This window comes from Strix aluco, chromosome 3 (genome assembly GCF_031877795.1).
Source record: "Strix aluco isolate bStrAlu1 chromosome 3, bStrAlu1.hap1, whole genome shotgun sequence".
In the NCBI taxonomy this organism is placed as follows: domain Eukaryota; kingdom Metazoa; phylum Chordata; class Aves; order Strigiformes; family Strigidae; genus Strix; species Strix aluco.
In genome coordinates, this window is record NC_133933.1 from 121,594,259 (window position 1) to 121,666,347 (window position 72,089).

Here is a 72,089-nt window from a genome sequence, read left to right on the forward strand (position 1 = left end):
ACATATGTAAGCTGAGATGTGTACATTTGGACCTAGATCTCTTTAGGATCTAGGTGGCAGTCAGCTTTTACATAGAGCTAACATCTGTGTTTCATAAATAAATAAAACTGCAAATGTATTGAGGAGACTGGAGTTTTCCATTCAAGTCCATTGCTACTTTGAATGTCTCTTGGGTACAACCTAAGACTTTGTCAGGAAGCTTAACAACATTGGTTTGAAGTGAATGTATTTATATGTCTTTTATTTAATTTTCCTCTTCACCTCACGATATGGGACAGAACTAGTATATTGGGCAGTAAAAGAGTGAGATATAGAAGCTATTCCAGCTGAGCCACAAGAAATACCATGGTAATATTTAGAGAATTCCTGGGATATCATTCCACTGCATGGACAAGAGTCATTAGCTATGGAAGGCACTCTTAAATATCCTATGACCGATTCATAGTAGAACTTTTTGTCACATTTCCTTCCTCTACAGGGAGCTAAAATGTATTATCACTTTGACAATTTTCAGTACATATAATTTAAAAAACAATGGACAGTAAAGAGTGAGACTAAGACTTCAGATATAGTCAAAATTAACTCAAGCTCTTCTCTGCAACATCTATTTATGGTGGTTTACTAGGGATCATGCTGCAAAGGATCGATATGTTTTCTATGCTTACAAACCTATGATCTTTTTTTTTTATATATACAGAATAAGATATTGATGGCTTCTGAGGAGGTAAAAATTACCTCTGTCTCTGCTTTCCATATTCTTTAGAAATGCTCAAAAATACATATTGGTATTTCCCTACTTGTCATATTCTCTGTTCCCTGAATATAAAGATAATTTGTCTCCAGTCCATGCAAGAAATCTCATTTCTTAAAGAAACCTTAATTCTTGATTTCTAGAATTGAATAAGAATCAAAACACAGGATCTGCTCCATGGGACTACTCTTTCATTAACAGTCTCAGTAATTTACAGTCCAAAATTTTCTTCCAGTGGGCTGGTTTCCTACAGCCTAGAGATGATAAGTAACTGAAAGTGGACAAGTAATTTTATACCTGATTTCTGCGGATTTTGACAGTTTCAAATAAAAAAATACAGATTTCTAGAGCTCCTTTCTCCTGATTTACTTAGGTCACAGAAGTTCAGGTCCCATCCAGCCATAACAGAATTTTCACCAAACTGTCTAAAGTTTGCCCTTCGCTATTTCAGGAGGAGAGCAAATAGTATGTGTGATGCTTTTGGCACCTGCAGACATAGCAACATAACTAAGACAGACATCTGTTTCTGTTATGATGGAAGGATGTTTACATTGTGGCAGATTTGCAAGTTCTACAGAGCAGAGGCCCTGTATTGGTAAAGGAAGTCATTATTTAGTTTGTTTAACACTGAACACTTACTAGGGGCCACCTTGATAGTAATCTGGAAGCCAGAAAAAGTTGTGGATCTTGGCTTCCCAACAGGCTAAGCTATTGAGCAGAACTTTTGGCCAGAGAGAAGAATCCATCTTCTTCATTTTTGACAGCGGTGATTTTGGTAAATTGCGCGGGAAGAAGAGGTCTCTTCCTTTAGTAGCTCTGCACTTGATTTCGTCAGGTGGTTTAAATCCAGATCTGTGTGGCAAATTCAGTTTCCACAATTTAGAGGTTCCAAGGTCAACAAACTGATGGACATGGAAAGTATCTTACACTTCAACTCTGAGAGGAAGTGTTCAAATTTGAGGGTGGACTAATAGCAGTGGGGAGAGGGGAAGCTCAGGCTGCTGGGCACAGGAGGGGAAGGGAGTAAAACAAAAACAATAAGTGGGGACATCACATGAACAAGCAATCTGAGTGCAGCAGTGATCAAGTGGAAAGTAAAGCTAGGAGAAACAGTTAAAATAATGAGAAAAAAATCAGATGTTTGTCAGGACTCACTCCTTCAGTCACAACAAAGTGAGATTTCCCTCTGAGCTGAAAAGAATGTATATGAATATGAATAGTGTATGTATATGTATCTCAATCTCAGCAAATCAGTCTGGAAGAAACCTCTAGAGATTCTCTAGACCTCCTCCCAGCCCAGTGATGACACAGTTTGACCTCCGTCATTCTAAATAGTTGCATTTTAATTGTTCTTAAAGAACAACTCTTCAGCATCCCCAGGGTTTAATGACTTTGTAGGTAACATATCTGGATTAAAATTTACTCACTTTAGTTTAAACCCGTTATTCCTTGTACTATCCCCAATGACATGGAAAAGAGTTTATTCTGTTATTCCTGTAACAATCTTTTAAGTATCTGTAATCTATTTTCACATGTCCTCTGAGTCATCGCTTCTCTGTGTTAAGACACACACAGGTTTTCAGTCATATGTGCTTCCAAACCTCTACTTATCCTATTGTTACCCTCAGAACTTTCTCTAACAGACTCTTATCTTTCCTAAATATGGCCCAAACTGTCCAGAGTACTTCAGGGAAGACTCCACAGATGCTGAGTGGAAGGCAAAGATTTCTTCATATATCTTATAGTCACATTCTGGTATCATTATGCTTGATATTTGCTGGATTATTTTTTTTGTTTGTTTCCTTCCAACAGCCTGCCACTGCTGGAGAGTTTGAAATACATAAAACTTTTCTTAAAAATCAAATCTCACAAGCCAACTTTAAATGCAGTGTTCCCCATGGGTTACAATATTTTAAGCCCTTGGAAGGACTGCAATTGTGAAAGGTTCCAGTTCCCCATTTCTGTGTGTGGCAGAGTAGGGAAAACAGCTTTGAAACATTCCCCATATTTGCAAACTGTCTGAAAGACAGCTTGGTTCTCAGTGTAGGCAAATGTAGCCTCAGTCAGAGTCAGTATCGCTCTGACTTCTGCTCTGACTGCAAGGATTCAGGCTCAGTACATCACTTCATGTTTCAAAATACTGAAAATACACCATGTCCTAGGAGTATCTCTTCTTTTCACTGAGAAACTCTCCATATAGGGTGGTTTATAAAATTCAGTCTCTGTCATTGCTGCCAGAAAAATTTCTGAAATCTCACTGACAGCCTTTTTACTTCACCTAAACTGTGAAAAGAAGCTAAGATGTGATGATTAGGGACCGGAAACTGTATCTTCTTCCAGAGCTTTTACATCACAGTTATAGAGATACTGTAAAAAAAGGAAGACTTGAAAGTTAAGTGACAGAAAAGCTAGTGAGCAACACTTTGAGTTAAATATTAATGCATATTTCCTATGAGAAGTTTAAACGCCTTTACCCATGTTCACAGACAATACATAGCTGAAGACAAGTGCAGAACTGCAGTACTAACTTTTGTAAAAGAAAAGTTAGAACTGGACAAGGGAATCAGCGATATTTCCACGGTCTGCTGAAATCAATGATGACAACATCGATCGAATTATTGTTGGCAGGGTATTTCAAACTAAACATTGCTGAAGAGAATCAAGAAAAATACTAATACCAATCTATTAAGTAGGACTTTTCATCAATAATGCTCAAACGTCTATGCATCTTATAGAAAAGGAAACTGAGGCACCCTTAGAAAACTAATTTTCCCAAAGTCTTATGACTGATGACAGAGGCAGGAGTAGAAAAGAGTTCTTCTGAGTTTGAGTCTGGTGCTCTAGTCATTAACTTTGTCTTCTTTACTAAGTTAAGCATACGAAATACTTATACTGTTAAAACAGTTATTTTTTCAGAATACACTCCCCATGACATCAGAGTATGTGCACATCGTGCACTGGCACCCATCCATAAAATGGGATTTAAGATGGTAAGAGCTCTGTAAAATGGGAATTATTCAATTGCTTCAACAGCTGAAAAACAAAACCTACCAGCAATGTTCCACCTCATTGATACCTCTGCATACACGCGCCTTTTGTGGTGTTCAAGGATGGGAGACAAGGATATGAGAAGAACAACTTTTGTTAATATCTAATTATGCTAGATCTCAATCTGAGAGAGAAAAGTTTTAGAGCACAGAATGGGTCAATAGAGTTAAGGTCAGCCCTGAAAGGAAAACCGAAGGTGTCAGTCTTTTAAGGAAGACAGATTCTAGATAGTGAATGTCTTTTTTTCTGATACATCTTGTCTGTAATGCATCATGATCTGGCATTACTGTTCGGAAAACCTTTCATGTTTTGTCCTCAATATAACTAACAACCTTGTTAGAGATCAATATTTGGTCTTACAATGTAAAACAACATTGCTATGAATTGCTAGTCTTGATCTCAAATTTTCTGCTAAAGCTACACAGTGGTACAAGCCTGAGCTATAGCCACCATCACTGAAAACCCCCTCCATTCCTCACTCCATAGGCTGTGTCAGTTTTGTCATCTGAGAATCTGACTTACTAAGACATATCTGTGATTGGTAGTACTACAGTAATGGAAGTAACCCTTGATTCATCTAGGTCATTTGTCTGACCTAAGAACCTGTGACTTTTCTATTTCTGGCAATTTCTACTCTCACATAGTTCCAGCAAAAGACACCCCACAACCTCATTGCTGACCCTTTTTTCAGTTTTTCACTGTTCTTTACATATCAGGAAAAAAATGTAAGAGCAATCTTTTCTATAATATAACCCTTCTTTTCCTGCTTACCTTTGCCACAAAAAGCAATTTTTCCCATTCTTCCTTGTGTTAGTCTTATATGTAATTCATGTCCCCTTGGTTGTCTCTTCTCTGCTCTAACAACCCCAGTGATGCAGCCTTTCCTGATAAGCCATATTTTCTAGATTTTGAAGGAGTTTTGTTTCTGCTCTTTACTCTCTTTTTTACCAGTTTATATCCTTCTTGAACTGGATACAGAGCTCCTACCAGGGTCGTGGTAATATTGGACTACTTCATCTCCACTGCAGCCTTTTGTCCACACTTCCCAGCATGCTAATCTCACAACAGCACGACATTACCTTATGTGCAGCTTGAGAACCACTGCAGTCTCCATAACACCACACCCCAATCTATTTTACTGCAAAAGTTCTATTTAGCCAACTGTGCCTTATTTGAATAGGGCACACAGCTAAAGAAAGGACACATTGGCTGTGGAACACACACACACTTAGCTAAAAAAACCACACACACACTTGGCTAAAAAAAAGGACAAAAAAAAGAACAAAAAAAGGACATATCTACTTAACAGATTATTCTCAACTAAGATAATTTGTTCCTATTAAATAACATGGGGTTTTTATCTTGTTTTCTTTAACTTCCTATTTCCAATTTACCAACATTATTTTCAATTCAAATCTTGCTCTCCCAACTATTGACAGTGACTGCCAGCTTGGTACCTACTGTATAAAAAGCATTAAACATTTTTGCCTTATTAGCATCACAATCAATAGCTGTTCAGCAACATTTAGCATGTCTTAAGTTATCATGTTTGTCCTTTAGCTGCCACTCCAAAAGGACACAAATCCCCATACAGATCTCCTATAGGGTCTGTATCATATCTGTCAGCTGTACCTGTGTGTCTTGGATGCTCTGAAACATCTCAGAATGACTCCTTGGGTAACTGAGTAAAGCCACTGCTGTCCACTCAGCTGGGTCACGCTACAGTGTCTGCTGAGAGTACTAACTCCGCTGACCACAATAGGTGCTAAGATATCTAATGCACATATAGACTCATACATATAAACACTAATACATGTCTTAAACTTAAACTGAATTTGACTCAGTTTGGCATTTTGTGGTGCATCTTATTGACCCATAAACTTCCTTCCCTTTTTCTCTTCCTTTCCTTTCTGTTTTTCATTCTCTGATTTCTTCATCTCCCTTGTTGAACTGGTTTTGGTTGGGTTTTTTGACTTAATTCTCTTCATAGTAGATTATATGGTGCTGTGTTTTGGACTTGTGTTGAAAACAGTCCTGAAAACATAGGGATGTTTTAGTTACTGCTGAGCAGTGCTTACACAGCATCAAGGCTTTTCCTATTTCTCTCACTGCCCCAGCAGCAAGGAGGCTGAGGATGCACAAGTAGTTAGGAGGAGACACAGCTGGGACAGCTGATGTCAGCTGACCAAAGGGATATCCTATACCATATGACATCTTGCTCAGCAATTAAAACTGGGGAAGAATGAGGAAAGGGGCGTGTTCAGAGTGTTTGTCTTCCCAAGTCACCATTATGTGATGGAGCCCTGCTTTCCTGGAGATGGTTGAACACCTGCCTGCCGATGGGAAGTAGTGAATTAATTCCTTATTTTCCTTTGCTTGTGCACATAGCTTTTGCTTTAGCTATTAAAGTGTCTTTCTCAACTTACAAGTTTTCTCACTTTTATCCTCCTGATTTTTTCCCCCATCCCACTGGGGAGGGTGGTGAGCAAGTGGCTGTGTGAAGCTGAGCTGCTGGGGTTAAACCATTACACTTTTTTTTTTTTTTTTTTTTTGGGGGGGGGGGGGGGGGCGGGGGTGATGGGGAGGCTGGAATAACCACCACAGATACGCATTTCTCCCAAACTCACCCAGGAGGCAGAAGTTCTGGCAGCCACAAGCACCATCAACCCTGTCCCACCCTCCCTCCAGGCAGAGCGCCAGCAGTGCCCATGGGCCCCCAGGACATACTCAGGAAACAGCTGGCACTGCCTTGCTTGATGGGCCTTTTTATTTTGGAAACTACCTTGCACCCCTTCTCTTTAATTCATTCATGGTCATCTGAGATGTCACAGCTTCTACATGTTTTTCTTTCCTTATATTTCCCATTTTTTCTTAAAGAGGGAGCTAAGAAATTTTGTTAGGGATGGACTCCACCCACTGTAAAAAGAGAAGCCAGTAAAGAGAGTGGCAATTAAAAAAGACAAGGATACTGACTCAGCATTTCCAAAACATCATGGCAACTGGGATCACATGTGTCCCAAGAGGAAAGATATATAGTGAGGGGGAGATGCCTTTTGGCTAAAGAAGCACTTATGTCAGGAAAACTGGACTGTTGATGCCTATTTTACATTTAAAATAAAGTAAAAAAATGCAGCACGTAATTAAAAAAAAAACCTTTCAGTGTCAAAAACTACAGGGGTGACAACTTCAATTTTGATGATCTGTCTTATTTCTTTGGCTTACTAAATAACAGCAATAGTAGGGTATTCCAAATTTCACTAAAATAATTTTTACAGCAGGTTCACACATAAAGAAAATACTAACAGATGGTATAACATGGTAAGTAACAATCTGGCTAATACACAGGAAAAGGGTGTTCCCTCGCATTTAAATTCAAAAAGATTTTAAGCTTAAAAAGATGAGACAGTAAAGAGGCTGGGTCATAGGCATAGAAAGGATGAACAGCCTGATTGATGGGGACATGCTGAAGCTCAGCCATAAAGCTGAAGGTTTCACATCAAGGTGAAAGCCCATAGTCTGATCTAAAACCTGAAGTTATGCTGATACAGGAATCTAATCCTTTCTTTGACACAGATGAAATCTGTGATCTATTCAAGCCATTCAACCTCTCCAGATCTAATTCTCCCCATGTAAACTGAGACTAGTCCCTTTAGTAAAGTGCTTTGAGAGCTACAGATTAGAAGTGATGCTTGCACAACACTGGCTAAATGCTGGTTCCTTTCAAGCTCATGGTGAAATTCCTCTGGGCCTCTTTGGCTATGTTGATATTAATAAATTAAATGTGTCCAGTGCCATTCTCTGGTGCTTGCAGTCAGCTGGCAGGAAGTAGCCTGCATCTATATTACTAAACTCTTTTACTCTCTTAAATAGGGTGGTCATATCCAAACTGTCTGTTGGGAAAGGCTTGTGCAAGCTCCCAGGAATGGTGCGCTGTGTGCAGGGTGCTGCCTGGCCCCAGCTCAAACCATGCCAGGGTCCCTTCTGACACTTTAAATGTACAGAAAATCCAGTCCCAGTACCTGGAAATGTTCCTCAGTGCCATCTACTAGCTCTGAGTAACTCTTGAGGCAGAACTTGACTGATTAATTTGAATATGCAATACAGTTAGAACCATTAACTCCATTGATATTTCTTTCAAGTGTTCATATTATTTCCTTTTATAGTATTTATAATTATTTCTGTACTCTGAGGATGCCTGTAAAACACCAGCAGCGTTCAACTTGGACTTAATCTGATTACTGGTGCAAAATACCAGCCTGCAAGATCTCCATGTTGGATTCCTTTCATCAGCTCATTCTGCAAAACCACCTTCACGTAATTACAAGAACATCCTGTGAGCTCTGGGTTTGTGAACCACTGTGCTGTTCAGACAGCTGGTAGAACACAGAGGTTAATCTCAAATCTGATCTGCAGCCAAGGTGGGCTGGTAAACTCCAGTGAAGCATAAAGAGCTAAATTATTAACGTTTTTACACAGCATTGCCCACTGAGTGCAAGCAAAATAGACTAATCCCTGAGCTACCAGAATCAGCTGGCTATTTTCAAAAGCCAACAGCAGCAAGGAAGCTATTTTGTGACTTCTTTTCAAAAAACAGAAGGGAAGATTGGAGAAAGGAGGGGCTGGGTGGGAGTGGAGCACTTTGACATCTAATCTATCATTTTTATTAGGCTGAGTTCGCAGACATCTGAATTGTGCTTTCCTCACTTTTTAGATGGAATGGAGAACAGTAACACTAACGACATAGTTCCTCATGAGTGATAGAGTAATTTAAACTTCTTAGAGCCTCCTATCACAGAGCGTTAATTTATATGTGAAGGAACCTGCGAGCATGGAATTTGTGTTTTAATAAAACCAAACAACAAAACCTTCAGTTCTGTAACACATCTGCCTGAGGACACATGTAAAAGACTTAGCAGAAAAATGGAAAACAGTAATGTTCTCCAAGTACACACATACATGCACACAAAATGACAGAGAAGACGAAGGGAAGGCGGAGGCTGGGTGCTCCTTGGAAGCTGTTTTTTTAACCTCTGCGACAGCCTGGCCTCCCCACTGCGCTCCCCCCACCAGCTCTCCTCGTGTGCTGCACAATGTCATCCAGAGCACCAAGAACAGCTTGAGTAAAAACAGCTTTCACTGAGAACGGGAAAGATAGGAAAAAGATTAGTGCTTTTTATATATAAACCTTGTGGTTGGTGACCAAACTTGCAGACAAACTACAGGAGCGAGGTAAAGGGAGTGAACGCAAAGAGAGGCAAAGTCTAGGTGACTTGGAAGATAGTTTAAATCCATCAACAGGCAGCTAAGATCTGAACTAGTCATCTGCAACCAGAGGAGAAATCACAGTCCCAGTGTCAACGGCCACAAATCTTACTGCCTTTGAAGAGGCCAGTATTTTACCCAAAAGTTACTACCTAAGATTGTTATCTGGCTACTTGCTGGTCTATGTGAGACAAATTGGCAGTCTTCAGCTAGATCCTGGTAGACTAATTCCACAACACCACATTTGGCATTCATTAGCTGTCCTGGCTGTGGGGCTAAGTAGGAACAGTCAGAAATGCTGAACCTCCATTTCACCCCTCAGAGGTGGTCTTTCCAGGACAGCTTTGAGACTCATGGATAAATCAGTATGGGGCAGTAAGTCCTGTAGTAGGTACATGGGTAATTAGATAACTTTGCTTTGAAGAGTTCTGAATATTTCCTTCAGCAGCACTGTGTATGATTATGTACTCCTTGCAGATTGTTAACAGTGCAGTGAAACTGGGTAAAAGCGATCTTTCTTTTCCCTTCAAACTTCCTAAGTGTGAATAATAGAGAAATGAAGAGGAAGAGTTGAGGTACCTACCAGAGAGAAAGTTGCCTAGCCTAAGGAAAAGAAAACTTGAAGAATGCAGGTAACAGTATATTAAATATTTGTTTACTGAGCAAATATAATTTGCTCTTTCATTTTTATCATTAATTTTCTTGGTATTCTCACAGTCTACTTGACATTGCAAAGATCCTTGTTCTTAGGGTCAATCTGCATTTATAAGCTTTATTTAGATTGACTGCTCCTATGTGGTGGCAAAGAGATAAATGTTCTCCTGAAGCACTCTTACTGTAGGTACAATGCAACCCAAGGAAAATCAAGTCAATCGGCACTAAACTTGCATTCTAAATAACCTACTACAAAGCACTTTAAATGTTTTAAACACCATTTGTCACTGTCACACTGGAAGAAAAATTACAGTTCACTTCAGCTAAGTGGTAGCTCACTTCAACATGAAAACCCTCTGAACTTCTGCTTTTATTCTGACCTTGTAAGCAGCTTTATGCGAGTTAAGCAGTTAAGCGTTGGAAAGCAGGGAAAGAGCAGGAGTTGCAGTGAGGCTTCAACCCTGCAGACAAATGGAACAGTTTAAGGTTAGTAAGGGAATAAGCAGGTGTGAAGAGCCCTAACACGATGCTCAATGCAGGTCCCTGGTTCAGTGGGATAGCTGTTTTAAAGATGAATGTCACATGTCTGCAAGACAAGCAGCCTGCGGGCCATATTGTAGATAAAATAGTGTTTGCCAAAGGCTGTTAGCTGCCAAGTAAAGCTTTGACTGTCAAACTGTGAAGAAGCAAAAAGAGAAAGAAAAGTGACTATGGCAAAGCTCAGTTGTAGACTGATTTTTGGAAAAACAAAGTTTAATAATGACTGACTTGTGAAACTGAGCATAGGCCTACCTTGAAGGCTGGTCTGAGGAACATCTCTGAAGGTGAGGAAGCTTACATCTCTGGGTGCCTCTCTGCTTATGTTCTTTTCTGACTGGAAGTTTTGGGGAAATTTCCACTGAAAACACAGTCCTCCACTATTTCACAGACTCACAGAATCACAGAATGGCTGTGTTTAAAAGGGACCTCTCAACATCAAGCAGTCCAACTCCCCTGCTCAAAGCAGGATCAACTAGATCAGGTTGCCTAGTGCTACATCCAGATGTCTTTTGAATTTCTCCAAGGATGGAGACTCCACAGTCATGCTGGGCAACCTGTTCCAGTGTTTGACCACCCTCAGAGTGAAAAAGTGTTCTTTTCTGTTTAAGCAGACTTTCTTGTTCTTCAACTTGTGCTCTTGCATCCTCTCACCAGGCACTGCTGAGAACTGTCTGCACCTCTTCTTATTCCCCCCATCAGGTATTTATACATACTGATAAAATTGCCCCTGAGCCTGTTCTTCCCCAAATTGAACAGTTCCAGCTCTCTCAACCTCTCCCTGTTAATTCTTTTTATTACATGTCCAAGCATGTGCTCAAGCTTGTGCTGGGTCTGCTTTAAGAGAGGGGTTTTAGCCCTTTATGCAGCAATATGAATCCTCCAGTACACCAAAATGTCCATGCTACATCAAACAGTAAAACTGCAAAGATCCTAAAAATCCTTTCAACTCCTTTGCTTTCAGATCTAACTTGTCAAAGCTGTTCTCTGCCACTTTCTCTTTTTTATAGCAGAAAGTTCATCGGTTTGCTTTCCTGTGAGATTACAGGCAATGGAAGTGTGCTAGATACACAATGCCAGCTCAGAGGAGGGTGCTCTGCAGGACGTGCCGAGGGATGCCCAGAGAGGTGGCTCCCTGCCATCAGCTAGCTTCTCTGCTCAGGACACAGAGGGACATGATTTCCCTCTGTGAGCAGACCTTTACTCTTGCTGAGCACTCCTTGAAACTCATATACCCTTTTTGCTCAAGTGCTTCTTTCTAATGTCCATCTGGTTTTGAGTAGAAAAGTCCTCAGGGCAAAGAAAGAGAGAATATGGCTCTACTTCTTTAACCACAATATTCTGATAAGGATATATGAAATTCCCATTAACATAGGAGCCACATACTTCTTTATATTTTATTCATTCAGTGCACATTAAATAATCAAGAAAGGGGTTTTTTTCTACTGTCAAAGTTAATTTTCCCCTTTAAAAATAGTGTTGCAGATACTTATGAATAGGATAGTGATTTTTTTAAAAACTCACAGTTTATATTTGTGTTCTTTTGAAAGTTAAGGATAAAGTCATTTTCCCTACAGATTTAAGATTATTTTTCTAATTTCTTTTTCTAAATATTGAACATTTTTTGAATACTTAATAGACACATTTTTTAATATTCTGTAATCTTTAAAATTATTTTTGTAGGCTTGAAGAGAATTTTATTCTCAAAATAAGAAAATAGATAATTGTTTCAAAAGAGTTTCAGCAAAAATGTCTGTTAAAAATGTGATGAAATGTCCTCATTATTGAAGTAACACAAAGACTATTTCCATCACACTGATTTTTTTAAAACTATTTTCTTTAGAAGTTGTTTTTAGGTAAAACACTCCTTGCACATTTTTTATGAGCAACTCAAGGCAAAACTGAAGGTACTAGTGAATTAAATATATTCAATGCTTTATTATTCTTTTCCCTTCATGATAGCTATCCAAGTATTAAATCCTTCTGGAGACAAAGCATGGTAGGTTTTTTTTGCCTTTTTTTTTTTTACTGTGATAGAGCATGGTGGAGAAATGTCTATTAAAAAAAAAAAAACCCCAAACTACAAAACACAAATAATTCATTTCCTGGATGCAGCTCAGAGAAGGTAGACATAGGTAATAAAGTAGCCTTATTCAACCTTAATTGTTTTTTCAGTTTCTCTTTCTGCTTTTCATAACTTAGAAATTCCTCTTCAATAGTGAAAGGAAATACTTAACAGCTTAAACATAAATTAAGTAAATCATTTTTATATGCATTTATTTTTTTTGCACACTGACTCTAACTTCCATTAACATCTTGAAATGAATCCTAAAAAAAGGAGGTATTCTATATCATTTTAATACTTTTGCATATATTATGTGCTCAGTTCGTGCAGGTAAATTCAGATTATTCTTACAGAATTTAACTCCAGTTTATATCTTTTCCTGAACTCAAGGTCAAAGCAACAAGAACTGAAAAGAATTTAAAGACAACTAGCTAAGGAGATGAAATTGTTACATCTTTTCACACATCATCATGTGGAGGAATTCAGAACAGCAGTGACTGATTTTTTCCTAGGCTCAAACTGTTAGATAAATGTGAATTGCTGATTCAGCAACTCTAGCAAGAGAATTGTAGGATAGAAATATAGGAGAATAGAAATAAAAGCATTATGTGTAGCTATGACTACAGTTCTCACCTCTGGAGATACAAAAAATGGTGAAAAAATTACATCCTTGTTTCAAGCAGGATTATTTCCATCCACTATCATCTCATACAGAATTATAAAAGCTTCTGATAAGGAAAATTACTCCTAGGGAGTTCACTTTCTGGAATATACACTGCTGAGTCCTTGCCAGACTAACAGGTCTGAGTCAGCCCTATCCTAATCATTTTATCCATAGCCTGATTGTCCATGTGCCTTATAATCTTGGACCTCGTTCAAAATAAATAATGGCAGTAACAAGCCACAGGCTGAACTTTCCTCTGAAATTTTTTTAAGACAACATCTTCATGCATAAGGCAAGCAACATCTGCTGAACCAAATGAGGAAGAAATCTTTAATGGTTAGAATGGAGAAGAAAATAAAGGAAGATCAGCAGAAGTCCTATCCCACAGAAACCAGAGGGATTTCTGCCTCAGGCTCCAGGCAAGCTGGAAATGTGCTCCTTACTTCCATGCTCATATTTGTCACAGCTCCGAGCTGAGTAAACTAACACCTCTGTGGCTCTACTTCTCACAGTTGAATGTGAGCAATGCTTCCTATTTAAATACTTCAATCTTCTAATAAAAGATATAGCCTCTTTGACTTCAACTTGCATACTGGAGTTCAGAGGCACTCAGCACTTCACTGGTGCTTCCTAAATATACAGCCGTTGTGTTTTGTACACCCATACTCTTCAACTGAAGGTTGGTCTTCTGCATTTGGCCTATGAATAACTTTAGAATTTGGTATTTCCGCAAACATATAAAAAAGATCAACATTAACTTCTTCCTGTATGATAACTCTGATTACTTTTATCTGATGAGTATGTTTCAGGTTTTGTCCTACACTCAGACAAATTATAGTTTGTGACATACTTCCATTACTCGTAGGTAGCAAAAGATGTTTTCTGAGACAAAGGCACATTTCCAGCATCCGTGAGAATAGCAAGGCACTCCAGAGGTGTGTCCCACAGTCTGGAATTGCCTTTCATGTTTGCGTTATGTTGAGGGATGTCACATTTAATCAGCTTTAATACTTTTCAAATTGCGTTTTCATATATAGAAGTATAACAGAAAGTACAATGACATCCAACCGATGTTGAAGTTAGAGTAAATCAGTGATCCAATTGCACATAATTCAAACTCACCAGATTTATTTCTTTCCACTAGAGAATGTCTGTCAGAGCCAGGAAAAAATTTTATCACCAGGCTAAATTCATATCAACAATTAAATAATCGTTTACAGAAACGGCAATTTTGTTTTGCAAATATCACAATGACTCCCTGAAGCCCTTTTTTTCTTCCTGAATCCCTCAACCCTTTTCTCTTTTGTGTCTTTGTACATTTTTAGTTCTTTACAACAAACTTTTGTTTGCCTCGGATTATAGCTATCAGCTATCTGTCATATAAAAAAGCACACTCAAATTATTCACATTTGAGGTTGGAGACGTATTTGTTTTTATTTGAATTGATTAGCTGTTAGCAATAAAACAGAATGTAAATAACTGAAAGAGGATGATCTGGACAGCAAAATTGTTTTTTGTCTCCAGTATCAGATCTGGATGAGATGGGAGGGAAAAAAAAAAAAAAAAAAAAAACCAGACCAAATCTCTGTTTTGCCTGAGTATGCTGGATATTTTTGAGAATTTAGTGATTTGTTAGGATATGCTTGGGATCTCCAAAGGGAAAGGATATGGGATACAGGAATGGGAGTAGGAGTGACTTAATTTCTGAGGAAAGTACAGGACTGTGTGAACAATTGCAACAGAGGAAGTTTCAGCACTAAGTCTCCCAGAGCTGCAAGTACTCTGTCTCTGCCTAAAGCCACACTGAAGTTATGGGGAAAACTATGTCAGTGGAGTGAGGCAGCCTCTGAAGGGAGGGGAATCTAAAAATGGAAGACCATTTGTACATGATTATCTATTGTAAACTCATAATCCAGGCCATCCTTAATAAAAACATTGAGTTCACACAGACCTTTCTACATCCTCAGGAATGCAGAACTGGAAGAGAGCACTGAATCACTGAGTCTCGTTTCCTGTTACTTTGGGCACCATATTGCAAGATATCTTTCCTAAGCTTGAAGAAGATCCTGAAATCCTTTGTTAAGGAGGTTGCTATCACAGTCACTGTTGCACAGATGAAGAAACTTGATCCTTGGAGGAGTGAAATGACAAAGTCATGATCGTTCAATAGTCCAGTAGAAATATATGGACCAAAACCCCTTTTCCCAAGTATCCTCCCCATGCTGTAGCCCCTGTACTGATCAAGAACTTCTAAAGGTGCTTTCCAGATTTCAAAGGTCAGTGTCCCACAACACCGTTGTTCATGCTTGCAGTGCTTTGCCTTACTGATTTATGTTAAAAAGGACTCAGTGCTCTGCAGAAGTATTGGAGAAATTCTTCAGCACACATTTTTTTCTTGCATTCCTCGGAACGCAGAATTGCTCCCAAAGTGACTGGTTTCTGGAAGCTATTGGAAAACAACACAAAGCCTTCAGTTTCTGAATAAAACTTTCCACCTGTCCTTATGGATACTGAAAATTAAAGTGTGCAATTTTGTCAATTACAATAGAAAATACCAGTGCCATTACTTGAGATGGTTATGTATTAAATACAGACCACCCCAGAATGCCTTTAAACAAGAGCAGGAAAGAGATCGCTGTTCATGGGGCTGGGACCTGCCAATCAGACCAAGACTGAATGCCTGTCAGTCTCCCTCATATTTGACTTGGAAGAAACTCATATCAATATGTAGTCAGGAAATGGCTCTTTAATCACTGCAAAGTCTCTCCTGATTTTAAAGATTAAATCAGCCACAAGCTGCTTGAGTCTTTTTCTGTTTTTTTAACTCCTCCAAGATAACTGATGATAGCATTTGAGAATGATTAGCTATGCCGCACGGCATAAGCATACAGCTTGCTCTGATTTCATGCATTGCAGGCCATGCCGTACAACACTGATCTCAGATAACAGGACATCCAAAGAGATCTGACAGACTTGTCTATGAGTGATATATGGGGGGAAGACAACTTCAAATACGGAAGGAAAATAAATTGCCCGATATATTAACAACAATCTTGTTAGAAATGCTGTAGGAAGATGGGCCAGGAACAGAGCAGGGTCTCCGCAGAGATCCCAGATGAGATGGGATTCAAAAGGCACCTCCTGCAAAGTACAGTTAGAAGTGCTACTGCTCCAGAAGGAGTATCCAGCAGGACTGGTATATGTTCACAAAGGTACCCTTAAGGCTAGAAAAATGGCAACTGGTGCTGGCGGCTCTAGGACAGCAAGTGACATCCAAAGACACTGCAGGAGTGTGCTTTGGAAAAGCAGTGGAGGTAAGGGAGAAGGTAGAGTGGGAACAAACCCCAGGGCACAGGTTCCTGGTGTGGGCCAAAACTGGGATGTCCAGGTGGGGGGGGTCTGTCTGCCAGGGTTGCAATGAGAAACTGGAGTTTCAGGTGGGAGGGGACTTGAACCAGATCAGTCACTCTTGAGAGAGGATACGATATCCTGGTGAGAGGGAGGTGCAAGATGCATGGGAAGGGACATTGCATGTGAATGTTCTTCATGAAAATATCTGTGCACCTTCATAGCAGAAACCCAGACAGAATGGGAAAGCACAGCCTACCCATTATCAGCACCCTGAATCATTGAATACACCCTGAGATGGTCTAAGGTTCCTCTGGAGGCTGGTGGCTTGTCACTCAGTGTGGAAAAAGGGCACAAGTATGGCAGAGCTCCTTATGCTCTGTCACTAAGCAAGTTGTCACTGGGACTGTCAAGTCAGCCCCTGTTCTCATGGTGATCTGCCTTGCTTCAAGCAGAGAAATACTCCCCAGCCTGTCAAATAGCCAAATAAATCCTCTTGGAGGTTATTTTTCTCAGATCCTTTCTCTAATAACATATTTGCCATGTTTCACCCAGCCCTTGCCACACTTTTTTCTCCCATGTTAGATTTACAGTGGAAACAAGGTACCACTGCTGCAGTCCTTCACCCCACTCCAACCAGTAAACTTTTATTCTTTCCATGAAGTTTAAAGGATTAAAAAAAATGAACTATCAGGTAAAATTTTACAGCAAAAGCTTTTCTTTTTGCTATGAGGTTTTTTTTTCCCACAGAGACTGTCTGCTTGCAAGTTGTTGATATTCAAACGCATGGTAAAGCATGTTCACCCACCTCATTTAAACTCAGAAAATGTGCAGCCATATGGACTATCTTGTTCCACATTTCTGCCATTCAAGCACCAGTACAAAATGAAATGGAGAAAAGGCAGAATTCATTTGGTTCCTCAAGGCTTCTCAAAAAGCCACTGAAATCAGCAGCATGACTCTTTTTAACATGTGTGGAGTGAGTCAGGCTGTACAACCTCAGTTAGAAATACCAGCGGGACCACGTAAGGGTGGGGGTGGTATGCACAGAAAAGCTAAAACTGCACATTTACAGCCATTTTAGAAAGATACATAAGAAGTAACTGGAAACCTTGAGATCTTTGAAATACCGCAAGAAAAAAATAAGCGCAACTCTGAAGTTCGCCTTCCAGAGTGTCTCCAACTACATTTAGTTCTTAAAGAATTAACTATTATTTTGAAACCTCACATCAGTCTCAACTTCAGTCTCTTTTCACAGATATTTGCCTCTGCTTTAGGAACTGCAAAACTTGAGCTTTTTCTCAAAGAACAACTGGATGACAAAATCATGGTCTCATTTGGCACTCCCATGTCACTCTTTGCAACACACACTTAAACTTTCTTCTCGACAAATCAGTCTCACAACAGTAACCAAACTCTTAAAGAAACTCCCAGATAGCCCAGCAGTAAATTAACAAGTACAGGAGGCTGTACTTATTACTTTTTTCAAGATGCTCGCTGAGAATTCAGGATTCTCAATTAATTCACCTCTTTGATACCTCCTGCTTTATTCCAAGCCTATTCCTTAAAATTGTGGAGAGAGTACACCAACACCTTAAAATCAATTACTCAAGATTACCAACTTTATATGATTTGAATAACTGAAAATACACTCTGGATAGGTAATTTTTTCCCATTAAATACCTCCAGCTGTGATATTGCCCTACACCAGATTGGACTAGGCAAACATATGTCAGCCAATCTCCATAGTTGATGATGAATTGAAAAGATTTGATATGGGGAATTAAAAGACAAACATTAGTGAATAATTAGTCATGAATAGACAATAAGGAATAGCCTACTGAACTAAATTTGTTTCCCTATGTGTACACATGGTTCTGCTTATGAATTACTATTGTTATCTCTTTTTCTAAGTCTTTTATCAGCTAATTTATATGATCAGCTTTTGGGTCCTAGATTCTTTTTAAAAACTTGTGAGCATTTATGACTTGGAATTTGCATTGGAAAATAGATTACATAACATTGTCTCAGCTCTCTTGCTAAATGAATGTGGTTATTCTTTGAATTAACATTGTAAATGGTTCACTTTAAAGATAACATATCATTGTTGAGGGTTTGGTGATTTTGTTGGGGTTTTTTTTAATGAACTAGTCTCAGGATAGGAGGTGTCTGCTAGAGATTTCAGAAGTGGAATGTTGGTAATAGCATAAAAGTACCAGTAAATAACTCTTAAATACATATATACATATACAAACTTCTTTACTTATCTGCCAGTATAGAGATTGGATAAAATGTTTGGAATTTTGGCTTTAAATCTCCTGAACTATGCACTTTTCTCACTTCATCCTGCTAAATTTTGTGTTTGATTAGATGTGACAACTGCTGCTAAAAATACTGGAGTTTGTGGAGTGACAGTATAACTCCAGTCTGTACAAGAGAGGGCCAAATTCAGCTCCACTCAGAAGATATAAATCCTGAAATACTTCACTGGAGTCAGGAGAGCTGGTCCAGATTTGCACCCTATGAGAACAAAAACTGGCTCACAAAGTTAAAGAGTGCAATTCAGCTGGCAGTCCTGTACTGATTTTTCACTTGGGTTGCACTCCTGCCAACACATTTTGCAACTTTGTTTCTCTTCTGGTATTGACAAGCTCTGGATGTTATGGGAAGATGAGAGCCTTCTCCATTTCACTCATACTCACTTCCCCGACCCTTCCACTCATGAGGAGTTGCTGGGCCAGAGTTTGGAGAGGCTGATCTGCACCTGAGTTCAGCACTCAGTAGTTGTGTCGATGAAGATGTAGCACACAGACAGACAAAAAGTCCAATGGTTTGCAAAATGCACCAGAGCAGCTTCCTTCTGCTAAGCTGCATCCGTACACATCATGGTTTGCTTTTGACTAGTGTGTCCACTCCTGGGTTTTGTATCAGACATCTAAATGAGTCTTGTATCTGAAAATGTCTCATTCTTTCTCCTTCCCCTTTCCCATCTTCTCTGCAGTAGCAGAAAATTGAGCTGACCAGAAGAAACACTCTGCAGCACTTTGTTGCTGCTCCACAAGGACGCAAGGTATTATCTTTCCAACACACACCGTTGCCTAGAAAAAGTGGAACAAGACATGCAGGTGACATCTGTGCCATGCAAACAGTGTTGCCTCCAAGCAGCTGTAATCACATCATACCCAGTCTGCCATCCTTCCTGTCCCTTCGCTCACACAGTGCTAAATGTCCATACATGGTTGGTTCACCAGTGGAATTATAAATGTAATCAGAGTTCAAGGATCAAAGACCAAATTTCTTGATATCACCACTCTGCCAGCTCAGGTGGACAACTCCATAGAACAGGCTAAGCAGTACTCAGGTCTTCTTTATACCAAGAGTGTCTTGCACTGGCGATACACACCTCAGAATTTTAAAAGAAATATTTTACAGGTAAAAGATGGGGAAAAAAAGACAGCTAAAAATGGCCTTCATCTCATTAAGATTTCCAGCTCACACCCTTGTTACTGACATCCCAATTTGAAGGAAAGCCTTTGGGGTTGTTCTGATGGCAAATTAGCAGCTCATAATGTCTGTAATTGATTCAAATGTCCCATCAGGATAATACCATGTTTTCTTTAGTAAAACATCCCATACAAGAAACAGAACTAGCTGGGGTTTACCTTTCCCAATATAATGGATCACGATTATGTTTTTGTGTACATTACCAAAGAAAAATGTTATTAATTGTCTGCCGTGGTTGTATTGCTATGTACATAAACAGAATTATCCTTTGTTACCTTCCTTTCAAATTTACTAATACTCTCTACAGAAGCTTAAACAACATCTCTCAGCACTTGTCAAAATTCAAGGGAAGGCATAAACATCAGCTTTAAGCTTCTGGGTACTTTGGAATTGCATGCAGTGCCCAATGCCTAGCTTCCATAACAGTTTCACAAGCCTCCAGAAGTTCAAAGTGATAAATATAAGTAGCCAGACTATTCTACAGTTGTCGGCACAATGTGGTATCAAAGTCTTATATTAAAATGAACAGCCATCAAAATAGAGGAATGAATTTTCAGTTGTAGCCCACAGGAATTTCTGTGTCCAGATCACATTAATCATCAGAACTCTGCATGGAGTTCCTTGTACAAAACCTTTAACATTCAGCTTAGTATGTTAAGTTATGACAAGCACGGGACCAGGGCCAAATTCTGCCCTCAGTTATATCTCAGCGATAGCATTAGCTTCTGTCAAGTTGCATAGCCACAATCAAAGTCAGATCTGGTCATTTGTCTGGTGTGTAACTCTCACAGCACATCAGTTTCAATGGGTCCATTTATATGTTTTAAAACCAAATACGTAACTTGTGCTTGGATAAACTGGGAACCAAAATGAAGTTTGAGATGTGTCTTCTTACGCTAGGAAGAGTTCAACATTTAGGTTTCTGCCAGAATACACAAGTCTGACACTATCAGATGAAGAATGTCATGGGATATTTAATTACCAAAATTAGCCAGAAGGATTCAGGTTTTGGGTCTCCACAGAAAAACATGTGAAATATATACTGTGTGTTTACATCTTGTGAACAGCTTCTCTTTATTTTTTCATAAGTTTTGATTTTTTAGTGCTTCAGAATAAATATATGCTAGCTTAAAATGTTTTTTTTTTCCATTCCAAATGACAGAAGGAACCATTTAAAGTGTTGTGGTGAGCTTAAAAGATGAAATCAAGTTGAGTTTTCTTCCATAGCTGGCTAGAACTAATATTTGCTACCCAGTTTAGGTAGCAGTTTAATTTCAGAAAAAATTGCGCACAAAATATTTGGCTTTATGAAATATTCACAACTATTTTTCTTGGCTTCTGTTCACTGGCAGGCAAAAGGGGTGGTTTAAATATAAAGAATGGATTTTACAGTACATCTTTACCATGCATAGGCAATGGTGGAGACACACCTCTTTACAGTGCGATCAAGACTTGAAAGCTACAATTTACAATAAGTAATTGTGCGCACAAAAAGAAAACATTGCATCTGTTGCCCTTACCACAAAGACCCATGCATGGTGTTTTCTTGCTGAGTACTCAAGTTAAATCTCAACCAATGAATCATCTACTGTTGCTCCTGTAACTTGTGCAGTTTGAAATGTGCTACTTTTTGGCAGTAAATTTTTGATGGCTAAAAAAGAATGCAAACCAGACACAGTGAGGCCAGCTCGGCGAACTTAATAAGAGGTAAGAGAGCTAGTGCTTCTGGGAGGCATAGCATTTGTGAACTGTGTCAAAATGGAAATCAGAAATACAAAACCAGTGCTACCTGGCAGGTTTCCATAAAAACTTTTGATATTTATAAATAAAAAGATCTCAAAAAAAGCATGCCAACTTGGATAAAGGCATACATAAATATATATGTGTGTGTGTATATATATATGCATTCATACAGTGCTAAACTCCATAAATCTGAAACAGAAATGTATTGACTTGGTTCAAGCACTCACTTGGCACCTAAATTTTAGGCACCTGGTGACATGGAGTTAAGTGTTTAAATTCCCTTTATAGTCAGAAGGAGAAACATAGGTGTCTTTGAAGGGCTGCAGAGAGAAAGGGTCTGACCACTTAGACAGACTGTCTTCTGGAAACCTTCAAAGACACTTGTGCTCTTCTGTTGACCACAACAGCAAGTGGCACAGTTACTCTGAGAGAGCTACTTCATCAGATTCATAAAATAATAAGTTAGATGTCTAAATTAGGCTAACTGGATCTAACCTTGATTTCTGATCAAGACAGGGAAACTAATCAAGCTGCAGACTCCCACTGAGCTGCCTGTGTAGTACAAGAAAAAGAAAGAAATCCATGAAATCTAGTCCAACAAAAACACCACTAATCAGTGGACTATTTACCAAGACTATCACAAGGTATGAGAGAGGCCAGAAACTCAGGGATTCCAGGTGGATTAGATCTGCATCTGCACAAGGGTATCCACATCTATAAACCACAGAAACCTCTTCTATCCAGCTACAAGAATTTACATTATCAACCACCAATAGTACCAACTATCATTAAGTTTGTCCAGCAATTTCCCTACCATGTTTTCAGTAGCTCAGAAAATTATTAAACTTTAAGCACTTAAGCTGCTTCAGACTGAATTTTGAGCTGTCTTTAACAAAATATTATTTTGAAACTTCTTAGCCAAAAAACATCAAGGATTTCCAAGAGTTCAGCCAGAAAAGAATACATATTTTTGTCCATATTCTTAAAAATCTGGCAGATTTTATTCTTTCAGTAGTTGACCTCCCCTTCTTGTGAAAAGACATAATACTGGACAGGGACCCTTTGTGTCAAGGTTACGCTTTCAGCTCCCCCTAATAAAATCTACCCTTGCAACAGCACTGATTGTCCTCAGAGGATATTGGTCTCCTTATGTGACTACAAATTGCTTCCTGAACCAGCTAAGACTAAGCTGATACTAACATTTAACTAGTTCAAGTTAGAAAAGATGGACTACCTATCTGATATGCCACCTGTTTTCTGTTTAAAATTAGCTTAGAGAAACTAATCACATGGCTGACGGAAAAAGGCAATCTAGTAAAAAATGATGATAAATTCAGAGCACACCAGTTTGGCAACAGTGGTTAGGTTCATAACTTTGAAACTCTCAGTCACCTTCCGGATACACTCACCTGCCCCCAGAGACTTTGCGGGGCATCTGGGCTCCTAAATTTACTAACTCAGTAAAGGTGTCTGTGCTCAGAGAGTAGGGGTAATCCTTTAATACAATATCAATCTATTTCTCATTTAGCACAAGAAGAGGTATAGGCTAAACTGGAAAGGTCACGTTTACACCCAAAGGAGTCTCCACACACTCAAAAAATATTCAGGGTGTGGTTACACCAGCTTAACTTTGTCTATATAACCGGTAAAACTTTCCCATGTCAACAGGGCTTTATCTTCAGGAAATCCAACTGCATAAGGGAATGTGAGTTCAAGGGGGTCTAAATTACTGTATGACCATCTTAGATTACAATGAACCATGAATTTGGCTGAAGTGCATTGAGTACAGGAAGCATTATAGTCCTGCTTAGCTATGGTGCTGTTTTTGTCAGTGCTCAAGCCCAGCCTACTGAGGGATAGCACAGACGGCTCAAGTATGCAGCACTTTGGCAGAAGGAAGCCAGACAAAAATTGCCTTCAGTGGTGAAGGATAACAGGGCTCCAGCAATGCCTCCCTGGAGTGCCACAAACTGAATCACCAGCTTGGCTCTCAGTTTGCCAGCTTTTACTACCGCAGCTTTACTCTTCCCTCACTGGAGCAGGGCAGGTATGTGTGTCACGTGTGTCCAGCTGACAGCCTTCGCCCTCACAACTCGATTTCCTCTTTTATGCAGTCTCTGCTTAAGCGCCTAATCTTGTGTTTAGGGTGTCATGCTCTGTTGCTAGGGAAGCTATTGGGATGTCAGACGTTTAGTGTAATGACTTCACTGTAGGGCTAGAGCTGGGGGTAAGGGAGGAGATTAACCATGAGAGAAACCAGCACTGTAGCTGTGACTACTTGATTGTTAGCATATATGGAGATGTCCTCTGAGCCCAAAATATAGCCCTAAGGAAAGATCAGAAAGTGATCTGAGGAGTGTTTTGTGTTTTAGCTCCTCTTCAGATGAGTTTTTCTGAAAGACACGCAGCTTGCACTCACACTTTTTCAGGTTTCTCGCAGCATTGCCATTCCTTACCTCCCCCTATCCAGCTCCTAACACACTTCCTACACACTTCCCAAATGTTACCAACATTTCTATGTATGGTAAAGCAAGTTAAATTCCAGACCACTATTCTATAGCCAAGACATCAGTTTTCCTTCTTCCTTTCTAGAATCTAGTGTTTAAGTCCTTATTGATTGTCCTGGTTTGTAGAAGTGACATCTGTAAGTCCCTATCTTGTTTGGTAATTTTCACTCTAAATCTCAGCTCAAATCATCTGATGATAAATCCCTTTCCCTCATCATTCTCACCCCATCTGCTGTCCCTAGGGAGACCTTTATTTTCCATCTTCCAAGCTCATCTCTTCGAATGGCAAGGAAGCTGTCAGCTGCCGTGAAGATTTGTAGGGCACTAAATCTTATACATTAAACCTTTAAATAGATTTATCCAGGTAAAACATTTTGAAGCAAATATATAAACTCTGCAGGTTTGCTAGCATATGGCATAATGATTAGCAACCAGATACCAATGATTTTCATCCTCTTTATTATCATTATTTTAACAGTATAAAATCTCTTTTCCATTTATCAGTTTGCTTCAAAAAATGTTATACTCAATTTATCCTTCATCAGCTTCATCATTCGCATTACTGAAGTAATGGTTGGATCCAAAAGTCAAGTTAAACACCCCACAGCACGGATTCTGACCCTGACATGCCTACAAGAATCTTTCCGATGAAGTTTCCTTTCTATGTAAATATAGCATCCGAATTATCAAAGCTGTTCTTTCAATGGTTTAGGCCTCATTGGTCACCAAAAAAGTACAAAGTGTAAAAAATAGCTAGATTGCATTCTCCTGAATGCCCTGATTTTCATTCAAGGGGTGAATCATAACATGGTTTGATTCTTTGTTCATCCAATTCATTTGTCCATTGCCTGAGTACAATATGAGTCATTCACCACATCTGCATGCCAGGATTCCTGCCTACTGGAAGCTTTTAACATCTGCCAGTATATCAAAACACAAATGGCATTTTTTTTTCCAAACAGAATACGCTTTTATTTTATTTTTAATTAGTTAGGAAAGAAAAGTCTCTGAGATTTTCTGGTATATGCTATACAAGTGTCAAGCCTGTATTACTGACTGCCTTGTGAGCTGCTACTTGTATCACACAGTTGGGCACTGGCAGGGTTAACAGGAAAATACAGAGAAGAAATTGCAGGAATCCGTGCTAGAAAGGGACTATGAAGTCATCTGGTCCATCTTTTGCCAATATAGGTCTGTTCCCTACAGTATATCAAAGTACAAGCACTTTAAACAGCCTTTCTTGAAATGAAGAGGAAGCATCTGAAGTTAACAGCCACAGGTGTGACCCCAGAATGAGGAATAGGTGGCTTATGGTGATCCAGGGTAGCCCTGTGCAGCCGCCGCACTGAAGGATGGCCAGAGAGCCTTGCTGAGACCAGCTAATTACAACTGGATTACTGTGTCCTGAAACATATAGGCTTTCTCAGTCTATTTGTTCTTAGTCTCCTCTCCCTTCGGGAGGAGCACTGGGATGTTAGCTTATTCCAGTTTCTGAAATATACTCTTATTTCCAGCCGGACCTTTCTTGAAGCTGACGGATTGCACTGTTAATTGAATGTTGTTCTTCCTGGAGGAAAAAATTGAGCATTCCTGCCCTATGGCATAGGACTGAACCCACTGGCTTTGGCTCCCCACCACTTCAGTCAGACTCCTTCTCTGCAGATGGCTTCTCTACAGGCGCCAGTGAAAGCAAGGGCTGCAGAATCAGGCCTTGAAGTAGTAAGACTTACCAAATTTAACTGCACAACACATCTCATGTGCAGTGAAATAAATGTGGTAAACCACCAATGATTCATCGTTTACTTATTGCAGAAAACAAACAGGTTTTCTTCTGAGTCACACACATGCTAAGAATTTTTTCCTTCTCAAGCAAAACAAAAACCAGTGTTATTTCAAGGCCGGGTGAAAAAAGTTCAGATAAAATAAGAGGTCCTTGAATCTTTGTTCAAATCAGGAACCTGAACATAAACTTATTTGATGTTCTGAAAGGTTTGGAAATTTCATTTTCCACCCAATGCTGTTACAGGACATATTGTGCAGCTGGGGACTACAGAGGGTGATGGAGTATGGATATACTGGGATCCGTTTGAAGGTCATGAGACCATTTTCCTCTTCCCAGTCCCACTTTTGGAGAATCTAAGTGTGTTGTTAATAATAATCCAAACACATTACATTCAAAACTGACCTGAGATCTGAGTTCTAGTGAAATGTGCCCACTTGGACATTATATGCCAGCAAAGGAGATTGTTCACTTTTTTTAAAATGAGAAAAGTATCATTGAGTTGAGTTCTGGAGAGAGACAAGAATACAGGAAGGAAAAAACCCCATAAATAACTAAATAAAGGGACAAGTGAAATGACTGGAAAAAACATTTAGCTTTATCCAGGATTGGAGCAACTTTGGAACATAAAACTTTCTTTTTGCAGTAAAGAAGCACTATTTTAGACCTATATGCTTTTGGGCTTCAGACTGTGAATTGTATATGGATTCTTTTGCCATTAGTTTAAGAAACTGAAATCTGTGCTACCTGCCACAGACTTCAGTCTTAAACAGAGAGGTGTGTGATGCATATCACCCCAGGAAATTCAAAGCAGGTTTTGCTGAAGGATACTGAAGAAGAATAGCAGCTAAAGTTGTCAGCAGACTCATATGACAAATCCTTGAAAAATTACGGACTCCCGAACTCCATCTGAAATTCAGGATCTGTTTCAGTGATACATTCAATATGAATACTGCTGTGGACATCCAAGTCTGTGACATAAGCAGCACAGTGTAAGCTCTAACTCTGTAAAATTATGCATGCTTCTTACAGATGTAAGTTAATTAACAGATTGCATCCTTTTATGTGGGTGCATCCAGCACTGGGAAAGTTGTTTCCCTCCATAGGTGCCACAGAAAACTTTGGGATCTGTGTTACTGCATTTGGCTACAATCTTCTTTCCATATATTGTGTTTTCTACATCATCAGTTAACTGACACATTTCATCATGACAGCTAGTATATCTCATTAACACAATGCACTGTTAATACAGAGACTGGGGAGTAGATTTGGCAAATGTTGTGAAGGAAGAAACAGAAATGTTCAGATGAAACAATGGAGGAGACACCTGAGTGGCAGAAAGGGATGTAAATTGCTGTCAGTGGTAATGAAGTGAAGTTTGAGACAGCAAGTTGTGCTTGAGGTGACAGCCAACCTTCTGACTAAGTAGAGGTAAATGAGATGACAGATTGAATCACAGGACATGGATCCTCAACTTAGAGACAACTTTGAAAGCTCTAACAGTAGTGTTTTGCTATATCTCTGAGATCAGATGATGTCTCCAAAGGAAAGGAGAAAGGTAAAGAGCAAGATGAAGATAAGAATTTGACAATGTCTTCTGAGGATTTTCAAGAGAAATTAGGAGACTAGAGAACAAGAGCTATGAAGGTGGAAAAGAACTATGAGGAGAGTGATGGAAGACAAGGAGGAGAAGCATATGTCAAGGGAGGCTATCCACAACAGCAAAAAGTTGAAGTTAAAAAACAGTTCAGATGTTCAAGAGTTCCCCAAGGAAAGAACTTTGAAGAATGGAGTGTTTGAAGAGCAGAAGAGGGCAGGGAAGGGCTCTGGACCATAGTCAGTCCTCCTGAGTCAGGGTAGTCAGAAGTGTGTTTAGAAAGGAGCCTGTGGTGCAGAAGTTAATAGAGAAGTTATATGAAAAGTGCAGAGGAAAATGGACAAGAATGAACAATGGGTTTTGAGTAGACTGTAGAGAGGTCCGAGGAGCAGATAGAATTTGAAGAAGATACCTTCAGGAGGTTATGCAATAGTGAGAGAGATGGAGGAATCAGTAGCCAAAAATGCAGAGTCCCAGTTGAAGGCAAAAAAAGTAGAATTAGACAGTAGTGTTGGGATTCACCTGAGCAAATGTACATACTTCTAGGGCATAACTAGTCTCATCTTAATGCAAGCAGCTAAAGATAGGTTTGATGAATCACATTAAAAGTGCCAGTTTCCTTCCATTAACTACAAAAGGAGCCCAAATGCAAGCACCCACATTGTCAGTATCAAAACTTACTAATTTGGGAGGGAGGGAGGGGAGAAGAAAAGAATGTTTGAAGAGAAAGGTGGAAAGAGTTAGAAAATGAGATGAAGGAAGGTGCTAAACACTGAGTAGAGAAGAAAGGGAAGAAGTGGGATGTAGAAGAGACCTTAAGACTTCTGCAAGACTGCTGTCAGACAAAAAAAAAAAAAAAAAAAAAAAAGGTTTGTAATCAATAATCAGGGTATCCACTAAAGAAGTCTAATATCTATAGATCCAGCTGCATTCCCAGAAACCTAGGAAACGAAGGGCAGCAGCAGAAGTAGGTAGACCCAAATGGTTCTATTAATGCTGATGCCAGAAGGATGAGTGGGCAGGTGGGTAGAGAAGAGACACACAACCTTCACTGGACATAAACTATTTTTGCTCCAGGTGCAGCATACTCCCACTTGTGCATTATTGTGCCCAGGTAATGCAGGACTAGGAGAGACATTAAATAGCTCGAATGCAGTCCCAAGTGAATATGATTAAACTACTTCCAGACTCCAGCTTATAAGTCCCCATTCAGCCTATGGGCTGGAACATGTGGATTCATTGCTCGGGTCTTTGCTAGTCCTGGAATCTCTGCATCTGGTCGACATGACCTAAACTGCACCATCTGGATACTTGAGAAAGAGCAATGCTTCCCCACTCATAAGCAATATTTTTAAACAAACAGGACTTTCTTGGGGGAGCAGGCCAAAGAAGAGAAGCAAAACACTAGCTTGGAAAAGTTGAATAATTAACAGTTGAAAAAAATCTCATCTTTCAGGATGCTGTGGCAACAGCTCTGAGCCTTTCCTTCTCCTGTAGCTAGGACTGGCTACTGAGGAAGTCATGATTATACCTTCCTTGTTGTACCACTTCCAGCTCAGTGTCCAAGCTTGGAGGCATTCAGGGACATGCAATTTCCATGATTTTTACTACTGAGCCTAGCTGAAATCACCAGACATGAGACACAAGCAAGGACCAAGAAAACAGAGCAGCTCCATTTCCTGCAATCACTAGGCTGCCGAGGGTTTAGCAGCTTTTCAGACAGTCGTGTAGCTCAACACGAGCAGTCAGGAATAAGAACAGATGGCAATAGTTTCACCAGAGACTAAAAGTCCCTCTGTACTGGTTGTATAGGGAGGTTCATGCCTCAGCTCCTGAACAGGACTCCTCTGGGCTCAGCCTCACATCATGTCTTGACCCCTCTGACATTTTGGCGGCAGCTGGGCAATGCAAATGGAGCCTGTAGCACAGTGACACACTCGCTCCTCTCCACTAAAAGGGAGCATCCTCCCATGTCTTCTTCCCTCCCTTCCGCCTTCTGCTCTGTGTCCTTTCTGAGAGTCACTCGCCCTGCTGCAGTATCTCTTGCCCAGGTATTTTGAAAACTTGTGTTCAGATGTGCTGTCAATAAAATCATACTAGAACAAAAAAAAATCAGACTGTTATTTAAAAGAATTGCAAATAAGGCCTTAGTTATGCAGCAAAATTTTCACTTTTCTGGAAGATGCTGGAAACTTGTTCCTTCCTTGGAGGCATCTCTGCCTATTTGGACCATATCATGCAGGAACTGATTTTCACCTTCCCAACAGGTGTTAACAATGCCATCTCCACTCTTTTATGGTTTCAAGCCCTAAACACAGAGCTTAGGGACAGAGGAGAAACAAGGAACATGGCAATGCTGTTGGGAGAGCAGGCAGCAAGGCATGAAGGAAGCATTCAAAACGAATGTCACTGTCCTTCAGTTACTTCAGCAATTGGTACAGGCAGTGTAAAAAGTCCCTTTCATCCCTTTGCTGTACCAGATGGGACAGCATGGATGGCACACGCAATGGCTTGCTCATGGGAGACTCCAGCAAGCCCAGTAATTGCATTTAAATGCCACAGGTGGTACACTGGATTTTAATGGAAATCAGTGATAAATAGCATTTGCTGGAGCCACAGATAAATAACATTTGCAGGCCTCAGCGGTTGTGATACAGAAGTGTTTGCAACCAAAAGCAGAGAGCACCACACTTGGAGGCAGGTATGCTGGGTGTAAAGCATGGGCCAGCTCCTGCAAGTGTCTAGATGTCATTAAAGCAGCTGGGAGAGCGACCAGGGAGGGCAGTGGGCCCCATCCCAGGTGCGGCATGCTTGGCCCCTGCTGACGTCAGTGGAAGTTCAAGGCACTTAACACCTCCCAGGACTAGGCTGCAAGAACGACTTCCAGAAGGAAACTATCTTGAAAACAGATCATGTGCTGGTAAATGTAGCATAGATGCAAAAAAGGGCAGAGCAGTGCGTGTTGCAAAATGTATCTTCTTTAGTGCAGTATCCCCAAGCTGTGAGCTTATTCACTCTTGGCTCTCTCTTTCCACTGTCTTATCTGTTATGATGTTGGCACAGAGCTGAGTCCAGTGGGACTGCAGAGCTGGAACAAAACAGTAAATGTTCTCCAGGTTTTCTTTTCTTACAGAATTCCCTAACTCCCAACCTACTTAAGGGGGAGCCATGAGCTAAAGTAAAATTATAGTTTTGTCTTCTTCTCAAGCCAGATATCTCCAGAGGGAATTCTGCTCTCATTGTACTTTTTCTCCAGAACTACTACCACCACTGCAGCACCTTGCAAGGAAAACAGACTCTTTCTGTTCCCTGATGAAGGTTTTAATTAACAAAGGTAGATTAAATGAACAACGTTTAGTCAATTCAATTTTGTTGTTCTTTATACCAGTTGTTCTATGCACAAGAATTTTATATTTAATCTTTTATAGCCAGGCTGAACATTTATATAATGTTATAAAGTCTGCAGCTGTTATATGTGATTTGGCAAAGAAAGGAGAGAGTATGTTTGAAAGAAAAAAAAAGCCATCTTCTAGGTCCTCTTATTTATTTTTAGAAATGCAAAGTTTCTACTTAAAATAAAATTGGATCAAATAAAAATAGTACTAAAGGAAGCAGCCTCAATTTCAAACTTCTGTGGCTCTCTGAATTATTTCAAAGAAGATTTGTAATTTTTTCTAGCAGGAAAATTAAGCAAGCATTAGTTTCTGTACCAGACATAGAGAAAACATTCAATAATTCTGTGGCTTTCAAGGTTCTGTTCTCTCTGTTGTGTTTTAATGCCCTGGACTGCTGCATTCTGGATACCACAGACAAAGCAATCCTCTCTTCTTAAATCAGGAAAGAGGATTTAAATACATAGGCATATATGTATGATCCACCCAAAGGATGTCATATCCTATATATGAACAATTATCCTATATTCCTATACCATACTGGATACATACATAGAGGATATTGCATCTATCGGACTTCAAAGCTACCATTGGTGCTAAGAACTGATACAGACCAAACCTTCAAAGCTTGATAATTTTCCATTATATGTCAGCATTGTATTCACCACAGGTCAGTATATTGCCTTCTCTTTTACTATGGTAATAAAAAAAACAAACAAAAACAAAACAGCATCTTTCATTTTCTTCTGAGATATTTCTCATTTACAGCCTGGCTTTACTTGGTTTTAGTAAAGGTCAAAGATGCCTAGTATGACACGAGGTTGCTGCCCTCTGGCATAGATGTAGAAATCCTTTTTGAGAGGTAGCACAAGTTCTCTGGGTCCAGCACAAAACGTGAGATGAGAGGATGTGAATGGAGGCTATGCCTCTGGTCCTACAAAACTGTTTTAATCAGGCAAGAAATAAAGCAGCCCTAACATCTGCTCTGCATCAGGAGGAATAGTTGACTATGTAATGGTCTACCCAACTTGCTGTAACAGGAGCACAAGACAACTCAAGCCTCCTTCAGCCCAGTGGACACATTCTGTGAAGACAGGAGAGCCAGGAATCGGTGACATTAACCATGGCAGCTAGCAAATAAGGGTGCACTACTTCAAGAAGCTCCCCAATCTCCATTCCCAAAGAACAGGACAAGAGAGTCATAAATAGTCAGCAAACAAATTGTTTAGCACAGCAGAAAATAAAATCTGAGCTCCAATGTCAGAAAAGCTGGCAAAGTTTCTTGTGGATTTTCAGTGTTGTCTGACCAATATTCACAGGAGTAACCTACAGGAGAGGAGGGAGTATTCCAACAGAGGCAGGGGGTGTTTCATAATTCTTTATTTAATTATGGCATTGTAGCTGGAGTCTGGTCTCCCAGGAAGCACAATGAAAGATTAAATGGCAGCAAAGATCATGCTGCATCCCTTATCTGTTCATGTCCAGATTTCTTTCACATGAGTTGCTTGTAACATGATGACCTTTTTTTTTAAAATGAAGTTGAGTGTGAGGGGAAACAAGAAAGGGGTCAGCTGGACTCAGCTTGACCTTTTTTTTTTTAGAAAGTAACACTTGTGTGTTTGGGAGCAATGAACTAAATATGGACTTCGCTCAAAGAAAGACAGATTCAAGGTTAAGGGGGAGACTTTTGTTGTATTATGCAATGCTCTGGGATAGACTATTGTTGGTCCTTGCTGTGCAGATGTAGCCATGGATGATTATCCCTACTCCCAAACCTCTTTACTCACCCGCACTGTTTGGTTTCCAAGAGAATGATTCTCTAGTGGCTGATTTATTTCTGCAGAAATGCGTATGTAAAACTAACTTATTTTACAACCATTCACCATTGCGCATCCTCTACCCTTAGCAACAGGCAAAAAAGTTTTTACAAAGCATACAGTATTCCACAGTAGGGTTTGTTGTTTTGGTTTGTTTTTTTTTTTAAATATTGTGTATAATGTGAAGATTTTATATCTTGTAATAATAATTTAGTGGATGTGAGGATAGAATCCAGACTGAAAATTATGGAAGGAAAATTAGCAGTGGGATGTCCCCTACTATAACTGAAACAAAACCAGAAAAAATAAATTTTATAATAAAATATCCTTGAGTTTCTGCAATGCTTATAAAATTCTACATTCAATTTTAAATTTGCCCTAATTAGTGCTGTAGGCACCAAGCAATTAGCTCTAGAGTAATGTATAGAAACTACTAGCATTGAGTACATGCTATGTGTAGTGGGATAAAGGAGGGGAAGGATTTGGATCAGCAAAAAGTTAGGTAACAGAAGTTATACTTTATAAAAAGACAGACATACATTGTCTTCTTCCTGGATGAAGTGGCTCCTTTATAGTGAAGTAGCAGCTTTATAATGAACTGAGTATTTCCCAAAGAAATTAAAGGTTGGTCCCAGAAATGTTTTGTGTTTGCAGGATGGTCCTTGAGAAGAATAATATTAAGTGACCCCTTGAAGCCTTCTAACGGAAAATGACATTGCAAAGAGACATCACAAGTAACAATATGCTAAATTGCAGGATCTGAATACTGGTACAGAAGCTTGGGGGGAAAAAAAAAAAAAAAGATTTAAAAATTAGGGAAATTCTTTTGTACACAAATAAAAAGCAAATACATTTGCTCTGAAGTGCAGGAGAAGGCAAGAAACAGATCTAAATATCTCCTGTATTTATTTCTTGGTGAAAGAAAGGTAACAGAAAAGTGGGATGTCAACACTGCAACATACTATGAATACACAGTAAGAAGGAAGAGGTGAATGATTCTTTCTGATGTCAAACTTCTGAAGCATTCAAAGACTAATTCAAGTACTATTTGACTAACTATCAGTTGGGATGGGGATGTATATTTGCAGCGTACTTGGAGGACAATTTGTTACTTCAGAAAGCAAGAGGTGGCAGAAAAGGAGAGGTTATTCTAGATTATGACTGAGAAGATCATATCAGAAATCATGGAATTCTCTTTAATTGGGACAATAGCACAATAGAGATCATGGGTTACACAAAAACTCAAGGAACTAGAAGAACTTGTCGGGAAAAGGAACAGGAAAACAAAGAGGCGGGTTTCTAAGTGAGACAACCTGAAAAGGGGGAGAGTTCAAAAGTAGAGTGAAAGGCTGATATGGCTCCATCAGGAACTCCTTAAGGATGTGAAAGTTGAAAAGGAATCATAAAAACTGAGATCCAGGAAAAACAACTAAGGATGTGAACAAAAAGCACATGGATAAAACTAGAAAAGCTACAGCAAAAATATACAAGAACAAAATCCAGCTACACTTTAGAAACCAGAGGAAGACAGAGTTTCACTCTTTACCAAAAAGAAAAGTCCACAGAGAAGGCAGAAGATGACTGTTAGTTATTTCACTGTTTGCAATACTTTTAATTACATCAACATTAATCACATTTTTTAATTACATTTTTTTTTAAAAATTGAGAGATCAGAAAGGGGAAAAATGTGTTTAAAGAATGAAAGAAATTGCATACCAGCAAGTTCACTGCTAAGAGTTTATCTAGAGCAAACTGAACCAGTTGTGATTATTTTTGAGGATTCGTGGATGACTGTATGAATCTCAAAAAAGTCAATCTCATCATACTTTAAAAGCAGGAGTTAGAAGACCAGGGATCCTAATTTTCAGTCATTATTTTAAAAAATGTAAATATATAGAGAAAATAATTAAGATATTAAAGGGTTCTGTAGGTATATCCAAAAAAAAAAAATATATCAAGCCCACCAAATTTCCTTTTCAGACATGATTGACAGCCTCCTGGATATAGGGATTGCAGAAATAGTCCCTGTAAGATGTCCTAACACAGGCACTACTTATAAACAAACTCGGGAAGTAGAGTTTAGGTAAAACACCTATAAGATTGTATATAGCTAATTGGAAACCCTGCTCTAAGTATACCTATCAATAAAGAGGACCACTTAAAGACAGGTACTATAAATAAGATCTTTATATCCTACATGTATGACAACAAGGTGAAAAGGTTGACAAGCACTTGGTCTACAAGCTCAGAATTCAATGTGATCTTGAGAGAAAAAGTAGTCCAAACAGGATGAAATTCCTGACAGACAAGTTGCAATAGATCATGTGAAATCCAAGCATCTTGGACAGTTGGGGTGAACTGCCCCCTGGAGATGCCTGTGTCTCTGCGTTGCAACTACATGAAGCTCAGGGACCTGCAGAGACAAAATGCTTAGTTTTTGAGTGGCTTTCATAAGTTGAAATAAATTCCAGTTCAGAAGAACTGAAACACAGATACAGAGTGCAGAATATTTGTGGTTGGGCAACACTTCAGCAGGAAAGATCTCAGAATTACTGCAGATCTCAAACTCATGATGAGTCAAAAGTAGTGTTTTGCAGAGGAAACAATTCTCATTCTGGGCTATATTAAGAGGATTTTTCCATAAAAGAAATTGAGTATTTATTCAGTCCTTCTCAGAATTGACAAGGCCACATTTGAAATCCTGTGCCCAGTTGTGGAGGGATAGCAGAAAGAATCCAGAAGGGAGAGCTTCAGAAAACATCAGCCATTGATATTCCCTTCAACCTTACAGCTGTATACTTCTTTAGTACAAAAACCTTCTGTCAGCTGCATGATTCACTTAATAAAATATTACTGGATATTAAAGTGTTCTAGTAAAATAATTTATGTAACAGAGAAAATTGGTGTTTGAACTGTGGAAACCAGTTGTAAAGAGGCAACCTTGGCTTCCCTACACAGGAAAACTTCCTCCAAAGGCTATATTTACCCTGCCTGAAAACTATCTGGCTGGCTCCAGAGCAGATCTCTCCAGCTCAGGGAGAAGTCTGTGTATGCAGATGTTGCAGATAGGGATGGGATCAAATTCCTGCTTTGAGTCCTCATGAAAGAGAAGAATGAGGCTCACAGGCTACAGCTCTCCAGATCTGTCAAACTGGCATCTCTCGCCATCATTACACTTGCATTACAATTGCTGTCAGAAATTATTTATGCCAGAGCGTGAATTCTGGGGGTGAAGACAGAATTCCTTGGATGCTCAGTGGTGTATCAAAATCTGCTCACAGCAATAGTGAAGTGTCTTACAGCTGGTCCCTTGGTGGGGTCAGCCTAAGGCCAGGGATATGCTCTGTTCAAAATTCTTCATTCATCCTGCTAGGAAAAAGAGGGAACAAGCCATCTAAACAAGGTAAGACTTTTACTATCCCAAATAGATTTCAGCACGTGGACTGTTGCCTGCACTGGAAAAGTTAAAGAGAAAAGCAGCAACTGAGAGGAGGAGGTTGCCTGGTGTTGATGACATTACATATGTCATCTTGAAGAGCTGATGAGGGAATATTAATTGCCTTGACATATAAAAATGTTAAAAGCTTTCAGATCTGAAATACTGAAATTGGGTGGGAATCTGACCAGAAGTTGCCATATTTTGGGTTTGTTTGGATTTCTTCCAAGGAGCATTTCAGAATTTTGCAATCAAAGTAAGGAGTCTTTGAAACATGTCTCTCAACACAGTGATGGCAGTCATTCCCTCTGTGAGGCACAACCACCATACGAAGCACTGCAATTTTGAATTATTTATTAACTATCTCATAAAAGCTGCAGAGAATACACACTGTGCCAGCTCATCAGCTGGTGTAAATCAAGTGTCTCCCATGTGAAGCCCACTAAAAGCACTAAAAGTCATATAACTGACATTTCTGCAGTACAGATTTGTTTATTTTATAGAGCCAAAATACAGGCTAAATGTAGTGTTTGTACAGGATGTAAAGCCAGAGATGAAGTGTACTATGGCTTTTAGCTCCCCTTTTTCTCACCAACATTTAGCACACAATGGAGAATGGCTAGAATGACATTGTGGGGCTAATCTTGCTTCCTTGATGCAGGGTGCTGGAGATCTCCACATGTTCTCTGACCGTACTGGGCTCTGACAGGTGTCCTGCTCCCTGAGAGCAGTGAGAAGCTGCAGGGCTTCAGAAATCCCAGCCTCTCCCTTCCCCTCCACTCTCAAGGGTATAAGAGGTGCTGTGTCTTTCAGATGAGCTCCTTATATCTCAAAGCACAAGACTTCAAAATATACAGGGTTTATTCCTCTGTTAAAAAAGAGAAATAAATAAACAGGTGTCTTTACAAAAACGTCCATGAATTTTTTTCTCCTAAAATCCTGTTGAACATTTCTCCAAGACCCAAACACAATAAACTAGAATATTTTTCCTAAAATCCTGTTGAACATTTCTCCAAGACCCAAACACAATAAACTAGAATATTTCTCCTAAAATCCTGTTGAACATTTCTCCAAGACCCAAACACAATGAACTAGAATATGTTTAAAGAAGATGAAATAACTAAGCTCTGATTCACTGAGCCACTCAGTCACATGCCAGACTTAAGATGCATGAAATGACTGTGCTTTTTACATTTTTAAATATAAACTCACGCATTTGAATCACAGACATTTAACAGAGAATTAGTAGGAAACTTGCAATGACAGTATTCATAGGTTGGTAGATACATACTGGAGTTTAATGCTCATGTAAATCTAAAACAGTTCTCCTCTCTTAAACTGAATTACTTTCATTTTACACCATGGTTCATTATTTTAATAAAATCAACATGCAAAGTTAGCAGCCCCTTAGTGAATGTAAATCAGTTTCCCATACATCAGTGCTCTTTCCTGAAGCCTTTTCAGCTGAGCTGACCTTTCTACTAGAAGATGAGCTGTTATATTTTCGAATATTCATATTGTACAGTCTTCTATAAACAAATATTTTCAATGTAACACTTGTCAAAGATGTAAGAACACAAGTTAAATACTTTATAAAACAGCTGTTCTTTTAATGCTGTTCTTTAGACACTTCAGGCATTTAAACAGAACATCCAGTACTAGCCAAAGAAAAGAAAAGAAAAAATAGTTGATATTCACTTTCTGTTGTCACAGATGTGTACAACATAAATTTTCAGTCTTATGGGAAGATTTTTCAACAATGTTTTTTGAAACTAATGGTTAATAGCAATGATTTTTGCAGAGCTCACAGTAGCAACACATTTCCTAGAGTCCAAGTAGATAAATGGCAAGAGATGAATTGATGAAGAATTTGTGGCTATGGATATGTGAATATGGGTAACAAATGTAAAGGTTGATAAGTTTCATCCTTCTTTTTCATGCTGTTTTCCAGCAACCTGCCTTTTTCTCCCCGGGATGTAGGAGCTGCAGTTGTTTTGCACATTTCTGTGTAAATTTTGCTGCTTCATCACAGAAACACTCAACCGTCATTTTAGAAGACTATGACCCATGCAGCAGGAGGGTATATAGTCATATGTTACCTGGTCAGAAAATGAGTGAAGGGTCTAGGGCAGACACTGAGCCCTGATTGTTAACAGTAGGGGGAAGAGTGGCTCTGTGGAAATGCTCAGCACCACACTGACAAAAATACACCTTAAGATTAACCACCCTGTCTCGTCTGGGTTGGTCTTTCTGTATGTTAGTTTGTTGTTTCATTTTCTCATTTAGAATATCAACCTAAAACCAAATATCAAAATGGACATATCCAAGTTAAGATGAATTACTGAATATTAGCTGAAAAGAGAATGTTCTTTGACTACATTTATTTCAATGTCAAGTCATGGTGAATGACAATAAATTCACGGTTAGTCATAGAAAGATTCATTGAATACATTACTCTTTCTTCATTATTGTTAACTCAAACCATATCTTCCAGAACTGTGCCCAAGGTTAATTTTCACACCAAGCGAGCCGAAGCATCCATCTTTGCCCTTGGTCACTAGCTTGTGTCTATGCACGCACCCGTGCTTCCTAAGGCCTGAAGTCATTGGAGCTAGAATGATTGAACCTTTCCAGAGCCTGTCCCCACATCATCAGTAGTTTAAGGAGAGTTTGTTCATCTTTCATCAGTCTGTAGCTTGACACAAGTAAACAGGTGGGAAATGCAGAGCTTGCCACTTCAAGCCATGCCCTACCACATGTTGCATAGACTATATATGGGCAAAGAAGCCATCTACTGAAAATCCCAACTGTAAGATTGAGATTAGTAAATCAACTATGCAAAGGAACATAAAGTTCAAGAGCCTTAGAGACACTGGTAAATATTTCCCCACCCACCCCATCTTGCTCATTACTGAAAATCCATGAGAACTGTCTGACTGGAATGCTTTGGTTTGAAGCCTGATTGAATCTTGGACAAGATGCTGCACAAAAAGCATTTTCTTCCAGCAACCTACCAATCATACTAACAGTTGTTGATTTCAGATTTATCACTCCTCTTCAGAAGTGAAAAACTCTATCGTTACAGCTTCCAACACTAAGAAAATCTGCCAGAGGTAAGAGACATAGTAAAGATAATTAGGATTGAAGGAAATTGATTTTATTTTTAATGAATTTTGATCATGCATATATATGTTTATTTCCCTACAATTCTTCCCATTTTATTGATGTCAATCTTTCCACCAGCAGTAAATAACAATCTTGTATTTTAATTGTTCTTTTTTCTTACTAGATCAGTTATAGGAATCACAATTCTTAACAGATTCATAAATAAAATAGCATTTTATAACATTCGGTTCTGATAACTTGCCAGATAAGACTTCAGTAAAGGATACCAGTTGTCTACAAGTGCTATATTTCATATGCTTTCAACTATCCATTCTCTGCAAAGTTTCACATATTAATGATGGCATTCTCAAGTTTGTTTTAGATGGAAGGAAGAAAGTCAATGATCATTTTCAATTGCAGGTTCAAATATAATATTTACAAGCTTTTTAAAATTGAGAAAATTGATTATATCCTTGCTGATTCCAAAATCCAAATTAAAGGAGTTTAGCTATAAAGTTAAAAACATAGAACAAGATGATCATATTTCATAAAACACAAATTGGTACAAACGATTAAAATGTTAGACTGTAAATTTTTCCCTTTGACTTTAAAGAATCCTTCACTCCAGCTACAAATGGTGGACATTCCTATTGCATTCTGCACGTAGAAATGGATACTGCAGTTTCCAAGTATGATTTTGTTTCTTTTGAGAAAAATATACTAATTAGGCACTGAACTGAAACTGGGGTTTTTGTAACGTATCAAAGTACCATGAGATGTTAACTTTTTTCAGGCATGACTCATTTAAAAGTATACCAATGTGTAAAGGTAATGATTTCAAAATCAGACACTGAAACCCAGGCTTAATATGGCCACTCAGAGAAGTGTCCTGCTATTACAAAACATTAAGGGCTCTTCAACTCCTCTTGTTTTCATAAACAGCAACTGGTAAGTTTTTTGCAAAGTAAAACTCATGAAAAATTCACCTTCAGAAAACACAACCATTAAATAGAACAAAAGAAATCATTCCAGCTTTCTGATTCTCTCAGGAAAATGTTTATTTTGACACCACTACCACCCAAAATGGAGAAGTGGTAGAGACTCTATAAAACCTTATTATTAGCTTATTAGTATTGCTTTACTTGGAAGGCACTGAGATACTATAGTGATGGTTACATCACCTTAACCAAAATGTAACGTAGATCTTTGTGTGACCTGAAGTGACCAAATCCCAAGATAATAGGCTCTCAGAGCTGCAATTTGGGATATTTTACTTTGTTTACAGATGGTAGCATTTCAGTAAGATTTTCCAAAGGGAAAAGAACTATTTTAGCATGCAAAGTGTTTTGGGCTAGGCTCATAATTACCTCATCCAACACAGATACAAAAGCAGCTATGATGAGGAGTTTCACAATGTTCCTTGCACATAAATGCTTCTTTTTTTTTAGTTGCCATAACCTGGATTTTTCTCAAGTCACCTGTAGCCCAAACCTTTCAGAAATCCTCTTTCCTCTCTTGTAGATGGGTTCATTCCACAACATCATCGTTAGAGGGCATCAAGGTCAGTTTGGGGCAATTGTGTGACTCTGTAGATCTCCTTGGTCACAACAGGAAGTCTCTTTAAGAAAATCATGTTGGTTCTTAAAGGTACTCAAGTAAAAAAGGAGAGCTGGAGGGTGGGAACTTCGCCTGCAACAAAATGCTGGGAAAAGCAGTGTATTTCTTTCTACTATGTTACTACCTACACACTAAAGTACTGTGAGACACAGCCCTGAGCCCAGGAGAGGAATGAATTTCTCTCTCCAACAAGTGACAAAATCATCTTGGGATTCACAGTGTATAATGGGAGGAGATGAAGCCAATTCTAACCTTTAAGTACATACTTACAAGGGGCCCAACCCAGGCACTTTTACCAGTGTATGAATTAGTTTGCTCCTACCTCACACATCTCCTTTTTGCAGGATTGCCAGGGAGGGGAAGAGCCCTTTTTTCCCTTTCCCAAGCTCAGCTATCTAGAAAGGGGCAACAATAATACTTTTACTAGTAACTCATCTGACTGCTGGACTTTTCCTTACAGAAATGGGCTTGGTACTTAAAAGTAAATCCCCCATGTTTTCTAATCACTTGCAGCAACTAAAAATTGAAGATCATTATAAACATCAGGCTTGGCAGTATACTAAAATCTCTTTCCCCTCTAATATAGCTCATGCTGGAGGCCTGATTCACTGGCTTCTATTTTGGGAGGTGAAAGAAGGTAGTCACTGGGTGCTATTAAAACCAGAATTTTTTCAAGATATTCGCATCACTTAAATAGGTCATAAAAAAAGGCAGAAGCAGTATTTACTGTGCTATTAAGGTAAACAAAAATAGCAACTCACAGGTAATTATGAAACAGATTGAGTCTGGCAGGTGAGTTCCAGCAGTCTGGTTTTGATTTCCAAACGAGGGATTAGAGCCAAGCTATAGACCTGCCATAATAAATTAACTATATTCCCATACTTACATGGCTTGTTTCTTTTCACTTCTACTTTCATTTTACATTAGCAGCATTTGGCACTCTGATGTAGAAACAGGCCTTCTCATTTCTTAATCACCTCTGAGCCCAGAGTTGGTTTTATGGTAGAGCTATGGCCACTGCACAGCAACCAGCATGGGGCCATCCTGATAGTCCATACCTGTGTAGCACTGACCCCAGGACCAGGCATACATATGCAGCTCAAGAGAAACAAAGAAGATTCACTTACAGTTTGAGAGGAAATGGCTTGTCAGTGAAATAATGAGTCCCCTGAGCAAAAACTACAGGGGAAAAAAAGCAAAAAACCCATAGAAATACTATGATAGGACCAAAAAGTGGTACAGCTCAAGTGAACTGAAACTGGAAGGTCAAAGAGCAAGGGTTGGAGCAAGTTTGTGGAATATATTTTAAAAACTAATTTATTTGATTTTATTTTCTACTGCATTCTTGAATATAAGCTGGCATGTCTCTTCAAGGAATGTTCTCAGTAGTGACACAGGCACCAAAGAAGTCTGTCCCAGGACCCCTTCATACAACCTTCACATTGGTGTACCCACCCTACTGATTGCCAGGGCTTCATTCTGCATGCATCACTGGTACCCTTGCTGCCACTGCCTGGCTTCAAATACAGTGAGGGCAGGTGTGAGTACCTACATTGTGATCACAACCCAGATAACAAACTCCAAAGATCCAGAGGTACTTCCAAAAATAGGACTTGCAGAATTGGAGTATTGCTGTGTCCTTGAAAGTTTTGTTCACTGGCCCTTTGGCAATGCTTTTGTCTATACATTAGCTGTGAGTACAGCAGGAAGGGAGATGTTCTAACCCTAGAGTCCAAGGTGAAAGTCATCAATCCTGTGCAAAACAGGAGCACTGAGAACAGATGCAAGCTACCTGGATAGCAAGTATCCCACATCAAAAGAAGGAACAAACAAAAGGAGAGCAAGTATGATTTACCCTTTCGACAGACAACTGACATATGATCATTGTGCCAAAACGCCTGTTGCAACTTAATGTACATCTACTTTGATTCCTTTTGCTTTTCCAAAATCCATTAAAAAGTCCCAAGAGGTTAAAAACTGAGAAATTACAGAAGTGAATTGCTACTGCCAATTTTCAGTAGTAGAACAATAAAAAATGCAGAAATGGTGGTTTTTTTAATTTAAGTTTTACTACAGTTTATTTTAATGGGTAAACTAACTTTTTGTGAAGACTTTGTCAAATATTTTGTTGCATTTCTAGTGTCAGTGCTGTTCTTCTTGGTATACAAGTATCAGAATTCGAAACTTGTTTAAAAGTACAAATACATTTCTCATATCAACTCTAGTTTTGATCAGCATCGACTGACTCTGCCCAGTGCAAAGTTCTTAGTTTTTGAAAAGTGACAGAACTTGGAAAAAGAAAATGTCGTACCTAGAGACTTTTTTAACCTACAGACCTTGCAGCAAGGTCAAATAACACACACCCATAGGACCTTTTTTAACTACCCACCAGGGCCGGTCTCAAAGACTCCTTATTCACAAAACCTTCCAATCCCACGTATTCATTAGTGACTACTGAACCAACAAAGTTCCTGGCTGACCTTGGTAGATCAGAGCAGTGTGCCAGGCTGCCCATCATGCTTTGAAAGATTGTCATGGCTTTCTACAACCTCCCTACCTTTCTGTTTATATCCATCTACCATCTCTTGTGCAACACCTAGACTGTAAACTCTCTGAGACACAGAGCATTTCTTCTGCTGCGTGTTTCTACTGCATCCAGCACACCGGGCTGCCAATCCTCAATTGTACCTCCTAGGTGACATGATACAAATACAGACTGTGGTCACAGTTGTATTTCCATCAAAAATACATGTCATGTTCCTATTACATCTGAAAGATGAGAGCTAGAACTTATTAAATCAATACCCAAAGATACATGTCTTTATTACCTAAAAGTAGAGTGACAATCTTATTTTATTAAAGCATTTACCACTTCAATCCTTTTTAATAGGACAAGCTATGATCCAGCAAAGAGTAAAAAAAAACCCAAAACATTAACTAAATCACTCTACCTCATGTAAATGGGTACAGGTTCCTTACCATCTTCATTAGCTTTGTAGAGTGAACTGAAGCTAAACACATTTCATCTTTGTGCCTGAGACTGTTTATGTTTGAGGAAGAAAATATGAATAATGTTCATTTTCCTTACAAAACCCAAAGTACTGTATTAATACATTATTGTTACTTAACAGCTAAAAATGTAAATAAAAATAAGCAATATAGGAGAAAATTGATCCCCATGAAAGGAAAGAGAGGACTTTTTCCAGAATGGAGCTCTGTGCTAGCACTGCCTGTTGATGTCAGCAGTGACAGCTGAATAAGTATTGGAAACCCACAGTGTTCTGTCAGAGAGAGTTTTCTCCTACCTGGAATTAAGCGGGAAGAGTTCAGATTTTCCACCACAGTGTAGACAGACCGCAAGAGCAAGCTTTTGCTTGCTGGTGTTCACAGCAAAAGGGGAATAGGGAAAATGGTCATCTCAACATTGAAAAATGCAGTGGGTTGTGTTGCAATACATCTTACTGGTGTCATCTAATGTCACAGGAAAGATGTCTGGGATGCTCAGAATAAAATAACCAGAGTTACAACAGCTAAAGATAAGCAGCACATTACTAAGGTTGTACAACCTTATCTGTCACTGTTTAAACTCCAGCTATTTGAGATTAAGAAACTGTCCCATGTAATAAATACTTCACCTCTGCTAACTGTGGGGTTTTATGCATGTCCCTCTGAAGCACCTGATGCTGATCAGAGAGCATGGTGATCTGAAGAGTCTATGAGGCTGAGCCAGCAATATAGGCACTATGTTCCCATTTAGAAGCCAGAGCTGGGGTAAATCCCATCGCAAATCAGTGCAAACTGAGCACAGAAATCATCTGTTCATGTTCACATCGCTGAACACAAGCTTACTATGGATGACCAGTTCGGAGATGTGAACCCCCACATGTCTATTTCCTTGCACAGGTGCAGACGTGCACCTTTATTGACGCCTCCGAGGATGCAGAAGCAAAGGCTGTTGCACCCTGAAAAGCTGTCTGCATTATAAACACTTCTTTTTGTACACAAAATGTGAGAGTTTGGTCACGTATTTTATTCATGCTGTGGTTCAGCTCTTGAAACATGTTGCACTACCTATGGTCACATTGTGTGATGACTGACCCTGTCCTTGGAAGATATATAAGTCCATACACCTGTATATGAGCACCCTCTTTTTCTTTCCATGGAAATCCCTATCTGCAGTATCAGCAAGGTGCACCAGCTGTCCCAGGATCATGAGGACCTTTCTCAAGGCTGTAGCTGAGACTTTTTCAAGGTATTTATTCCATGTTTGGAGAACACTCAAGAAAGAGGAAAACTGTGATAGTCTTCTAGGAAACAGGTTCTCCATTAATGTACGCATCTTAAACTAAGGATATATAAATAAGGAATCCTATAGGAGAATTGTTATGAAAAGCCCAGACAAATCCAGGGTTAACACAATTGGATAAATGGATAATCCATAAATGAATAAGGAAATGAAACATTTTTTAACTAGCTTGAAACAGATTTGAGCTCCTTCACAGTCACTCTGTCATAGTTTTCCAGATCTCCCTCTGCTCTGTGAGAGGGAATAGAGTTTTATCTCTTTGGATAAGTAGCTTCCACACCTTTCATCTGATGACTAATGGCAGACAGCTTCCTAACCTACAGTTATAGAGGCTGCTAGTCATGAAGTACAACTCTTATGAGAGAGCAATTTTTATTGTAAATATGATGTACTAAATTTACTCCTACCCCCCGCCCCCCCCCCCCCCCCCCCCCCCAATCCCCCCGATTTATCTTTGCTGCTGAAGCCTAAAATAACTATGAAATATTTTAAATTACCTGTAAGCCTGCTCTTGGAAGCGAGTTTGGTTCTCCCTGACAACTATTTAAACTTCATGTGTAACAATTAGAAATACATCTCCTAACTTGGAGACTTTCTCTCATGTCTGCTGCGGTTTCTCTGCTAAATGTTCCTCAAGAAACAGGTTATTATCAGACTTGATCTTTTCTACCTAACAAAGCCAAAGCCAAATTCCTGATTCTTGCTTCAGTACCATTTTTCTGCTGTGGGAACAAAACTGAGTGACAAGTGTTGGAAACTTAACAGATATAGCTCCTCTCCTGAGCTAGTGTAATGTATTTCATGGGTGCTGCTAGCCCACCTCCATCAGGGACAGTAGATACCACCTCAGCACTGGATGATGTAGCTTGACATTTAAGCCAGCACATTCTTCTCCACAGTGAGCCTTTCTGGACCCAGAGTGCATTCATAGCTTGGCAAAATAATTCAAACCAAAAATTTATTCCGATATGTATCCACATAATGTGATGAGAAAGACTCAGTACCATGCTCAGTGTTCCAATTTTATTTCCATTGATATGAACTCGAGTCAGTCCCTTGGCTTCTAATGTAGAGAAGTGATAATAAGAAAAAGATTGGTCCTTGAGCTCATGATCAGTACTCAGAAACTCAGAAACTTATCAAGACTCCTCTGGCATACTCTCTGTTGGAAGAACTCATTACTAACATTGCACCCCTTGGTCACATACAGAAGTTAAATATACCTTTAAAGATATTAACTCTGTAAACATAACCATGGGAATTGACTTATGCTTATGATAAATGCTAAACCACAGAGTTCAGCATAATATCAGTATTGAGAGTTGACAACATAAAAGCTCTCTAGAAAGGGATATGCAATAGGCACACAACTGTAGCATCCTGACCCTTTAGAACAAACAAAGAATTCCTCGTAACATAAATTTAAGATATATATCTGTGCAGGTGACTGAGGATCTGGTCATCCAGGTTTGGGGTCAGCCACTGGATAATTGTGGAATGGTGGCTAAATATTGCATAGTCCTGATTTGCCATATTTGATATTGCAGACAGCCCTATTCTGTTTAATAAAATGCTGGCAGTAAAGTCTGAAGTTATACTCTGGGAAATCAGGAATCAATGTAGGCAATTTTCCTTCCTAATGTGTTATTACAGCAGGCAAAGAAAGTGTTTACCTCTCTTCTGTAGCAGTCACACTGCAGATCCCTTTGCAGATCAAACAATTCACAAAGATCTTTTGCCTTATGGTAGTTTTATTTGCAAGTTATGATAAATAACTCCAGAGGAAGGGGAAGAAGGAGGAGAGAAGCAATGGCTGACATAATCATTTTGGTCTGTAGAAAGAGAGAGAAACAAACACTATAAAACTATGCTCTCCACCTCTCAACACAGGCTGCATCTGTTAGATGGAGCTCTCTAAGACTGCTGGTGCATCTGGCCAGACTCCTACAGACTGTGAACACATCTGCACTGGTAGCAACCACATTGTCCTTCTGTGAATAAGTGCTGTAGGAAGTAAGGTAGGCAAATGAGACCATTTCTGACAAATTGCCATGAGTGTCCAGTACTTACTGTTTAGTGTCTTATTCACCTCATCTCATTTGTAAGGAAATGCTAGTAGGAGAAGGCACATGACAAATAAAATAGATTATTTGATTATTTTCACTGAGTTGTTAACAAAAATGTGATTACAAGCTTCATGTTTTCTAGAGCACAGCTAGTGAGGGAGAAAAAATTAATCCCAGAGTCAGAATTGCAGAAGTAAAACAAAGGGGAGTTTGCTGTACTTAATTTTATCCTGGGTAGGGTTGGATGAGGGCTTCTTTCTGCTAAACATGCAGTTGGGCCAGATTCTTTAATCAGCAGACCTTCACCAAGTTCAGTATATGGCCACTCTTCTGATGACTCCATCTGCAATTTACTCTAGGGCTAGGGAATTTTTTTTAAACTTTAAATATGTAGAAAATAAATAGCTTTCAGTCTGCAGTAGATCTACTCTATGTGTCGTTTTTTGTGGAGATGGCAGACTCAGTTCACCTGCAATTGGGTCAAAAGAAAAAAAATAAAAAAACAATGTTTGAAATTAAAGTTGGGACTGCAGGGCAGTTCTGACTTTGCAGGGCAGCATGACTATGTACTCATTTGACATTTCCTAAAGATGCATGCCACCTAAAGCAAATGCTGCTGAATTTACATTCTCACAATGAGCCTTCAGGGAGTTCAGTTGAAGTTGCTGAGATGTTCATCTTGAAATGAGGCAGAAAAGATTGAAACAGTATTGATCAGATCTAACAAACGTGGAAAAAAAAAAAAAACCCCACACACAACAAACTATACTTTGACTGCCATTCTTCTCAATGCCCCAGATTGGGACTGCAGAGAAAGAAGAGAAGCAGCAGCTGGACAGCCTGGGCACCAGACTGGGAGAAGAGGTGCTGCACAAGGCAGAGCTGACTAAGCAGCTGGGTGCTGCCCCCAAAGCCTTTTCCTCCACCACAGTGCCCCATTTTGTCCATGGACACTGATTTGGAGCTTGAGAGGGGAAGGTGGACAGGGGTATGATGGGGCATTTGCAGTACCAGTTGGCAAAACAAGACAGTCAGCAGTAAGGTTAAAGGAATGTCAAGCGTTTAATGGTTTCTTGTATCACTGTACACTAAGATATGAGGCAAAGCATCACACCACACCATTGCTTACACATTGAGCAGAACAAAAGTCCTTGCTCCCCTTCAGCCCTCACAAGACACAAGCACTTGTGTTATTACAAGGTGCCACCAAAACCAAGCAGAAGCTAACGTCTGGCCTGCAAATGTGGGTCTTTCTGGCTTCAGTATCATTAGCAGAGCAGAGGTGGCTTTGGAGAGGCAGCCACAAGGTAACCGTCAAGAGCATGAAACCACAGGGACTGAAAAAGCAAGAGGGGAAGGGCACTGAGTGAAATTTGTGGCATAAAGCATAAATCAGTTGGTCCTGAGACCTCTGAATCTGTATTTTATGCAGTTCAGTGGTCTCCTTGGGGTTAGGTTGAGTCTGGCTGCATGGACCAAACTTCCCCACTTGAACACATCTGAAGCTGTATGAAGGACCTGTGACTGGTTTGGATCCCTATGTTCCGTTTAGGGGACCCCCTTTGTACGAACTTGGGGCAGAGGTTCCAGATGAGTCTACCCCAAAAGCAATCTGTGCACACAAATCTTACTCTGTGGATGAAAATAGCATGCAGCAAATGGGACAGTCCGGGGAGTCACTTCCAAAACACAGCGTTGCTTCAAGTCAAATGCTAAAGCAGATACAACTACAAAAAGATTGAAAGCTTGCTACTCTTCACAGTGTCTTGGTTGACCTCACCTGTTCCTATAACAATATTGCTGAAGGACCAAAAGTAAGCAAAGGGTTATAATGTTCTGCAGCTTGTGACCACAGTAAATATGAAACGCTACCTTTCAGATCACTGGAAATGCTCTTTGAATAGCTAAGACATGATGATTAATTAACTCATTTTTCAAGTGCTCATTTTTCATTTCATCTCAAAAATAGCTAAATCAGACTGTATTTTAATCCATCACCTTTTCACCGTCACCCCTGGCACAACCCTCCTCTTTTGACCTTATCTTTTCAACTTCCTGCTAAGATGTGTGTTTAATGAAACAAAAAACTGCCTAATTTTCAAGCTCAGATCCAGCTCTTTCCCTATCGCAGTCATCAGCTAATTTCCTTAAAACATCATCACATAATCAAAGGGTACCCTGGGGACCAGTGTCCTAACCCGGTCCTGTCTGACAGATGGAAGATTCCTTTCTTACAAGTCCAAAGCTCAAGGTTGACATGAGTCCTTCAGGGAACAATACTCATTTTTTCCAAGCCAGTACCAGCTCCAGGTCAATTATGGCACTAACTATAAAAAACCCAAAGACTTTTCCTGTTGCTCTGTCAATGTTCTTTAATGTTAACCTGAAGGGAGTACCCATTCCTCATACAATTGAACTAATCACCAACAAAAGTACATACATGCATATTATTTCGTGAGCTGAACATTTGACCTCCTTCATTGTTGCCTAGTTTACTCTGGACAGAAATATCCAAGTTATTTGTGTTTGGCTAGTTCCCCCCTCCTAGTTCCTTCAATGCTCTAACTAGATGTTAAAGAACAAACTGGTAACCTTCACTAGTGCAGCTACTTACCTCTAAAACTCCATAATTAATCCCAAGTGGATGACAAATGCTATGCAATTTATTCTCTGCTTGGCTGCAGCTTGAAGGAGCATGGACTCTGAATTAGTGAGCTCTTTGGGTTCAATCTGGAAAGCATATGTTTCCCTTCCATCATTCAATCCATCAAAATGCAAAAAAGGCCTGGGAAAGGCACATGGCACATTTTGATATTATTCATTAACATTAATGTCCTTGTTATAAAGATATGTTTTATTTGCAGGTAACAACAGCCTTATGGGCATCTGGGAACACTTTGAATGATTGCCAAAAAAAAGAAATTTGGGTCATAACTAATGATCAACATCCCCTTTTAATCAAATGAAGCCATCATAATGTGTCAGTCCTCTGGGGGAACAAGGACCTTTCACCTTGCTGGGGCCTGCTGAAGCCGGCAGTAGCTGTAAGCAACCCTGGCAAGTGGCCTTTTACTTTAAAGAGAGAAAAAATGGAATCTATCCATCAACACGCTCACTTGTAACACCGAATGCATAAAAGAAACTAAATCTGATCAGTGGGGTAGTGATGTTACCTTCAAGTTAACCCATGTGTTATGGAGCACCTATTTAGGGCTTTCCTGACATCACTGTAGCTCTCCCCTGGCACCACTGCTGGGTGGCCGTTGCTCTAACACTGAAGAGCCTCCTCGTGGGACAGATCTTCTGTAAAAATATGGAGTTCTGGCTGCAGCTCCAGAGGTTCATGTAAATGAGACTGAAAGGCATACCCTTGAGCTCTTCAACTGCAGCTTTCCTGTGCAGTGTTGGTTCTTCTACAAGGGAAAAGGGTTGTCAGATGAATAGGACAAAATTTTCCAGCTTTTTTTTTTTTCCTAATCAGGAAACAGTATTTTTCTAGATAGTTTTTGAATGGATTTAAAAACAAAACCAAAAGAATATATATCAAAATGACACCAAAACAGACATAGAAGTTGCTGGTTTTTCAGACAAAAATCCAGAGGTCACAGTTATAAACATTAATTTCAGAAATGAGAGCTTCAGGTGACTCCTTAACATTTCTGTTCTCTGCCATCCAAACCACTCAATGAGTCTCTGTCATCCCAAAGATCTCCTACTACCATCAGACTCCCACAACACACTGTAGATGTTGTACAGAGTCAGGTAAACCTGGGGCAGACAGCCCGTCCTGCAGGAAAATAGAGGTTTGAAGCACCTGAATGATGTTTTCAAATGGAAAATACCCCACCTTTGTGCCAAAAATGCTGAAGATTTGCCTTGGAAAAAAAAATCCATATATTTTCGTCAAGGAACACTTTCTGCTCAAGACATTTTGACAATGCAGCTCACTACTGCAAGAGATTTTTTTAAAAAAAAATCTGAACCAAGTGACCCAGTTATAAATGACCGCACACTGAACATGCATCTCATGGAGATGAGAAAGGTGAAAGCCTTGCTCAGATCTCAGAAGTCCCAGCTGCTTGTTGCTGTTACCTTGAATAGTTTTTAGCCATCCCAGCAAAATAATGTAAAAAGAGACATCCCTGATGTCCTGCACTTTACACTGAAGAAAGGAATGACTGTCCTATAGGTTGCCCAAAGGCTGGTGGAGCAAACACATCCATTTTGGCTTTTCCTGAGGCATCAGAGAAAAAGGTTAAACACTGTGCTCCATATTTCGCTGTGAGATTTTAGGTAATTGTATTCTGGCTTTTTTCACTACCACTCAGAGCCCCTTCAGTTAACGATAATATTTAATCTTCAGTGTTGCTCCAACTGAAATGACTCCCTAGATTTGTGTGAGAGCCTAATGTATATCTCAGATTGCTCCCTGGATAGTCCTTCATCTATCGAGGAAAGCAGCCTTCTGGTGAGAGCTTTGCTATTAACTTACCCTGAGAGGCAGGTATGGGCTTTTAAAACCCATATTTCTAAGCAGCTTGGTGCCCTTATTCCTGCACCATCAGAGCACTTCCTGTGCTGTGATATACTCATGGCCACCACATTTCAGTGAGGTGAAGCTGGGTAGTCACTGCTGTTAGATGTAAAGGAGATCTAAGCACACATATATTAAACATGTTGCTCAATGAACAGTTTAAGCCAACCACTACAGCCCAAAGGAGCAGCCCAGCCTTCCCCTTGCTGAGGTCACTCATGTCCAGTCCCAGATGTCCCCACCTCCCTTTGGGTGTGTGGCAAACAGGACTGGCAATGTTTGCGCTGGCAAAAGGAGGGGTGTTGCCTGAAGGCAGGAGTTCATCTCTCAGTAGCTGTGACCCCTCTCAATCTCTGGGTCAAATGCAGCCCTGGGGGCTTTCCCAGCATCACTGGAGGTGCCTGGCAGGAGCTGACAGTCCTGCTCAAGGCATTGGTACTATCTCAGAGAGACAGAGAACTTTGCTAGTCACAAGGCTTTCTAGCATCAGGTGTTGAACTCACCAATCACGTCTTTATTTTAATTGCTGAGAAATAAACCAGCTGCCAACATTAAAAGTGATGATTAGCCTGCCTCAGACTGCAGTGAACTGATGCAGAGACCCCAGTGAAGAGATCCCCTCTGCTTCCTGCTGGCTTGTGCTTACTTTCTGAATAAACTAAGGAGTGGGCAGCTCTTTTTAAGATCCCTTCCCAAGCTATTGCATTTTCTAACTGAGCACAATGTTGACCATCCTGCCAGTACTATGTAAGCTCACAGTATTTTTACGTTAGGGCTCCTAGCACGGTGAGAGCAGCACAGTATGGGAGTTTAATATTTGGAAGAAGGGATGAAGTGGCAAGTGCTGAATTTGATAGCTTTGGATTTGGCACCATTTCTCAGTAGTGGTGCTTTCTAACAGTCCCCTAAAAACCACTGGTTTGGAGAGAAAATACACAGGCCTGCCCTAACGCCCAAGGCACTAAAACCAGTTGGCAGGCCTGTCCTCAGGACTATTAGTACTCCTGAACACGAGAAGCCTCCTGTCCCAGGATATTGCATTTACTTACGTCTCCTTTCCAAACTGGAAATGTTTTTGAGCTTCGTTCCATGCCTGGTTTTTGTTTCAGTTAGAAACTCAGGAAATCAAAAGAAGAAACATTTAGCGTTTGCAACACACAGCAGAGATGGGGGCCTGACTGAAAAAGGACAAGAAATGGTAGCAATGCTCATACATTCGTTAAAATCTCCCAATTACACTTCCAATCCCCTGCCTTGACAACATGGCAACAGTTTGCTCGCTGAGCATTTTCAGTGCAAAAAGCCCCACAGGAAAAAAGAACAGTTGTATTAAATAGCTGCTCTGCAGAGAGAGAAAAAAATTTTCCCTGGCTGAGTGAGAAAATCAATAAACGTTAAAGCATTGCAAATAATTGCAAAATGATGTTTGCTTTCTTTAAAACCACACCTATTTTTTGGAAATTAGTTCTGCAAATGTTGCATGTGAAGGACTAAGCTTCCCCATGAGCATCACTGAAGATGATGGAAGGGACTAGGAAAGAACGCACAATCATGTTTTCTTCCTCCCAGAGAGAGGGCATTAATCACACGTTCCTCCATAATCCTTCTTCCAAGGCCCCAGAAGGAAAGGGAAGAACCTGTCATAGCTCTAAAATTGGACTTTTCTGGTCTTCAGCATGGTTGTTTCCACCAGGCCTGCAACAGACTTGAATGCATCACTGAACCATTTCTGAGCACAGCAGGGGAAACTGAGGCTGTATTTCTGAGTCAGGCTTATGCACAGGCTTTGTCCCTGTGCCCTTCCTCATCCAGCATTGTTCCCTTCCCCTTTGGTCACTGCCAGGTCCATATTTCAGAAAGAAAACATTTTTTTAAACCATCTTGCAACTGGTTTTGGCACCTTCCATTTAAGGCTGCTGGGAGTGCTGCTTCTCTGCAAAGGCAGAGGTTGATGCAGGCACATGGGCAATGCAAAGTCCAGGCAGAGAGGCAGTGCATCTACAGGACATACTGCAGCAGTGTTCCTTGTCATACGTTCCCAAAAGATGTTGATTTCTGAGTTAGATGACACTATAATCCAGGTTAGCATCTCCTCAGTGTCCATAGTTGGTGAGTTTAGACAAAAGCTCAGCTCCAGTCCCAGACTGAAGCAGCAGCATAGCCAGAGCAGTTTTCAAGAGTAGAAGGAGGCAACAGAAAGAGCACAAGGAAGGTTTTGATCTGTAATATATTTGAATATTTTGAAGATCTCTATTAACGACTGTAGTCTCCCTGCTGAGGCAATTGAGTGGAGGAAATAATAATGGAGATTGAAAGGCATTCACCATTCGACCTCTTGCAACCCTGACATTCTTCAGTAGAATATGATTGGAATTGGGCACATCTGCTCTCAATAACAAATATAAGAAATGTCCTGCAGCTTTAAGGCCTGAAGAACATATAGTTAGGCTAAAATAAGGGCATAAATATGAATATCTGTAGACTCAGTATAACTTTAATAGTTCAGTAATAACTCTGTGATCATGGCCACACCATGTTTTGGAGTGTTTTGTCTCCTGGAAATGCCTGGGAAATTCAGAGAGGTGGAAAGTCAATCTCCACTTGCAGTTATGTATAACCAGCCTCAGGCAACAACGCAGGTGCGATAGCAGAGGTCGTGCACAGCTGATGTCCTAGCCACTACCAAACACAGCATAGACCAGAAGCCAAGCCCTCACACCTTCAGCTAGCTTCCCCAGGGCTGGGGTGGGTTGGCATTGCACACAGAACCTGAGCTGTAACCCAGCACTGCTGGACTATGCCATGAGAAGCGTGTGTTGATACCAGAGAGAGCTCAAAATACATCCAGTGATGGCTTAGCATAGGTCCTTCTGCACCTCACAATGCAGTGAGCCCCATTGCTCTGTTTGCTGACAGGGGAAGCCAGTCAAGCTGGGGACGAGACTGCAATGAGCTGAAAGATGGAGCATGTCCAGTCTCTCCAGACACAGCTGCTCGACCCGAGACTATGCTACGAATCAAACAGTGTTGCTGATTCATCCCATTCCCACTAGCACATGTGAGTCATCTGTCCACCCTGGACTGTTCACTGATGAAAAGTTTATTTTTAACAAGTACTGGTTAAAAATAAATGTATACATCATACAAATGAGTAAAACACTCAGCCCCAAATTGGTATGAATGTGCCCTGAGAAAAATTAGCTAGCTTGAATGCAATAGGAAACCTGAGAACCAGTCCTTCTCTTACACTGGCATAAATCAGGAATAACCCCACTGAGATCAGTTACTGTTTCTATAAGGAAGTATTTTTAAGGCTCTGATTGAGACCATGTTCCATTAACCTCGTAGGACGATCCCTTCAGAGGTTTTATTATTATCCAGTCTTCACAGAAAGGGGACTCTGACAGCAAGGGTTTGAATGCAGGGTTTGTACCATCTTTAGTGCTATAAAAGTTAGCAATCTAATCTAAACTTCTTGTTCAACCATGCTCTAAAACAAAATGAGAGAAACAATTGTGTCCAACCCATCTTACTATAGGTCTCAGCAACTGGGAAAAAAATGCCCCTTACAGGTGCAGATATTTCTGCATTGACTATAGACACAATCTGAATAACTGACTTGCACTAGACACCTGAAGTCTGGCAAGATGAGAAACATCTTAAGTGATCACAACTGTCGCAAGAACTGAACTCTGCCCCTCTCAACTCTAATGAGAGTCTCCACGTGGCTGAAGTGGCTGAGGATGTAAAGAGTTTGACTAAAAAAGGTTGTTAATAGAGCATATGGGTAAAAGCCTATAGTCTGGGATATGCAGCAGAACAAGCCAATAGTCTTGCCTGGCCATCAACTCTGGAAATAGCACATCAAGGGCCCCTGCCCTGAGCTGCATTATGGCTTAAAACTGTCAGGAAAGCTGCACGATATCAGCCACTGGATTTAGCCTGCTTCAACAGAAAACACGTTTGCACCACATGGAACCTGACAGTTGCCCTCCCTGGGTTTTGTCATGGACACTGTGGTCCTTTTACATCTGAACACACACACGAGCAGAGTAGTGCAGACACATGTGCTCTCCTATCCCAAGAGCTGACATCCCAAGAAGATGTTCAGTGTAAGAAGCATGGAAGGGTGGGAGACAACTGAACGTGTCTGTTTAAAAATAAAATAAATAATTGGCATATACATACATTTGGATCACAGAAACAAGGCAGAAGCACCAATAATTTCCCTTGCACATTTGTAATGAGCAGATGGCGTGTGGTAATTTTGTGGTGGGGCTTTGAAGTGACCTGCTCTTTCAAAACGTGAGACTGAAACAAACTTTCAAGAGCAGATCGCTTCCTTCCTGTTGTCTTTTGCGTGAGACAAGCAGGCTGCAGAGAGAGATGTGCCTCCCTTCCTCACCAAGCATTAAAAAAAGCCCAGCTGTGTTGTTCTTTACATTAAAGCATTAACGTGGGGTGCCTTTCAGGGCAGGCACTGTCTACTGTTCTCCCTGTGAGCTCTGCCTCCTCCCCGGGTGCACAGCACCGTGGCACTGCCACACTCAACCTCATACAACAACGAACCAACATCAAACACCTTTCCCAACAGGGTGGAGTGGCTGGTGTTTCCTGCAGACCACGGCTGCCTCTGCTTTCCGCCTTGGAGGGCAGCCCTTCCTCTCCTGCACCCACCTCTCCCGCCACGCAGGTGACCCCTTCGGCTGCCCCTTCCCCTCCCTGGGCTGCTCCACACACGCAGAGAGCTAATGCTGCTGGGGACCTGCATGCACAGATGCAGGCACTTCTCTTACCAGCAGAGCAGTGTCCAAGGGAGCAAACTCAGCATGTGGGAGCTATCTGAGAGGAAAAGAGAAGACTTGTGATATGAGCAAGGAGAGCCTCAGATGACCTTGGTAATGGACCACCCATCCCTGAACAGGGAAAGGGACCACAGGTTTGGTGCATCCTGCATGTGCAGCCATGGTAGGGAGTCACTGCACATTTGTTTCCCTTGACAGAGTTTCTCTGTGTTGGACAATGGCCTCCCTCACTTTTTGCTCCTGGTTCCCCATGTACAGATATCCACACAGGACATTCAGGCTTTCTCTTGCTGCAACAGTATGGGTGAATTTCACCCACAAAGAATATGTCTAGGAAAACATTTTATCAATAGAAAAAACCCCAATCTCCAGCCCACAAGGTGATCAGTAAAGGTCTATGTCCTTGATTTGCAGTAAACCAAAGCATTAATTTGTTCTTGTTAATTATTTAATGCAACATTTTGTTCTTAACTGCCTACAAAGAGTAATAGCCAGTGACTACAACTTAAAAGGGGGCAACTTTGGATGCAGAAAAAAATGTTCTTTACGAAGCATTTCCTGTGTCCTTGTGAGTGCCTTATCTGACCAGCATCTTGCACTTTTATTTACATTTTATCTTCTTTAAGAACACTTGTGGTATGGACTGAGTCATCAATAAGGGCACAACATGAAAGGAGGGATGAAAAATAAGCTGTCTTAAGAGCACTACTCTGCAGGAAACTTATTAGCATTTATTGTGCAGTATCAGGTTACCAGAGTTGAATGGAAAGAACAGAGTTTATTTAAGTGGCACAAAACACAACTCTCTGGAAGTCACATTCAGTATTTCAAAAAGACATGATGGAAAAGGACATAAGAAAAATCTCTTAGATTTTGCAGAAGCCAGTAACAGGTACAAGTTGGGGAAGGGGAGTGTTAAGGCTCATGAGAGCCTTAAGAAACAGCTCTTGGGTAAGGGAAATGCCACGGAATTAGGGAAGATGGTGTAATTTACAGTGGGAGAAATCCCAGGGCTATCACATTCATGACCTACTTGCACAAAGCCTACATCTTGTCGTTCCCCCCTAACTCCTCCCCCCAAATAAGCAAAAGAGACATACTTAAGGAACAGTTCATTAGATTTTCAAAACTGATTCCTGCATCTGGAAGACTTCTGAGCTTTTTCAATGGCCAAGTCACAAACCTCATTCCCACATTAATAGAATCTGATTGCTACTGATGTAGACTGTAGGAAAACCTTCGAAGCCTCTCTTTAGGAGTGAAGCAGGATATATATTTACACATGACATGCATGTGCTACCATAAGCAAGGCACACAATTAGAAATAATGCTAGATTTACAGTTTTGAGTTCTCCTTGGCTTGAATAATGATATTCACGGCTGACATTTCACTCTGAGAAAACAAAAATATATACAGAGAGAGGACTTCACCTTGCTGTAGGAGAAGATCTTATTCCTCCCTGACTTTGTTCTTTCAAAGCAGAAGGTCATGATCTGAACTTTCATTACGGCTGTTCAAAAATGCATCAAAGGTTCGATGGATAAAAGAATGTTATTTTCCAAAACCGCTGGGACACTTCCTGTCAGTTCACATAATTGAGTATTACAGTATTTAAATTACAAATTGAAGATTATTTTTACAGGTGTCATTTTAAATATAATATGAAATTTCTTGACATTACCTCAGCCATGCTACATGACCCAGCTGCACTCGGACTTGCATGTGTGATGCACATGGCTGAAATTTTGTTATATTACATCATGGGCTACAAAAACATACAGTATAAATAGACGATGTAATATTTGAGAGAGCAAAAACATATAGTGTTGGCCTCGCTTTATGGATCTCCAGATCTAATACGGACGTGGAAATGTAAACTGTTATTAGAGTTCAGATCAAAAATCTTTAAAAAGGGTCATGCAGAAGCGCAGGGGAGATCAGATAGACGGTGCTCGATTGCCCTCCAGTGGGCTCCCACCGCCCCTGCCGCCCCATCGCCAACCTGTCCGAGGGGGAAACCAACCCACATAACTTCATGAAGTTGAACAAACGAGACAGCTATAGCCCCTGAGGAAGACACACGTTATTCACACTGGCAGATCTGCAGACCAACAGGAAAAATGTTAAATTAATAAAGAGATCTATAAGAATCCTCTTAGCTTTCTATCCACAAATTGGCATTAGCGACTGCAAAGAATTTGCCTTCAACTGTTCTAATTTAATGTGGCTTTCTAAAATGCTATTATCTCCATTCTGTAATTTGTTATTTCATTTTTATGGTTTCCAGCAAATGCCATGTCTGGAAAGGAAAACTCCACCTTTTCTTGTACTCTGTTGTGACTTGCAATTTGCTTTCATTCTGCATGAAGAACTCAGTTCCCATTGAAGAATTCTAAGCGAAACAAGAAAAATAAAGAAAACAAACTGTCAGCAACTTCCTAATGTTGTTAACACAAAAAATGTCAACAATACTCACTAGATAAATTAAAACTCCCATGCCCTTTTGCTACCCTCTTCCTAAAGAAACCAACATGAAGCTTTAAGTCAATTCCAAACTTTTTAAGCAGTTCCAGATCCAACACACAGTGACCACAAACTAGGTCGGGTGGCTGGGCAGTAACTCACTGAAATTGCCAAACTCAGAAGCAAGGAGATGACATTTCATCTGTAGGCCTGTCCACACAGTAAGAATAAGAGACTGATAATTGTAGGATTAACTGAGCAATTTTTGCTTTCGTTATGGCTGGGCTGCTTCATTAAAAAAAAAAAAAAAAAAAAAAAGCGCACAATTTTAAGTGACTCAAGGAATAGATTCGTAGTGGAAAAGGCACTAACATATTGTAAATGAATTTTGAGGTGTTAGTATTTCAATGAATGTATAACTATTAAAATGAAGGACCACAACAAAATTACAACCTCTGTCTCTTAAGACAGAGTATTAGACATTTAAGTGATTTCAGTGCAAACATTCTCATTCCCCTCACTTCATAAGTCTTTTTTCATTCTTTCTTCCTACAGAGACATAAAATGAAAAATAAAAAACAAAACCACTTCCAATTTCTCTTCATTTTTTGTTGTTTTTGAAAAAATACAAGCACCTAAATAAAATGGAAGAAGATCTTTTAATGCTCCCATTCTATACTGAAAGACATGTTCAAGAAGGACTGCATGATTTGGTGTTAGGCGATTTGGGTTGTCTCCATGAATGGAGTTTACTCTTTAATCAGAGACAGAAATAAAAACTATGCAAAAAATAAGATAGTGGAATAGTTTCTTGTTGTGAAAGCAAGGTAACTTGAGGCTACCCTGGATCTAACCTGGAAAACGAGCATACTGTGATGGGTCTGATACTAGGAAAACCCAGCTGGCCAGATGTGGGGGTCGCAACCAAGGCCACAGTCTAAAACAGATTAAAACGGGAGGGGGAGCTCTCACCCAGCCTGTCAAGGCGGGAAGGTGCTCCCAGGTACTCCACTCCAGAATAAAATATAAACCATGAATCCCTTAAACAGGTCAACTGTTTATATCATAAAAGTGAAGCACTGATTTTCTAAGCTTAAAGGTTCATTATAGGCAGGTAACTACTGATGTGAACATTTAGACTTTGTGGATTTTACCCCCAAACCAAACAAAATTTGGGGTTTTGTTTCAGGGATTCCTACCATTGAATCACTAGAGCTGAGTTTGAGCTCAGTGTTGTTTGGTTTGTTCACATCTGAAATTCAAAGTAAAAAATATCAAGGAATGGGAGCTCATATGGATGAAACCCAAAGCAAATGTTTGCAGGAACCTCTGAGAAATGGAAGTGCTGTGTTCACATAGTTCTAATTATAACACTGCATTTGTAGGATTCATATGAGCTAGGACCCGTGGAAGAGAAACATGAAGGAAAGCTGACTTAAAGGGAAGGCAAAATACACTATGGAATTTGGGTTGGAATCTCCTAACATGAAGGGAATCTACTGCAGAAAAGTGGGAACTACTTAAAAAACAGCTGGACAGACCACAAGTGAAATTCATCCTGGTTATAATCTAAACACAGAAAAGGGCAACAAAGGCCAGTTCAGTTAGGCAAGGATATAAAGTCTTATAGACCATGTGCAAAAAAGCCTAATAAAGGGTCTTTAAAATATAAATAGCACTGGGAAGTACATAAAAAGTAGACAGAAGCTAGTTAAAATTAATTAAGTTAAAAATAATTAAGAGACAAAGGGGTTCAAATAAAAGGTGAACTGTAAAGAATACTTCAGTTCATCATAAAAGCTTCTTGAATATTCCCATGGCAGAGAGAAGGGAAGGCAGAAAACCACATCATTTAAAATTATAATGAAAGAGATGGTGCATTAGACCCACTCTTCATGTTGAAATGGTATTGCTTGTGATTTAAAGCAGAATACAGCTTTAGATATTTTCCATCATCAATCCGTTTGTTTTCTGCTCAGGATATAAGGGATTCCTCTCATCACACTGTATCCATGTAGAAAAGGGACAGGCTGTCCACTCACTTGTTCAGACACCACCGACAGTCAGTGGAGGTGGGCGTTAAAGCTAAGTAAGCTCCCACCATGAGCTATGAGAAAGCCCAGGTGCCTAAAGGTACATGTGAGGACATGACTCTATGTCTTCACAGACATAATTTTGATGTAGTTACAAATTTTCAAGGAAATAACCTGATGACTTGAAATCAATGAACCTTACTGGTTTACAGAAGCCAGCAGTATCACAGCCTTATAGTAGCAAATTGCAATTGCAAAAGTAATAGGAAATTTGTCCTCAGATGAAAAAAAAAAAAAGTTTCTGCCCATAAATGGCATCCTTCCATGGCAAACTGATGAATTTAATCTGTGAGTCATTTTTCATGGAGTGGTGAAGTTACAAGGGGTAAATGGCTGTTGGACTGCAGATATGCTTGAACAGCATAGCTGGAAAGAGGCTGCTAGCTAGTGTTTTTGCAGTTGCAGTGGTTAGTTCTGGAGCTCTCCCTTATTATTGTTTTCAGTTGTTCAGTGTTATGTCTTTCCACAACACCAATTGCATGCATTTCAAAGAGTTAATAATGTATTTGCATGGCAAAGATCAACCTCCAGTTCTTACATTTCAGAAACACGTATATGAGGTACATGAATTGTAACCTGCTTGATTTGCAAGGAAGACCTTGCAATGATCTGCTCAGAGACCACCAGCAGGGAGTAAAGCATCTGACAACACAGACTAGGGTTTAAGTCCAATCTCTGAAGAAAACCTTTTTTTTAATTAAATTCCTCTATTTAATTTTAGTGTCATAATTAAATGCATTTTGAAAGTAAAATTGTAAAGGGGTTTGACTTCTGCTCCAAAACAGTGTGGGAAAGGACTTCAGTTTTACAGTGAGCAAAAAGCTTTTATTTTGAAGTGACAACACTTGAGATTTTTGACCTGGGAAATCCTGACTTTTAGTGAAACTGAAGGGATATTTTGCACTTAAGCAGGGATGCCCATAGAGTCAGGGTGTGGCAGAGTTGTCTGCACAGTGTGGAAGGTGGCACTTTCCTATCCTCTGTAGAAAGCATACAATGGAGGGTGCTCAAAATGTTCTCCAACTTAACTGTGGGTAATTTTTCTGAGGTCTTATTTGTAAGAACTCACGAATCTCAAATAACTGTAGCAATTACTTTCACCCAGTGTAGTGAGTCCTGGATCTGACCTGGTAACCAAGAAGCAAAAAGCTCCAAGTAGAAATTAATAATTTCTTATATACTTTCTTCACAGGCAACCATGGTCTAGCTGAGTTGCTCCCTGAACACTCAACAGTGTTCCTGGATGGTGATTTTTTAAATAGTTGTTTTGAAACAATGACACGACTGAAATAGATTAACACAAAATTCTGTTATTTTACATGTTAGGTGTCCATATCAAAAAATAATAAATGTTGCTTATTAAGTACTTGCTATTAAAAACCTCAAGGCTCTTAAAAACACATCTGAACCAAAAAGATAACAAAGCTGGTTTCACAAAAGCTCTCTCTCATGAACTACCAAAGCAAAATTATTTACCCACTAAAACAAGAGTTTTGAGAGTTCCTAGTGTGTCCTCAAAGTCAATGGAAAACTTTTCACTGCTATTCAGATTCCTATTACAGAGCACGGAAATGTCTTAACTACACAGGCAACGCTTGTGCTAAAAGAATATAAGAAACAAAATTTGCAGTTATAAAGACAGAGAAGAAAGGCCAAATTCAGGGCTCTCCTAAGTCACAACTCAGCTGACGATTTTCTCAAAAGTTGGATATCACTTGAACAAATAAATCAAATGGAATACATCAGCGGTGTTTTCAGTCCTGTAGCTACATATTCAAATGCAAAGTTTGCATTAGAAAATCTAGTAAAAGATCCTTCAGGTGCAATGTGATTTTATTTTTTTTTACAGAAGAGTTTTTTGTATTTGTTTTGAATAGTCATTAATCAGAGCAACGGAGAGGAAAAAAAAAAAAAAACCACACCAGAAATGGAATATCACTTCACAAACCTGCAATTAGCGGACTAACAAGTTTGTTATTTTTGTACTTTTTCCCACTGTATGACCTAACGGAATACTAGCAAGCATTAAACACACCACAATTCTAGCAAGAGCATTGCGGTCTTTCACGACGTGCTCAACCATACTGGAAGTCTCTGTGAATTTAGCTGTTGTAGAGCTAAAATGCACTTGATGTCTTGTCCATCTCAATTTATCATGAATCGTATGTCAAGAGCTCAGTATTGATGAAGACAGCATATGAGAAGTCATGTGCTTGGACATGTTCCAGTGTTTAAGCATAATAGGAATCTTAAGGAATTTAGTCCTATCTTGATATTTGAAGAACAATGCAAATAATATCAGATTTCAGATCCATAAGAAACGCTTAACACAGAGCCAAACCAGAGAAATGTACAGGTGTCTTTTCCTGATCATTTCCAAAACGACCCTGTCCCTCTACATTTCTAGTTTTTGTTCATTTGAGAAAAGAGGGGGAGGGCGAGTGGTTTTCGATTAGCAAAACTAAGAAGTTGTGCAACAATGCAAAGGGAAGGTCAGAGTTCAAATTCAACATGCTGGATTGCTTGTCTCCCTCAATCCTATTCACTAAATCAGCAGCACAGAATTGCTATGATGACAGGAAGAATTTGGAAGCGGGGGAAGATTGTGCTGGTATTGAAGACAAAAAATAAATCTAGAAAATGATTGTCTTAATCTCTTTCCAAAGTCAGAAGAATCTGTCCATTAAAAGAATGAATAACTTTTACCTTTACTGAAAATGGATGAATTCGTGCTTTAAGTGTCAACTATGAATACACATTGTTGGGTTTTCTTTGATTCTAACCCAAAATCTGTGTTCAATAGGAAACTTTTCCCAGCAATAAAATGCTTCTCACATAAAATATCCATTAAATAAGCAAATATTCTCCCTGAATGTTTGTGATCCAAATAATGGCATTACAAGAGCTTGCCACAAAACCAACTAAACATTGACTCTTGCCCAGATTACCAAAAGCATTTATGCACTTAGCTTGCACTGAAGATTAGAAGCTTAAATCCCTCTGAGACCCTGAACTCATAAAAAAGTCGGATCTGAAAAATAATTCTTACTGAGAAATCAGATCATATTATAAGATTAAGGCATACTCCTATTGAGAAATGAAATACTATCTCACTGAGAAATTAGCAGAGCAACTTAAATGCAAAGAGACTGAAATTGTGCAGTTCTTTAAATTATTTCAATTTTTAAAAGCCTCAGCAGTCATGAAGCACTAGAAGTCAGTAGTAATCCTATCTTGTCTGAGACCTTGAAAATAGCAGGTACAGTCTGCAAAAATTTTTTAGACTTGTGGCCAAGCTACGCACTTAGGGCACTTAACATCAACACCCACTGGACCTACAAAGCAGACTCCCAACCCAGAACAACTGACGTTTAGCAGAGATAATGAGGTTTCTGTGAAGGTTCAGAATGACTCATCCAATCAACGTTGAAACCTATCTCCACTCATACATCTTGGGTAATGCTACAGCATGTTTTGATGAACCTGGCCCTGCATGGGGAAGTGATGGAGACAGGGACATGGCTGAGTGACCCTTCATTCAAAACTGCAAAATATATGAAACCTTCCCCAGAGAGTGCCTGCTGTAGGACACATGGCGACGAAAGTGGTCTCATTCTTCTCTCAAAGATGAGTTACCAGACAGCAAAGACAGCAAGACCACTGTTGGTGGGGTAGGGGCTGGTACAGCCCTTGGTCCTACAGGACCACTCCTATAGGTCTATCCTGTAGAGTAAGAGGGTTTACTGGTGTGAATGTGGGCATCCCATGACAGGGAACAGTGCCAGAAAAGGATCTCAAGCATAATGGCTGTACAAGGACTGAAACAATGTCTGAGATTTAGGTATCTAATGTCCACATACTTCTCCAGCTTGGGCAGCCTGAAGGTTGTTTCAAGTGGCTCAGCACCTTTGAGAGGAGCACCTAACTCCCTCTGATTTCAATAGCGATAACTACCTGGAAATTTTTCCTTTGGGTGTTGAAGACACTCAGCTCTAGGAAACCAGATCCAGCACGTAGCAAGACACATTGGCTGAGATTTACCCGATTAATTTTAAACCTTTTAAAGTTAGATGCCTAGTCTAAACTAGCCACCAATCTCCCTCCTGAAGTCCATGTGAAGAGGTAAATCTGTCCAGGGAGGTATTCAGTCCATTTATCCTAGACATTTTTCTTAATTTATTTTGCAAGAAATGGTTTTCATACTGCTTTGCAGGGATGAGGTCCTATCTGCTAGTACTGTTTCAGCTCCTGCAGATCTCAGAATATGACTACTGAAAATATATTCAGCTACTGAATGCAGAGAGGTGATTTTGAACCACGAATAGAAGATTTTTCTCACTGTCAGCATCTTCTCAGTGTAGTCCCACATCTGAGCACACCTTGCTTGTAAATTATCAGCAGAAGGAACACATTAAACTGGTGTTTTTCTCATAGTTCAAGAGTTAAATATATTTTTCTGTAATCTGTAAGTATCAAGTTTCCATTGTCAATGAAAAATCATTCCTTGACAAGAAAACTAAAGCTCCTATTTTTTAAAACAAATCGTTCTTTCCTTTTTTCCACAGCAGACAAGAGAAGATCTAGAAAGTCAGAGATGCTCTTATCCCCAAGGTTACTAAAAAGCAAATGAACACATATAAAAACAGTCTAAGAAAAAAATATCTGAACTGAAATTGAGACACAAGGGATAATCCAAGCAGCATTTTCAGTACAAACCTTGACAACCCTATGTTGTCTTACAGTACAATCTTTTCTTATATATGCAGCTGATATGCAATTCAATGTGTCATTTTTTTGGATGTGATAGCAAGAAATTCCAAGAATCGTTCAGCCAAAGGTAACTGTAAGTATAATATCATGTGTGGGTATAAAAACTGAAACCCCTTATTTTGTGAAGCACTTCACAGAAGATTTGAAAAATCTACCTTCCATTAGAGCCAAATTCCAACCTCAGATACACACTTGGGGCTCTCATTAAAGGCACTGGGAGCCAGAAGTACTTTGTCAAGGGCAGACTTCAACCGATTTTGGTATTTATCCTTACAGAGCAACTCTACTGAAACCTTGATTAGCCAAATGGAACAGAGACATGAAAGTAGTTTAGATTAACAGGGTTTGGATAAGTAGGAGAGGTTTTAGTGTTTTGTTATGCACTTTAATAGATGTGACCTTAGGCCACAAATCAGCAAGGCTCCTGGGCACATGCATAACATTAACCATATGAGTAGCTGAGTGAAGTCAGCAGAACTATTTGTGCTCTTAAACATAGGTGTATGTGCAAGCACAAAGTAAAACTTGTCCTCAATTTTGAATGAAAGGAGAATGGTGGTAACTAAGGATTATGCATTGCTCCATTTTGTTTTTTTCCCTAAACACAAGCTTAAAGAAAGCACCCTGAGACAGAGACTGCTTATTTACAAACAGGTGACCCATTCATGTCAGCCAAGTAAATGGAGCTAAACCAACTAGCTTTGGGTACAAGTGTGAAAAAATCTTAGACAGCAACAATTTAAAATCTCTGCCAATAGAGCTTAGAGAAGAAATCCCAACAGGTTTGGAAGTGTGTGCTGAAATGCCCAGAGAAAATTCGTTGTCCTTCTGCTTAATCTTCACACCAAAGTAGTGAATTCACACTAATTTTTATCCCAGTTTCCAAGGAAAAAGAGGCCATTGGAAGATTTGTTTGTATTCCAACCTCACTCCAGTAACTTTTGCACCAAGCTGTAGAGACAGCAACAATCACTGAAACCCTGAAAGTTTCACAAAAATATCAAATGCTATGGTGATGAGACAATAAAGTATCTAGGATAACTTTGTAATTTATTTTAAGTTTATACAGTCTTTTATCCTAAAAACCCCAAACTTGTCTTCCATGAATAACTACCACATTATAAAACATTAAGGAGCAGTAGTATGTGCTAGCAAAAGCACATGACAACCCAACATGAAATCTAAACCAGGCATAATACAGAGCTGCAACAAATCAAGCCTCCCTCCAAGGTTAGGAGCTGGTAGCTTTTCCCTGCAATGATTAATAATAATAATAATTGCCTCCTATTTGATCACCTGGATTTTTTGCACTGACTCTCTAACACATTTTGTAGGTAAGTGCAGAAGCTCTCCGTGCTGCTTCACAGCAGTGTGCGTAGGGGTTCGCTCCTCCCCACACCACACTGTGGGATACAGCCACATTCCTTCCCCGTACATAGCACTTGGAAGCCCGTACGTAAGCCAGGAGATTCTGTCACACTGGCATGAGTCTGGGGTATTACAGGATGAATAATCTTGATCCACATTGTTTTTCAACTTCATCTGATTAGTAAGAGGGAAAGAGTGGAAAGCAAAAAAAGAGCTCCTTGTGGACATTTCCATTTGCTAACAAAATAGATATGTGCACAAACTAGCACATCTGAAGTTTGAAGAGATGGATTTTTTTTTCTGTTGTATTACTCCAGTCATATCAATGCTTTATTAGTAATAGTTTTAATAAAGGCTCTGAAAAAAAGAAAAATCAACGATCAATTTATTTTGGAAGAATAAACATCTGTGCCTTACGGGACACATGCATCAAACTTGGTTCAGCTGCATTATAGCAGCATGGTCAATCTGCCTTTTCAATCTTAACTCCCACTGTGGGGCTATTGCTGAAAAGAAACCAGGGAGAAAGGCTATTCTTTATTAAGGGAAAGCAATACTGTATGTTTTAACAAATATGGGGAGACAAGAGAAAAAAAGCGAAGTCCTTTTGTTAAATATCCATGAGTTGAGCCCCTATATAAGGACCTTTTCTTGAAGCAAAAGCCTGTCAAGGGAATTGGGAGCACTGCAGTGAAAACAAGTCACTTGGGGGATGTAACAAATTGGTGTTGGTAACAACAGAACCATAACAGAGAGAGGCAATGCGTGCCCTGTCTGTGTGCAGGCTAAATCACTCACTGTCTTCAGCAGCAACTCAATATGAAAATACGCAGGAAAGCTGCTTGCCTGATCTACGATGAAAACTGTAAAATATCCAGTGAAAATAAAAGCTCCTGGGGCTGCAATGAAGAGAGAATGAGGAGAAAAGCATTAATATAGCAGTAGTAGTGAGGAAGAGGAGAAACAGATGGAGCTAAGTACAGGTAACTTAAGCATCCAAAAGTGTTTTATTGCTGCACTGCTTTAATTTCAGGCCATCCTACTGTCACTGAATTCAAACATCTGTCACAGGTCAGTATCATGTGTAGATCTGTCACAGGTCTGCAGCCCTGTGCCACTTGCTGAGGAGTGAAACACTCACGTCAGCATATTTGTGACCTCTCTCCCCTCATCGCTCTCCCCTTGTAACTATTTGTATCACTGATTCTGCCTCAAGTTTTGGGGAGAGTGACAATCAGAGAAGCAAGAATCAAGTCCCTGAAAGTCCTCCCAGGGTGCTGCAAAATCAGCATTCTGGGGGAAAGGAAGCAGGAGGATGGAGGCATGAAAACAGCACTAAGCCAAGAGCCATTTGTGTGAAAGGCTGGAAAAGAAGCTCATTACTATTGTCAAAAAAATATTTTTATTATCTACACACAAACGGTTTCATTATCTTCATCTTACATACCAGCCAGTGCTTTGCGTTGGGAAAGGCCAACTGGGTTTCCAGATAGAGATCTTGAGCAGTAGCATTTGCAAAGTTTATGGGGAATCTGATTATTTCATCTGACCTTCTTTTGTTGCTGATAGCCCTTCACAGAGAGTCACATGTAAATGTAGGAAATTGACCCCATAGACTGCTAATGAAATAGCTCCTGAATTAGATTTTGGTACAGCCTCACAGAAAATTAGTCAATTATTGGTCCATATAATTCTGTGGCAGAATCCAAAAGGGAAAGCCCCTTAGCTCAAGCATTTATTTCTTAGGTAGAAAAAATACAGCAGAGATATATATATATATAAAAAAATTTTGGATATAGCTAGACAGATAAAGAGACAGAGACACAGATAGATATACAGATAGATACATAGATAGATACAAATATAGGTACAATTTGAACAGTTTAAGAAACTGTAGAGCTGTTAGAAAAACTGTATGGCAGAAAGGTCAATGAATTTTTATGATACTTGCATAACATGCAAGATCTTAGACCTTCAGGCTACATCTGTAACATTTTATACATTAAACGTACCCTGGACTGTTTTCTAGCTCAGGGGCCAACTGGCATGAGCCATTCCACATCGATCTTCTCCAAATCTCCTGCCCTCCAAATCAGGATGGCTACAATCAGACTGTCTGCTAGGAATAATCCTGTCTTAATTCCTGAAATGCCTCGGAATTGCTCAGAATAGTGCTGGTCAGCATGGGCTGAAAGCATGTCACAGACTCTGAGTAACACTATAAACGATGAAGTTCCAGTATGCAGGGAAAGTTCCTGGCATGGTTTGATTTACTAGTATAGACAAATCTAAGGAAAGCCCAAATTCAGGGCCTTAACGTAACTTTACTGAATACAGCAATTTCTAAGAAATGAAACATCATAAGGGTCCTGAATCCTGAAAAAGTGTGCAGTTTTCCTGGGGCTTTTATGATCTTCAGATGGAAAACTAGTTGCACTTTAATGAAAAATCCTCTGTAAGCAGTTCTGAGGCCCTCAGGATAAAAGCATATCAATATTTTATGTAGCACCATGCTTCATGGATGTAGCACTGCACACTGCTGACCTGTGATAGTGTAATATGTAAACCATAATTCTTAGATTGGCAATCTATTGCCAACACGAATGTACATCTGAGGTCTTTAGTTCTCTCTCAAGGAAGTGTCACCAATTTCATTTTATGGGAGAAGAATCTAAAGTAAAGAACACACTAAGCTTTGTGTGCAGGAATCTGGAGGCCTTACCTCCATGTCACAAGTTATCCAGGAACCCTCAAACCCCTGTTCCAGCTGAGTCTCCAAAATAACCCTGTTACCCTCAAAATTGTAATCCACTGCACCTGTCTAGAACACTGTCAAACCTGGAAGCAGAAATGCCGAGTCTCAGGTCAGAGCCTCAGCTATAGGACAAGCTTACTGTTATCTTCCTCTCTCAGAGAGATTTTAGAAGGAAACAGATGTCACAAGTGGTTTGCAAACAAATGTTAAAACACTGTCATTTCTAGTGTTTTTTACAACCAGAGCAACAGCCCAGAACTGGCTTCAGTCTCTGTCAACTTCTGTGAAAGAAATGGCACTGTAGAAACATGGTCCTTCACACTGCGTGTGAAAGTAGACTCCTGTATGTAGGATCTTTTCCAAGCGAAGCCCCATCCCGCCACCTCTCATCCATCTCACCCAAGAACACACAAGTACTATTTGTTATCCTCCTTTTCAGCCTGCATAGCTATGTTTTTTCTGGCGCTGTATCCACAAAGGGAAAATATAATAAAGGAAAATTCAAGGATGGATTATAGCTCTGAACAGATTTAACGACAAACACATTGGCATTTTCTCTTTTACTTTTACATTTCATTTTACCAGTTTCATTATAGCATTCTTCTAGGTAACATGCTGGACTTTCTTTGCTACAAATAGCCAAAACCTATATGTCCAAACTTTATAAAAGTTTGTGCTAATTGTTAAAATCTTTTTAAAATCAATTTTCTCCTTACCTTCCATACTAAATGCACTTGAGGTGTGAATATACTAGTGGGTCACATTAGTTTACAGGGAAGATAAAGAAATGAGATGTGGCTGAGTTTCTAGGAAAGGTTAGCACATCCTGCCTGGGAGGCTGTTTTTGTGATTGAAACTAGGGCTATAGTCTATTCTTCTGCTTCATCTTGCATCATTTGAACATTAAAGTGAGATATCTAAATTGGAGCCTATTTTTCATCTATAACCAACAGATGCAGACAGACACGCTCATTCCCTGTATAGGGAGCTGAGGATATGAACCCCTAGGCAAGTTGGTCTGGTGCCTAAAGTTAGGTGGAATGAATCCAAGCTGAAGGTCTTCATTTTGCAGATTGTATTATTTTAATACGATTAAAGCATCTAAGGCACGGGATATGTATTTTTTCCTGACAATGGGAATAAAAGAATGGAAAGACAATGAGATCTTCTGAGATATGAACAGGAGAACATGGAAGAAAAGCTCATAAAGTCCTGGTGAGACCATCCCAAGAACTTTGATAAAGAGGTAGAAAATAAATTTTAAATAATACAGTACAGAAAAAAAGCTATAAACACATTTAGGGGTCTGGAAAGTCTATCTCTATTAAAAGATACAAACGCTCAGCAATGAGCTATGCAGTATACTCATTTACAATGAGATATGTTACGCTTAATCTTTCAGTGGATAGATTTCTATCATTGACACCAACACAAACTGAGTTTCTGGATTTTACAAAACACAGCTGGTTGTAACTAGATTTATGCAGACTATAAAGGAGGTGCCAATATGCAATGGGATGCCTTTGACTGTCCTTAACAGAGAAAACTGTGCCCTCACCATGACACATCTGGGCTGGACATCTTCAGACAGATTGTCCAGTTCAGCTGGAGATTCCTCCACTGGGTGATGGGACCACCTTGTGGAGGTTTTATGGCCTAATTTATTCTGGTCAGACAAAAGGTTCCTCCTGGCTGTAATTCATGTAAATCTCTGAAAATCCACTTCCCCTATCACAACCCTCTCTTTCTCCCACTGACATCAAGAGAAAAGAAAGATGGAAGAAGTAATGATTCAGTACAGATGAAGCCGCACAGAGATATAAATGACAACACTAAACACAGAGTATTCTCTTTTCTTAACAAATTTCATGAGGCATGTCTGGATTCTCCCATCTCTTTTATAAACCACAGTGAATTGATTAACAGTGTGGTTTTGCTCCTTAAGACAGAGCTATAATACAATGACACCATTCATAGTAAACCAGTTGAGGATCAACTAATTAATAATACACCGTAGCATAGTAAGGGAGGTTAGGTAGGGGATTAGCATCTCTCCTACAGGAAACAAAAATAGGACAGGGGACACTTCTGAAGATACTGA